General features: G+C 46.7%; 13 non-coding genes and 2 pseudogenes across 13 annotated transcripts; 2 read left to right on the forward strand and 13 right to left on the reverse strand.

Annotated features, from left to right (window-relative positions):
- Nucleotides 1–30,626: 30,626 nt before the first annotated feature.
- Nucleotides 30,627–30,790, forward strand: LOC134996753 (U1 spliceosomal RNA). The gene has a single exon (XR_010199332.1). It is a non-coding gene; the product is annotated as a U1 spliceosomal RNA (small nuclear RNA).
- Nucleotides 30,791–30,942: 152 nt separating this feature from the next.
- LOC134996769 (U1 spliceosomal RNA) lies at nucleotides 30,943–31,084 on the forward strand (annotated as a pseudogene).
- A 2,776-nt stretch (nucleotides 31,085–33,860) lies between these two features.
- Nucleotides 33,861–34,002, reverse strand: LOC134996767 (U1 spliceosomal RNA; annotated as a pseudogene).
- A 152-nt stretch (nucleotides 34,003–34,154) lies between these two features.
- On the reverse strand, nucleotides 34,155–34,318 carry LOC134996744 (U1 spliceosomal RNA). The gene has a single exon (XR_010199323.1). It is a non-coding gene; the product is annotated as a U1 spliceosomal RNA (small nuclear RNA).
- Nucleotides 34,319–34,980: 662 nt separating this feature from the next.
- Nucleotides 34,981–35,143, reverse strand: LOC134996760 (U1 spliceosomal RNA). The gene has a single exon (XR_010199339.1). It is a non-coding gene; the product is annotated as a U1 spliceosomal RNA (small nuclear RNA).
- A 152-nt stretch (nucleotides 35,144–35,295) lies between these two features.
- On the reverse strand, nucleotides 35,296–35,459 carry LOC134996748 (U1 spliceosomal RNA). Its single transcript, XR_010199327.1, has one exon. It is a non-coding gene; the product is annotated as a U1 spliceosomal RNA (small nuclear RNA).
- A 671-nt stretch (nucleotides 35,460–36,130) lies between these two features.
- On the reverse strand, nucleotides 36,131–36,293 carry LOC134996758 (U1 spliceosomal RNA). The gene has a single exon (XR_010199337.1). It is a non-coding gene; the product is annotated as a U1 spliceosomal RNA (small nuclear RNA).
- Nucleotides 36,294–36,445: 152 nt separating this feature from the next.
- On the reverse strand, nucleotides 36,446–36,609 carry LOC134996751 (U1 spliceosomal RNA). Its single transcript, XR_010199330.1, has one exon. It is a non-coding gene; the product is annotated as a U1 spliceosomal RNA (small nuclear RNA).
- Nucleotides 36,610–37,280: 671 nt separating this feature from the next.
- LOC134996764 (U1 spliceosomal RNA) lies at nucleotides 37,281–37,443 on the reverse strand. Its single transcript, XR_010199343.1, has one exon. It is a non-coding gene; the product is annotated as a U1 spliceosomal RNA (small nuclear RNA).
- A 152-nt stretch (nucleotides 37,444–37,595) lies between these two features.
- LOC134996774 (U1 spliceosomal RNA) lies at nucleotides 37,596–37,759 on the reverse strand. The gene has a single exon (XR_010199348.1). It is a non-coding gene; the product is annotated as a U1 spliceosomal RNA (small nuclear RNA).
- Nucleotides 37,760–38,430: 671 nt separating this feature from the next.
- LOC134996756 (U1 spliceosomal RNA) lies at nucleotides 38,431–38,593 on the reverse strand. The gene has a single exon (XR_010199335.1). It is a non-coding gene; the product is annotated as a U1 spliceosomal RNA (small nuclear RNA).
- A 152-nt stretch (nucleotides 38,594–38,745) lies between these two features.
- LOC134996746 (U1 spliceosomal RNA) lies at nucleotides 38,746–38,909 on the reverse strand. Its single transcript, XR_010199325.1, has one exon. It is a non-coding gene; the product is annotated as a U1 spliceosomal RNA (small nuclear RNA).
- Nucleotides 38,910–39,580: 671 nt separating this feature from the next.
- On the reverse strand, nucleotides 39,581–39,743 carry LOC134996771 (U1 spliceosomal RNA). Its single transcript, XR_010199346.1, has one exon. It is a non-coding gene; the product is annotated as a U1 spliceosomal RNA (small nuclear RNA).
- Nucleotides 39,744–39,895: 152 nt separating this feature from the next.
- Nucleotides 39,896–40,059, reverse strand: LOC134996749 (U1 spliceosomal RNA). Its single transcript, XR_010199328.1, has one exon. It is a non-coding gene; the product is annotated as a U1 spliceosomal RNA (small nuclear RNA).
- A 629-nt stretch (nucleotides 40,060–40,688) lies between these two features.
- On the reverse strand, nucleotides 40,689–40,851 carry LOC134996762 (U1 spliceosomal RNA). The gene has a single exon (XR_010199341.1). It is a non-coding gene; the product is annotated as a U1 spliceosomal RNA (small nuclear RNA).
- Between the last annotated feature and the right edge of the window lie 30,791 nt (nucleotides 40,852–71,642).

Raw genomic sequence — 71,642 nt, forward strand, 5'->3', positions numbered from 1 at the left:
CAAAAAGTTCATACTGACAAAGGCTAATAAGCATTCATCTAGAACGTTTCCTAGAAAAACTTTAAAAAGTCAATAATCTGGAGAGTTTTTGTAAGATGTTTCTTCCATCAACCAACGAAGAAACACATTGGTACTTTCCCATGATGAGTGAGTGCTTCAGGATCTCTTGCACTTACATGTGCAGCAGAGTACTGCAATGGAAGCATGCTGGGCCGATAACCCAGAGGTAGGCAGATTGAAACTATCCTCTGCTATATGCATTTTTTTTTAATTAAAGTAATCCAAAATTGGGATTGATATTTTAGCTCTTTTATTTTTACTTAAAGTACAATAACTTTTACCATTTTAATTTGTTTAATAGTATATTGACAGTATTGTTTTCTTTCAAAAATCCACTTAATTTTCTTTACCCTATTATTAAAATGGTAATTGACAAAAACAAACTACATTGTCACCAGAAGAGCAATACAAAATGTACAAGTGATATATTAAAATCATCTTTCCAGCTTGAATTTCAATGATGCATTGGGGCAACGATTTTGTGAGAAACATCTTCACCCTTAAATAATGATTTTCTTAATACCTTACCTGTGTGCTAATTAGATATCACCTTGTTTTCACATTAAACAGACTTCCACATGAGAAAGCAGCAAGGATGCAGTGGCGTTAATGTTTCCTGGTGTCAACCTGTATTATTTCAGTAGATATTGAAATGACGATGCATCTTGCTGCCTTTCCAATGAAGCAAGTTTAATTTAGTAATAGGTGAAAAACCATCCCTACAAAGGTGTTAAACAGAGACTTGGCTTTGTGGACACTTTTCAGAGAACAAATTTGTTAGCATAAAAATAAAGCCAGAAAATGAAGAGCTGTTTAATCACTCAATTGGATTTTTTTGCCAGCATATTTCTTTTTCTCTGCAACCCACTGCTAAATTGTGCTTCCTATCTGTTTTTATAAAATCACTGAATCAAATCTAACTCTGATTACATCAGAGAAGGCCAGGTACCCACACCATAACAGGGGGTTTGAAATTTTGACTTGTCTACTTAAATATCACCAAAATCTGATCTCCCCTGCAAGTGCTGGAAGGAGCACCCGCAGTCCAGTTCCTGATAGTCAGATTGAAGATGTCAGTGTTGAAGTACACCAGGATGAGGAGGATATGGGTGTTGCTGGCGCTGGGGAGGAAATTGACCAGGAGGATTCTGATGGTGAGGTGGTTTGTTTAAGTCAGGCACCCGGGGAGACACCTGTTGTCCGTGGGAGGAATATGGCCGTTGACATGCCAGGTGAAAATACCAAAAAAATCAGCTCTTCGGTGTGGAGGTATTTCACCAGAAATGCGGACAACAGGTGTCAAGCCGTGTGTTCCCTTTGTCAAGCTGTAATAAGTAGGGGTAAGGACGTTAACCACCTCGGAACATCCTCCCTTATACGTCACCTGCAGCGCATTCATAATAAGTCAGTGACAAGTTCAAAAACTTTGGGTGACAGCGGAAGCAGTCCACTGACCAGTAAATCCCTTCCTCTTGTAACCAAGCTAACGCAAACCACCCCACCAACTCCCTCAGTGTCAATTTCCTCCTTCCCCAGGAATGCCAATAGTCCTGCAGGCCATGTCACTGGCAATTCTGACGAGTCCTCTCCTGCCTGGGATTCCTCCGATGCATCCTTGCGTGTAACGCCTACTGCTGCTGGCGCTGCTGTTGTTGCCGCTGGGAGTCGATGGTCATCCCAGAGGGGAAGTCGTAAACCCACTTGTACTACTTCCAGTAAGCAATTGACTGTTCAACAGTCCTTTGCGAGGAAGATGAAATATCACAGCAGTCATCCTACTGCAAAGCGGATAACTGAGGCCTTGACAACTATGTTGGTGTTAGACGTGCGTCCGGTATCCGCCGTTAGTTCACAGGGAACTAGACAATTTATTGAGGCAGTGTGCCCCCGTTACCAAATACCATCTAGGTTCCACTTCTCTAGGCAGGCGATACCGAGAATGTACACGGACGTCAGAAAAAGACTCACCAGTGTCCTAAAAAATGCAGTTGTACCCAATGTCCACTTAACCACGGACATGTGGACAAGTGGAGCAGGGCAGGGTCAGGACTATATGACTGTGACAGCCCACTGGGTAGATGTATGGACTCCCGCCGCAAGAACAGCAGCGGCGGCACCAGTAGCAGCATCTCGCAAACGCCAACTCTTTCCTAGGCAGGCTACGCTTTGTATCACCGCTTTCCAGAATACGCACACAGCTGAAAACCTCTTACGGCAACTGAGGAAGATCATCGCGGAATGGCTTACCCCAATTGGACTCTCCTGTGGATTTGTGGCATCGGACAACGCCAGCAATATTGTGTGTGCATTAAATATGGGCAAATTCCAGCACGTCCCATGTTTTGCACATACCTTGAATTTGGTGGTGCAGAATTTTTTAAAAAACGACAGGGGCGTGCAAGAGATGCTGTCGGTGGCCAGAAAAATTGCGGGACACTTTCAGCGTACAGGCACCACGTACAGAAGACTGGAGCACCACCAAAAACTACTGAACCTGCCCTGCCATCATCTGAAGCAAGAAGTGGTAACGAGGTGGAATTCAACCCTCTATATGCTTCAGAGGTTGGAGGAGCAGCAAAAGGCCATTCAAGCCTATACAATTGAGCACGATATAGGAGGTGGAATGCACCTGTCTCAAGTGCAGTGGAGAATGATTTCAACGTTGTGCAAGGTTCTGATGCCCTTTGAACTTGCCACACGTGAAGTCAGTTCAGACACTGCCAGCCTGAGTCAGGTCATTCCCCTCATCAGGCTTTTGCAGAAGAAGCTGGAGGCATTGAAGAAGGAGCTAAAAGGGAGCGATTCCGCTAGGCATGTGGGACTTGTGGATGCAGCCCTTAATTCGCTTAACAAGGATTCACGGGTGGTCAATCTGTTGAAATCAGAGCACTACATTTTGGCCACCGTGCTCGATCCTAGATTTAAAGCCTACCTTGGATCTCTCTTTCCGGCAGACACAGGTCTGCTGGGGTTGAAAGACCTGCTGGTGACAAAATTGTCAAGTCAAGCGGAACGCGACCTGTCAACATCTCCTCCTTCACATTCTCCCGCAACTGGGGGTGCGAGGAAAAGGCTCAGAATTCCGAGCCCACCCGCTGGCGGTGATGCAGGGCAGTCTGGAGTGACTGCTGATGCTGACATCTGGTCCGGACTGAAGGACCTGACAACGATTACGGACATGTCGTCTACTGTCACTGCATATGATTCTCTCAACATTGATAGAATGGTGGAGGATTATATGAGTGACCGCATCCAAGTAGGCACGTCACACAGTCCCTACTTATACTGGCAGGAAAAATAGGCAATTTGGAGGCCCTTGCACAAACTGGCTTTATTCTACCTAAGTTGCCCTCCCACAAGTGTGTACTCCGAAAGAGTGTTTAGTGCCGCCGCTCACCTTGTCAGCAATCGGCGTACGAGGTTACATCCAGAAAATGTGGAGAAGATGATGTTCATTAAAATGAATTATAATCAATTCCTCCGCGGAGACATTGACCAGCAGCAATTGCCTCCACAAAGTACACAGGGAGCTGAGATGGTGGATTCCAGTGGGGACGAATTGATAATCTGTGAGGAGGGGGATGTACACGGTGATATATCGGAGGGTGAAGATGAGGTGGACATCTTGCCTCTGTAGAGCCAGTTTGTGCAAGGAGAGATTAATTGCTTCTTTTTTGGGGGGGGTCCAAACCAACCCGTCATATCAGTCACAGTCGTGTGGCAGACCCTGTCACTGAAATGATGGGTTGGTTAAAGTGTGCATGTCCTGTTTTGTTTATACAACATAAGGGTGGGTGGGAGGGCCCAAGGACAATTCCATCTTGCACCTCTTTTTTCTTTTCTTTTTCTTTGCATCATGTGCTGATTGGGGAGGGTTTTTTGGAAGGGACATCCTGCGTGACACTGCAGTGCCACTCCTAGATGGGCCCGGTGTTTGTGTCGGCCACTAGGGTCGCTAATCTTACTCACACAGTCAGCTACCTCATTGCGCCTCTTTTTTTCTTTGCGTCATGTGCTGTTTGGGGAGGGTTTTTTGGAAGGGACATCCTGCGTGACACTGCAGTGCCACTCCTAGATGGGCCCGGTGTTTGTGTCGGCCACTAGGGTCGCTAATCTTACTCACACAGCTACCTCATTGCGCCTCTTTTTTTCTTTGCGTCATGTGCTGTTTGGGGAGGGTTTTTTGGAAGGGCCATCCTGCGTGACACTGCAGTGCCACTCCTAGATGGGCCCGGTGTTTGTGTCGGCCACTAGGGTCGCTAATCTTACTCACACAGCTACCTCATTGCGCCTCTTTTTTTCTTTGCGTCATGTGCTGTTTGGGGAGGGTTTTTTGGAAGGGACATCCTGCGTGACACTGCAGTGCCACTCCTAGATGGGCCCGGTGTTTGTGTCGGCCACTAGGGTCGCTTATCTTACTCACACAGCGACCTCGGTGCAAATTTTAGGACTAAAAATAATATTGTGAGGTGTGAGGTATTCAGAATAGACTGAAAATGAGTGTAAATTATGGTTTTTGAGGTTAATAATACTTTGGGATCAAAATGACCCCCAAATTCTATGATTTAAGCTGTTTTTTAGTGTTTTTTGAAAAAAACACCCGAATCCAAAACACACCCGAATCCGACAAAAAAAATTCGGTGAGGTTTTGCCAAAACGCGTTCGAACCCAAAACACGGCCGCGGAACCGAACCCAAAACCAAAACACAAAACCCGAAAAATTTCAGGCGCTCATCTCTACTATTTACCCTTGCATAGAAAGGTATAATCTAAGCTAGAGAATTCTATTTGGAGCTCACCTTGTACTTTGTGAAGAAATAATCAGCTTTGTGGCTGAGCAGATATATGGAGTGTGTGGCTGCACACTGCATAGATCTGCTGAGTTGCAATGCTAATAATTTTTTTTTTGCAAAGTACCAATAGCTTCATTGTGAAGGTGGAAAGAAGGGTGTTACGGCATGGAATGTACAAACTGCGAGACCCTGCTGGTAGCGCCTTTGTCTATTTAGTAGGAAGGGCACGTAACAGCCGGGGGGCAATGGAGGAAGCCCCTTTAGGGCTGGAGCCCGGCGGCAACTGACTCCGTTGACTGCCAGAGCAGTTCCGCCCCTGGACTAGAGGAATGGTCAAGAACATGGCAACATTTAATGCCAAAAAATGCAAAATCATACACGTCTCAAAAATGCAAAGGCTAACTATAATATTAAGGGCATTATAATGGCAAGAGGAAAGCTATCTAAGTATTACTATTTCAGGTGAGCAATGTAACAAAGCAATAGGAAAGGCAAGTCAGATGCTTGTTTGCATAGGTTAAAGAACCAGTAGCAGAAAAAAGTAATACAGGTTGAGTATCCCATATCCAAATATTCCGAAATATGGAATATTCCGAAATACGGACTTTTTTGAGTGAGACTGAGATAGTGAAACCTTTGTGTTTTGATGGCTCAGTGTACACAAACTTTGTTTAATACTCAAAGTTATTAAAAATATTGTATTAAATGAACTTCAGACTGTGTGTATAAGGTGTATATGAAACATAAATGAATTCTGTGAATGTACACACACTTTGTTTAATGCACAAAGTTATAAAAAATATTGGCTAAAATGACCTTCAGGCTGTGTGTATAAGGTGTATATGAAACATAAATGCCTTCTGTGCTTAGATTTAGGTCCCATCACCATAATATCTCGTTATGGTATGCAATTATTCCAAAATACAGAAAAATCCGATATCCAAAATTCCTCTGGTCCCAAGCATTTTGGATAAGGGATACTCAACCTGTAATGCCACTGTATAGGTCCTTGGTACAGCCACATTTAGAATCCTGTGTTCAGTTCCAGAAGCCATATCTCCAGAAGGCTGTAAATACATTAGGGCAACTAAAATTGTGCATGGCCTACATCACAAAACTTACCTGGAAATACTAAAAAATGTTGATGTGTATAGTTTGGAGAAGGGAAGAGGGAACATACAGTAATAGAAACATTTAAATATATAGGGAGGAATGTAATAGGGTGTGAGAATCAGAAAGTGAGAGATTTTGTGTTTTTTCCTGTTGTTTTTTTTTTTGTTTGTTTGATTGTTTGTTTTTAAAGTGGCAATCCTTTACATGGCAAAACCAGGTTGATATTTGCCATGTAAAGGATTGCCACCGTGGGCATGTGTAGAAGGGGCACTGCTACTGTTGGCATTATGTGTGTAAACTGCACTGATATGGTGGTTATGTGTATAAAGGGCACTGCGACTGTGGGTATTATTATTATTATTATTATTACATGCGGTGTAATGACAATAAGATAGTGCTACTGTGTGGCGTATTTTGATTTGGGGTGCTATTGTGTGGCCATGCCCCTTCCTTGTGATACCACACCTTCTTTTTTTAAGGAGCGCACTGTCCCTTTATTAAGTATTGGAGAGAGGGCCCAAATTAATAGTTTGCAGGGAGGCGCCAAATACCCTAGCACTGGCCCTTTGGTAGGGGACAGGATTTGCTTCTGCTTGTGCACATATGTTATGATTGCCAGCCAACAGCACTGGTTTTGCCTATAACACTAACTATAAATATTTTGAATTGGTCCTGGACCACCAATCCAAGGCACCCCTGCAAGTGTCCTGAGGCACCCCAGGGTGCAGTTTGAGAACCACTGGTCTAGTGAGTACCCAGGATAATTATTGTAGCTGGTCTGCGGGTAACAGCTCTCAGATCCACTTCTAGAAAAAATGCAGCAATGTAATTTGAGTGATAAACTGCAGAGATGAACCCTTTCTGTGACTGCTGCACAGGGATCACACAAACTCTATTCATAGGGCTGACTTCACTTAGGGGAGATGTTCTCACCCCGCAAAGAAGTGCGAGTATATACCGCACTTACGGTACCATTGGATTTACAGATATTTTCTTGCAATACACTATGGGGGTCATTCTGAGTTGATTGCTCGCTAGCAGTTTTTAGCAGCCATGCAAACGCATTGTCGCTGCCCACTGGAGAGTGTATATTCACTTTGGAGAAGTGCGAATACTTGAGTAGCAGAGCGCCTGCAAAATCGTTTCAAAATAAGACCAGCACTGTAGTTACACTTCGTGTGCGTTGATTCTAACAACCGAGGGACGGCTTTTGATGTCACACACCCATCCAGCGAATGCCCAGCCACGTCTGCATTTCTTCTGCCACGCCTGCATTTTTCCAAGCACTCCCTGAAAACGGTCAGTTGACACCCAGAAACGCCCTCTTTCTGTCAATCTCCTTGTGGCCTGTTCTGTGATTGGAATAATCGCTAGAACTAGTGCAAAACCACAATGGACTTTGTACCCGTACGATGCGCATGCACATTACGGAGCATGCGCATGCACAGATTAGCCATTTTTTTTCAACTGATTGCTACGCAGCGAACAACGGCAGCAAGCGATCAACTCGGAATGACCCCCTATATACATAGAAACATGGATTTTTACTGCAGGAATTATGGTTAGTTTAGGGGTATCGGTTAGGGTCAACAGAGGTGTAGCTAGGGGTCCAAGCGCCCCTGGCAAAGTAAGGGACTGGCGCCCCCCCTTTCGATAAAGCATTGCAGTCCATTGGCGGTTACCATGTTGGAGCCACAGCAACTGACCCCCTCCCCCACACGCTGCCCTACATCATCGGCTGGGATTCACTGTTGGTGTGAAGCCACTGGGAACATTCTGGTAGCATTAGCAGCAGTCTGTGTCATAGATAGGGAAGGCAGAAGGTTAACTAGCTAATAGCAGTCTGTTGGCAGCAGAGGCTGGGCGGGGGGCTGAGAATGAGCCAACGCTGATCAGTGTCCAGTCTGCTCAGACAAAAATATTTTGTGATCAGGGCTGGTTCTAGACCAAAGGAGCCAATGGCAAAAATTTCCTTTGGCACCCCCCCCCCCCCCCCCACACACACACACACACACACACACACACACACACACACACACACACACACACACACCAAAAAAGAACATATCCCAGTTTAACATAACGCTATGTGGTGCAAGGTGTGGAGCTGGTCACTTGTATCAGACCTTTGACATTTGCCTTTTCACCCATATTGCATACTTTTTCTTGCAGGTTGTGTCTTAATTCAAGAAGTGTTCTAAGTAGAGATGAGCGGGTTCGGTTTCTTTGAATCCGAACCCGCACGAACTTCACTTTTTTTTCACGGGTCCGAGCGACTCGGATCTTCCCGCCTTGCTCGGTTAACCCGAGCGCGCCCGAACGTCATCATGACGCTGTCGGATTCTCGCGAGACTCGGATTCTATATAAGGAGCCGCGCGTCGCCGCCATTTTCACACGTGCATTGAGATTGATAGGGAGAGGACGTGGCTGGCGTCCTCTCCATTAGAATAGATTAGAAGAGAGAGAGAGAGAGAGAGATTGTGCAGACAGAGTTTACCACAGTGACCAGTGCAGTTGTTGTTAAGTTAACTTTTATTTAATATATCCGTTCTCTGCTATATCCGTTCTCTGCCTGAAAAAAACGATACACAGCAGTCACACAGTGTGACTCAGTCTGTGTGCACTCAGCTCAGCCCAGTGTGCTGCACATCAATGTATAAAAGCTTATAATAATTGTGGGGGAGACTGGGGAGCACTGCAGGTTGTTATAGCAGGAGCCAGGAGTACATAATATTATATTAATTTAAAATTAAACAGTGCACACTTTTGCTGCAGGAGTGCCACTGCCAGTGTGACTAGTGGTGACCAGTGCCTGACCACCAGTATAGTAGTATATTGTTGTATACTATCTCTTTATCAACCAGTCTATATTAGCAGCAGACACAGTACAGTGCGGTAGTTCACGGCTGTGGCTACCTCTGTGTCGGCAGTCGGCACTCGGCAGGCAGTCCGTCCATCCATAATTGTATAATTATATACCACCTAACCGTGGTATTTTTTTTTCTTTCTTTATACCGTCGTCATAGTCATACTAGTTGTTACGAGTATACTACTATCTCTTTATCAACCAGTGTACAGTGCGGTAGTTCACGGCTGTGGCTACCTCTGTGTCGGCAGTCGGCAGGCAGTCCGTCCATCCATAATTGTATTATTATAATATATACCACCTAACCGTGGTTTTTTTTTCATTCTTTATACCGTCATAGTGTCATACTAGTTGTTACGAGTATACTACTATCTCTTTATCAACCAGTGTACAGTGCGGTAGTTCACGGCTGTGGCTACCTCTGTGTCGGCAGTCGGCAGGCAGTCCGTCCATCCATAATTGTATTATAATATATACCACCTAACCGTGGTTTTTTTTTCATTCTTTATACCGTCATAGTGTCATACTAGTTGTTACGAGTATACTACTATCTCTTTATCAACCAGTGTACAGTGCGGTAGTTCACGGCTGTGGCTACCTCTGTGTCGGCAGTCGGCAGGCAGTCCGTCCATCCATAATTGTATTATAATATATACCACCTAACCGTGGTTTTTTTTTCATTCTTTATACCGTCATAGTCAGTCATACTAGTTGTTACGAGTATACTACTATCTCTTTATCAACCAGTGTACAGTGCGGTAGTTCACGGCTGTGGCTACCTCTGTGTCGGCACTCGGCAGGCAGTCCGTCCATCCATAATTGTATTATAATATATACCACCTAACCGTGGTTTTTTTTTCATTCTTTATACCGTCATAGTGTCATACTAGTTGTTACGAGTATACTACTATCTCTTTATCAACCAGTGTACAGTGCGGTAGTTCACGGCTGTGGCTACCTCTGTGTCGGCAGTCGGCAGGCAGTCCGTCCATCCATAATTGTATTATAATATATACCACCTAACCGTGGTTTTTTTTTCATTCTTTATACCGTCATAGTGTCATACTAGTTGTTACGAGTATACTACTATCTCTTTATCAACCAGTGTACAGTGCGGTAGTTCACGGCTGTGGCTACCTCTGTGTCGGCAGTCGGCAGGCAGTCCGTCCATCCATAATTGTATTATAATATATACCACCTAACCGTGGTTTTTTTTTTCATTCTTTATACCGTCATAGTCAGTCATACTAGTTGTTACGAGTATACTACTATCTCTTTATCAACCAGTGTACAGTGCGGTAGTTCACGGCTGTGGCTACCTCTGTGTCGGAACTCGGCAGGCAGTCCGTCCATCCATAATTGTATTACAATATAAACCACCTAACCGTGGTTTTTTTTTCATTCTTTATACCGTCATAGTCAGTCATACTAGTTGTTACGAGTATACTACTATCTCTTTATCAACCAGTGTACAGTGCGGTAGTTCACGGCTGTGGCTACCTCTGTGTCGGAACTCGGCAGGCAGTCAATCCATCCATAATTGTATTACAATATATACCACCTAACCGTGGTTTTTTTTTCATTCTTTATACCGTCATAGTCAGTCATACTAGTTGTTACGAGTATACTACTATCTCTTTATCAACCAGTGTACAGTGCGGTAGTTCACGGCTGTGGCTACCTCTGTGTCGGAACTCGGCAGGCAGTCCGTCCATCCATAATTGTATTATTATAATATATACCACCTAACCGTGGTTTTTTTTTCATTCTTTATACCGTCATAGTGTCATACTAGTTGTTACGAGTATACTACTATCTCTTTATCAACCAGTGTACAGTGCGGTAGTTCACGGCTGTGGCTACCTCTGTGTCGGCAGTCGGCAGGCAGTCCGTCCATCCATAATTGTATTATAATATATACCACCTAACCGTGGTTTTTTTTTCATTCTTTATACCGTCATAGTCAGTCATACTAGTTGTTACGAGTATACTACTATCTCTTTATCAACCAGTGTACAGTGCGGTAGTTCACGGCTGTGGCTACCTCTGTGTCGGCACACGGCAGGCAGTCCGTCCATCCATAATTGTATTACAATATATACCACCTAACCGTGGTTTTTTTATACCACCTAACCGTGGCAGTCCGTCCATAATTGTATACTAGTATCCAATCCATCCATCTCCATTGTTTACCTGAGGTGCCTTTTAGTTCTGCCTATAAAATATGGAGAACAAAAAAGTTGAGGTTCCAAAATTAGGGAAAGATCAAGATCCACTTCCACCTCGTGCTGAAGCTGCTGCCACTAGTCATGGCCGAGACGATGAAATGCCAGCAACGTCGTCTGCCAAGGCCGATGCCCAATGTCATAGTACAGAGCATGTCAAATCCAAAACACCAAATATCAGAAAAAAAAGGACTCCAAAACCTAAAATAAAATTGTCGGAGAAGCGTAAACTTGCCAATATGCCATTTACCACACGGAGTGGCAAGGAACGGCTGAGGCCCTGGCCTATGTTCATGGCTAGTGGTTCAGCTTCACATGAGGATGGAAGCACTCAGCCTCTCGCTAGAAAACTGAAAAGACTCAAGCTGGCAAAAGCACCGCAAAGAACTGTGCGTTCTTTGAAATCCCAAATCCACAAGGAGAGTCCAATTGTGTCGTTTGCGATGCCTGACCTTCCCAACACTGGACGTGAAGAGCATGCGCCTTCCACTATTTGCATGCCCCCTGCAAGTGCTGGAAGGAGCACCCGCAGTCCAGTTCCTGATAGTCAGATTGAAGATGTCAGTGTTGAAGTACACCAGGATGAGGAGGATATGGGTGTTGCTGGCGCTGGGGAGGAAATTGACCAGAAGGATTCTGATGGTGAGGTGGTTTGTTTAAGTCAGGCACCCGGGGAGACACCTGTTGTCCGTGGGAGGAATATGGCCGTTGACATGCCAGGTGAAAATACCAAAAAAATCAGCTCTTCGGTGTGGAGGTATTTCACCAGAAATGCGGACAACAGGTGTCAAGCCGTGTGTTCCCTTTGTCAAGCTGTAATAAGTAGGGGTAAGGACGTTAACCACCTCGGAACATCCTCCCTTATACGTCACCTGCAGCGCATTCATAATAAGTCAGTGACAAGTTCAAAAACTTTGGGTGACAGCGGAAGCAGTCCACTGACCAGTAAATCCCTTCCTCTTGTAACCAAGCTCACGCAAACCACCCCACCAACTCCCTCAGTGTCAATTTCCTCCTTCCCCAGGAATGCCAATAGTCCTGCAGGCCATGTCACTGGCAAGTCTGACGAGTCCTCTCCTGCCTGGGATTCCTCCGATGCATCCTTGCGTGTAACGCCTACTGCTGCTGGCGCTGCTGTTGTTGCCGCTGGGAGTCGATGGTCATCCCAGAGGGGAAGTCGTAAGCCCACTTGTACTACTTCCAGTAAGCAATTGACTGTTCAACAGTCCTTTGCGAGGAAGATGAAATATCACAGCAGTCATCCTACTGCAAAGCGGATAACTGAGGCCTTGGCATCCTGGGTGGTGAGAAACGTGGTTCCGGTATCCATCATTACTGCAGAGCCAACTAGAGACTTGTTGGAGGTACTGTGTCCCCGGTACCAAATACCATCTAGGTTCCATTTCTCTAGGCAGGCGATACCGAAAATGTACACAGACCTCAGAAAAAGAGTCACCAGTGTCCTAAAAAATGCAGCTGTACCCAATGTCCACTTAACCACGGACATGTGGACAAGTGGAGCAGGGCAGGGTCAGGACTATATGACTGTGACAGCCCACTGGGTAGATGTATGGACTCCCGCCGCAAGAACAGCAGCGGCGGCACCAGTAGCAGCATCTCGCAAATGCCAACTCTTTCCTAGGCAGGCTACGCTTTGTATCACCGCTTTCCAGAATACGCACACAGCTGAAAACCTCTTACGGCAACTGAGGAAGATCATCGCGGAATGGCTTACCCCAATTGGACTCTCCTGTGGATTTGTGGCATCGGACAACGCCAGCAATATTGTGTGTGCATTAAATCTGGGCCAATTCCAGCACGTCCCATGTTTTGCACATACCTTGAATTTGGTGGTGCAGAATTTTTTAAAAAACGACAGGGGCGTGCAAGAGATGCTGTCGGTGGCCAGAAGAATTGCGGGACACTTTCGGCGTACAGGCACCACGTACAGAAAACTGGAGCACCACCAAAAACTACTGAACCTGCCCTGCCATCATCTGAAGCAAGAAGTGGTAACGAGGTGGAATTCAACCCTCTATATGCTTCAGAGGTTGGAGGAGCAGCAAAAGGCCATTCAAGCCTATACAATTGAGCACGATATAGTAGGTGGAATGCACCTGTCTCAAGTGCAGTGGAGAATGATTTCAACGTTGTGCAAGGTTCTGATGCCCTTTGAACTTGCCACACGTGAAGTCAGTTCAGACACTGCCAGCCTGAGTCAGGTCATTCCCCTCATCAGGCTTTTGCAGAAGAAGCTGGAGGCATTGAAGGAGGAGCTAACACGGAGCGATTCCGCTAGGCATGTGGGACTTGTGGATGCAGCCCTTAATTCGCTTAACAAGGATTCACGGGTGGTCAATCTGTTGAAATCAGAGCACTACATTTTGGCCACCGTGCTCGATCCTAGATTTAAAGCCTACCTTGGATCTCTCTTTCCGGCAGACACAGGTCTGCTGGGGTTGAAAGACCTGCTGGTGACAAAATTGTCAAGTCAAGCGGAACGCGACCTGTCAACATCTCCTCCTTCACATTCTCCCGCAACTGGGGGTGCGAGGAAAAGGCTCAGAATTCCGAGCCCACCCGCTGGCGGTGATGCAGGGCAGTCTGGAGCGACTGCTGATGCTGACATCTGGTCCGGACTGAAGGACCTGACAACGATTACGGACATGTCGTCTACTGTCACTGCATATGATTCTCTCAACATTGATAGAATGGTGGAGGATTATATGAGTGACCGCATCCAAGTAGGCACGTCACACAGTCCGTACTTATACTGGCAGGAAAAAGAGGCAATTTGGAGGCCCTTGCACAAACTGGCTTTATTCTACCTAAGTTGCCCTCCCACAAGTGTGTACTCCGAAAGAGTGTTTAGTGCCGCCGCTCACCTTGTCAGCAATCGGCGTACGAGGTTACATCCAGAAAATGTGGAGAAGATGATGTTCATTAAAATGAATTATAATCAATTCCTCCGCGGAGACATTGACCAGCAGCAATTGCCTCCACAAAGTACACAGGGAGCTGAGATGGTGGATTCCAGTGGGGACGAATTGATAATCTGTGAGGAGGGGGATGTACACGGTGATATATCGGAGGGTGAAGATGAGGTGGACATCTTGCCTCTGTAGAGCCAGTTTGTGCAAGGAGAGATTAATTGCTTCTTTTTTGGGGGGGGTCCAAACCAACCCGTCATATCAGTCACAGTCGTGTGGCAGACCCTGTCACTGAAATGATGGGTTGGTTAAAGTGTGCATGTCCTGTTTGTTTATACAACATAAGGGTGGGTGGGAGGGCCCAAGGATAATTCCATCTTGCACCTCTTTTTTCTTTTCTTTTTCTTTGCATCATGTGCTGATTGGGGAGGGTTTTTTGGAAGGGACATCCTGCGTGACACTGCAGTGCCACTCCTAGATGGGCCCGGTGTTTGTGTCGGCCACTAGGGTCGCTAATCTTACTCACACAGCTACCTCATTGCGCCTCTTTTTTTCTTTGCGTCATGTGCTGTTTGGGGAGGGTTTTTTGGAAGGGACATCCTGCGTGACACTGCAGTGCCACTCCTAGATGTGCCCGGTGTTTGTGTCGGCCACTAGGGTCGCTAATCTTACTCACACAGTCAGCTACCTCATTGCGCCTCTTTTTTTCTTTGCGTCATGTGCTGTTTGGGGAGGGTTTTTTGGAAGGGCCATCCTGCGTGACACTGCAGTGCCACTCCTAGATGGGCCCGGTGTTTGTGTCGGCCACTAGGGTCGCTAATCTTACTCACACAGCTACCTCATTGCGCCTCTTTTTTTCTTTGCGTCATGTGCTGTTTGGGGAGGGTTTTTTGGAAGGGACATCCTGCGTGACACTGCAGTGCCACTCCTAGATGGGCCCGGTGTTTGTGTCGGCCACTAGGGTCGCTTATCTTACTCACACAGCGACCTCGGTGCAAATTTTAGGACTAAAAATAATATTGTGAGGTGTGAGGTATTCAGAATAGACTGAAAATGAGTGTAAATTATGGTTTTTGAGGTTAATAATACTTTGGGATCAAAATGACCCCCAAATTCTATGATTTAAGCTGTTTTTTAGTGTTTTTGGAAAAAAACACCCGAATCCAAAACACACCCGAATCCGACAAAAATAATTCGGTGAGGTTTTGCCAAAACGCGTTCGAACCCAAAACACGGCCGCGGAACCGAACCCAAAACCAAAACACAAAACCCGAAAAATTTCAGGCGCTCATCTCTAGTTCTAAGTACTTCAGCTTAGTATCTTTACTGACCCCTCTTTACCCCACACTACATAACTGACCCCTCTATACCCTACACTACATCACTGACCTTTCTATAACCATCACTGCATTACTGACCCCTCTATTAGAGATGTGCACTTGAAATTTTTCGGGTTTTGTGTTTTGGTTTTGGGTTCGGTTCCGCGGCCGTGTTTTGGGTTCGACCGCGTTTTGGCAAAATCTCACCAAATTTTTTTTGTCGGATTCGGGTGTGTTTTGGATTCGGGTGTTTTTTTCAAAAAACACTAAAAAACAGCTTAAATCATAGAATTTGGGGGTCATTTTGATCCCAAAGTATTATTAACCTCAAAAACCATAATTTCCACTCATTTTCAGTCTATTCTGAACGCCTCACACCTCACAATATTATTTTTAGTCCTAAAATTTGCACCGAGGTCGCTGGATGACTAAGCTAAGCGACCCTAGTGGCCGACACAAACACCTGGCCCATCTTGGAGTGGCACTGCAGTGTCACGCAGGATGGCCCTTCCAAAAAACACTCCCCAAACAGCACAAGACGCAAAGAAAAAAAGAGGCGCAATGAGGTAGCTGTGTGAGTAAGCTAAGCGACCCTAGCGGCCGACACAAACACCTGGCCCATCTAGGAGTGGCACTGCAGTGTCACGTAGGATGGCCCTTCCAAAAAACACTCCCCAAACAGCATATGATGCAAAGAAAAAAAGAGGCGCAATGAGGTAGCTGTGTGAGTAAGATAAGCGACCCTAGTGGCCGACACAAACACCTGGCCCATCTAGGAGTGGCACTGCAGTGTCACGCAGGATGGCCCTTCCAAAAAACACTCCCCAAACAGCACATGACGCAAAGAAAAAAAGAGGCGCAATGAGGTAGCTGTGTGAGTAAGATAAGCGACCCTAGTGGCCGACACAAACACCTGGCCCATCTAGGAGTGGCACTGCAGTGTCACGCAGGATGGCCCTTCAAAAAAATACTCCCCAAACAGCACATGACGCAAAGAAAAATGAAAGAAAAAAGAGGTGCAAGATGGAATTGTCCTTGGGCCCTCCCACCCACCCTTATGTTGTATAAACAGGACATGCACACTTTAACCAACCAACCCATAATTTCAGTGACAGGGTCTGCCACACGACTGTGACTGAAATGACGGGTTGGTTTGGACCCCCACCAAAAAAGAAGCAATTAATCTCTCCTTGCACAAACTGGCTCTACAGAGGCAAGATGTCCACCTCATCATCATCCTCCGATATATCACCGTGTACATCCCCCTCCTCACAGATTATCAATTCGTCCCCACTGGAATCCACCATCTCAGCTCCCTGTGTACTTTGTGGAGGCAATTGCTGCTGGTCAATGTCTCCACGGAGGAATTGATTATAATTCATTTTAATGAACATCATCTTCTCCACATTTTCTGGAAGTAACCTCATACGCCGATTGCTGACAAGGTGAGCGGCGGCACTAAACACTCTTTCGGAGTACACACTTGTGGGAGGGCAACTTAGGTAGAATAAAGCCAGTTTGTGCAAGGGCCTCCAAATTGCCTCTTTTTCCTGCCAGTATAAGTACGGACTGTCTGACGTGCCTACTTGGATGCGGTCACTCATATAATCCTCCACCATTCTTTCAATGGGGAGAGAATCATATGCAGTGCCAGTAGACGACATGTCCGACTCCGTAATCGTTGTCAGGTCCTTCAGTCCGGACCAGATGTCAGCATCAGCAGTCGCTCCAGACTGCCCTGCATCACCGCCAGCGGGTGGGCTCGGAATTCTGAGCCTTTTCCTCGCACCCCCAGTTGCGGGAGAATGTGAAGGAGGAGATGTTGACAGGTCGCGTTCCGCTTGACTTGACAATTTTCTCACCAGCAGGTCTTTGAACCCCAGCAGACTTGTGTGTGCCGGAAGAGAGATCCAAGGTAGGTTTTAAATCTAGGATCGAGCACGGTGGCCAAAATGTAGTGCTCTGATTTCAACGGATTGACCACCCGTGAATCCTTGTTAAGCGAATTAAGGGCTCCATCCACAAGTCCCACATGCCTAGCGGAATCGCTCTGTGTTAGCTCCTCCTTCAATGTCTCCAGCTTCTTCTGCAAAAGCCTGATGAGGGGAATGACCTGACTCAGGCTGGCAGTGTCTGAACTGACTTCACGTGTGGCAAGTTCAAAGGGCAGCAGAACCTTGCACAACGTTGAAATCATTCTCCACTGCGCTTGAGACAGGTGCATTCCACCTCCTATATCGTGCTCAATTGTATAGGCTTGAATGGCCTTTTGCTGCTCCTCCAACCTCTGAAGCATATATAGGGTTGAATTCCACCTCGTTACCACTTCTTGCTTCAGATGATGGCAGGGCAGGTTCAGGCGTTTTTGGTGTTGCTCCAGTCTTCTGTACGTGGTGCCTGTACGCCGAAAGTGTCCCGCAATTCTTCTGGCCACCGACAGCATCTCTTGCATGCCCCTCTCGTTTTTTAAATAATTCTGCACCACCAAATTCAAGGTATGTGCAAAACATGGGACGTGCTGGAATTTGCCCATATTTTATGCACACACAATATTGCTGGCGTTGTCCGATGCCACAAATCCACAGGAGAGTCCAATTGGGGTAAGCCCTTCCGCGATGATCTTCCTCAGTTGCCGTAAGAGGTTTTCAGCTGTGTGCGTATTCTGGAAACCGGTGATACAAAGCGTAGCCTGCCTAGGAAATAGTTGGCGTTTGCGAGATGCTGCTACTGGTGCCGCCGCTGCTGTTCTTGCGGCGGGAGTCCATACATCTACCCAGTGGGCTGTCACAGTTATATAGTCCTGACCCTGCCCTGCTCCACTTGTCCACATGTCCGTGGTTAAGTGGACATTGGGTACAGCTGCATTTTTTAGGACACTGGTGAGTCTTTTTCTGACGTCCGTGTACATTCTCGGTATCGCCTGCCTAGAGAAGTGGAACCTAGATGGTATTTGGTAACGGGGGCACACTACCTCAAGAAATTGTCTAGTTCCCTGTGAACTAACGGCGGATACCGGACGCACGTCTAACACCAACATAGTTGTCAAGGCCTCAGTTATCCGCTTTGCAACAGGATGACTGCTGTGATATTTCATCTTCCTCGCAAAGGACTGTTGGACAGTCAATTGCTTGGTGGAAGTAGTAAAAGTGGGCTTACGACTTCCCCTCTGGGATGACCATCGACTCCCAGCAGCAACAACAGCAGCGCCAGCAGCAGTAGGCGTTACACGCAAGGATGCATCGGAGGAATCCCAGGCAGGAGAGGACTCGTCAGAATTGCCAGTGACATGGCCTGCAGGACTATTGGCATTCCTGGGGAAGGAGGAAATTGACACTGAGGGAGTTGGTGGGGTGGTTTGCGTGAGCTTGGTTACAAGAGGAAGGGATTTACTGGTCAGTGGACTGCTTCCGCTGTCGCCCAAAGTTTTTGAACTTGTCACTGACTTATTATGAATGCGCTGCAGGTGACGTATAAGGGAGGATGTTCCGAGGTGGTTAACGTCCTTACCCCTACTTATTATAGCTTGACAAAGGCAACACACGGCTTGACACCTGTTGTCCGCATTTCTGTTGAAATACTTCCACACCGAAGAGCTGATTTTTTTGGTATTTTCACCAGGCATGTCAATGGCCATATTCCTCCCACAGACAACAGGTGTCTCCCCGGGTGCCTGACTTAAACAAACCACCTCACCATCAGAATCCTCCTGGTCAATTTCCTCCCCAGCGCCAGCAACACCCATATCCTCCTCATCCTGGTGTACTTCAACACTGACATCTTCAATCTGACTATCAGGAACTGGACTGCGGGTGCTCCTTCCAGCACTTGCAGGGGGCGTGCAAATGGTGGAAGGCGCATGCTCTTCACGTCCAGTGTTGGGAAGGTCAGGCATCGCAACCGACACAATTGGACTCTCCTTGTGGATTTGGGATTTCGAAGAACGCACAGTTCTTTGCTGTGCTTTTGCCAGCTTGAGTCTTTTCATTTTTCTAGCGAGAGGCTGAGTGCTTCCATCCTCATGTGAAGCTGAACCACTAGCCATGAACATAGGCCAGGGCCTCAGCCGTTCCTTGCCACTCCGTGTGGTAAATGGCATATTGGCAAGTTTACGCTTCTCCTCCGACAATTTTATTTTAGATTTTTGAGTTCTTTTTTTACTGATATTTGGTGTTTTGGATTTTACATGCTCTGTACTATGACATTGGGCATCGGCCTTGGCAGACAACGTTGCTGGCATTTCATCGTCTCGGCCATGACTAGTGGCAGCAGCTTCAGCACGAGGTGGAAGTCGATCTTGATCTTTCCCTATTTTTGGAACCTCAACATTTTTGTTCTCCATATTTTAATAGGCACAACTAAAAGGCACCTCAGGTAAACAATGGAGATGGATGGATACTAGTATACTTATGGATGACGAGCGACTGCCGACACAGAGGTAGCTACAGCCGTGGACTACCGTACTGTGGCCCTCATTCCGAGTCGTTCGCTCGGTATATTTCATCGCATCGCAGTGAAATTCCGCTTAGTACGCATGCGCAATATTCGCACTGCGACTGCGCCAAGTAATTTAACAATGAAGATAGTATTTTTACTCACGGCTTTTTCTTCGCTCCGGCGATCGTAATGTGATTGACAGGAAATGGGTGTTACTGGGCGGAAACACGGCGTTTCAGGGGCGTGTGGTTAAAAACGCTACCGTTTCCAGAAAAAACGCAGGAGTGGCCGGAGAAACGGAGGAGTGTCTGGGCGAACGCTGGGTGTGTTTATGACGTCAAACCAGGAACGACAAGCACTGAACTGATCGCAGATGCCGAGTAAGTCTGAAGCTACTCTGAAACTGCTAAGTAGTTTGTAATCGCAATATTGCGAATACATCGGTCGCAATTTTAAGAAGCTAAGATTCACTCCCAGTAGGCGGCGGCTTAGCGTGTGTAACTCTGCTAAAATCACCTTGCGAGCGATCAACTCGGAATGAGGGCCTGTGTCTGCTGCTAATATAGACTGGATGATAATGAGATAAAATTAAAATATATATATATATATATATATCACACTAGTACTGCAGCCGGACAGGTATATATTATGTAATGACGGACCTGCTGGACACTGTCTGTCAGCACTGCAGACTCCTAAAGTAAGCTACTAGTATCAAGAAGATAGAAAAAAAAAAACCACGGGTAGGTGGTATACAATTATGGATGGACGAGCGACTGCCGACACAGAGGTAACTACAGCCGTGGACTACCGTACTGTGTCTGCTGCTAATATAGACTGGATGATAATGAGATAAAATTAATATATATATATATATCACACTAGTACTGCAGCCGGACAGGTATATATTATGTAATGACGGACCTGCTGGACACTGTCTGTCAGCACTGCAGACTCCTAAAGTAAGCTACTAGTATCAAAAAGATAGAAAAAAAAAAAACCACGGGTAGGTGGTATACAATTATGGATGGACGAGCGACTGCCGACACAGAGGTAGCTACAGCCGTGGACTACCGTACTGTGTCTGCTGCTAATATAGACTGGATGATAATGAGATAAAATTAAAATATATATATATATATATATATCACACTAGTACTGCAGCCGGACAGGTATATATTATGTAATGACGGACCTGCTGGACACTGTCTGTCAGCACTGCAGACTCCTAAAGTAAGCTACTAGTATCAAGAAGATAGAAAAAAAAAAAACCACAGGTAGGTGGTATACAATTATGGATGGACGAGCGACTGCCGACACAGAGGTAGCTACAGCCGTGGACTACCGTACTGTGTCTGCTGCTAATATAGACTGGATGATAATGAGATAAAATTAAAATATATATATATTATATATCACACTAGTACTGCAGCCGGACAGGTATATATTATGTAATGACGGACCTGCTGGACACTGTCTGTCAGACTCAGCACTGCAGACTCCTAAAGTAAGCTACTAGTATCAAGAAGATAGAAAAAAAAAAAACCACGGGTAGGTGGTATACAATTATGGATGGACGAGCGACTGCCGACACAGAGGTAGCTACAGCCGTGGACTACCGTACTGTGTCTGCTGCTAATATAGACTGGATGATAATGAGATAAAATTAAAATATATATATATATCACACTAGTACTGCAGCCGGACAGGTATATATTATGTAATGACGGACCTGCTGGACACTGTCTGCAGAATGCGTTTATAAAAACACCACACGACGAGTGTTTTACTTTTTCAGGCAGACAATCACAATATACTGGTGGTCAGCAGACAATCACAATACTGGTGGTCAGTGGTCACTGGTCAGTCACACTGGCAGTGGCACTCTGGCAGCAAAAGTGTGCACTGTACTTAAAATATGTACTCCTGCTATAACTGCTCCCCAGTCTCCCCCACAATTAAGCTGTGTGAGCAGTGAGCACTCAGCACAGTCAGATAATGATATACAGTATTACATATAATGCAGCACACTGGGCTGAGCACAGATATGGTATGTGACTGTGTCACACTGTGTATCGTTTTTTTTCAGGCAGAGAACGGATTAATTAAACTGGTGGTCACTGGTCACACTATCAGCAGCAAGTAGTACTCCTCCTAATAATATGCTCCCCAAAATTTGTGTCTCTCTCTAGTACTCTAGTCTAAACGGAGAGGACGCCAGCCACGTCCTCTCCCTATCAATCTCAATGCACGTGTGAAAATGGCGGCGACGCGCGGCTCCTTATATAGAATCCGAGTCTCGCGATAGAATACGAGCCTCGCGAGAATCCGACAGCGGGATGATGACGTTCGGGCGCGCTCGGGTTAACCGAGCAAGGCGGGAAGATCCGAGTCGCTCGGCCCCGTGTAAAAAAACCTGAAGTTCGGGCGGGTTCGGATTCCGAGGAACCGAACCCGCTCATCTCTACCCTCTATACAGTACACTGACCTCTATATACCTGCTAGTACATCCCTGATGCCTATATTCCCTAAGCTAAATCCCAGACGCCTCTATTCCCTACGCTACATCCCTGACGCCTCTATTCCCTATGCTACATCCCTGACGCCTCTATACCCTACGCTACATCCCTGATGCCTCTATTCCCTACGCTACATTCCTGATGCCTCTATAACCTACGCTACATCCCTGACGCCTCTATACCCTACGCTACATCCCTGACGCCTCTATACAGTACAATGCATTACTGATCCCTCTAGACCATACATCAGAGAGATAGTGAAACACTGGAAAAAATAAGAATTTACTTACCGATAATTCTATTTCTCATAGTCCGTAGTGGATGCTGGTGACTCCGTAAGGACCATGGGGAATAGCGGCTCCGCAGGAGACTGGGCACATCTAAAGAAAGCTTTAGGACTAGCTGGTGTGCACTGGCTCCTCCCCCTATGACCCTCCTCCAAGCCTCAGTTAGGATACTGTGCCCGGACGAGCGTACACAATAAGGAAGGATTTTGAATCCCGGGTAAGACTCATACCAGCCACACCGATCACACCGTATAACTTGTGATCTGAACCCAGTTAACAGTATGATAACAGAGGAGCCTCTGAAAAGATGGCTCCCAACAATAATAACCCGATTTTTGTAACAATAACTATGTACAAGTATTGCAGACAATCCGCACTTGGGATGGGCACCCAGCATCCACTACGGACTATGAGAAATAGAATTATCGGTAAGTAAATTCTTATTTTCTCTAACGTCCTAAGTGGATGCTGGGGACTCCGTAAGGACCATGGGGATTATACCAAAGCTCCCAAACGGGCGGGAGAGTGCGGATGACTCTGCAGCACCGAATGAGAGAACTCCAGGTCCTCCTCAGCCAGGGTATCAAATTTGTAGAATTTAGCAAACGTGTTTGCCCCTGACCAAGTAGCTGCTCGGCAAAGTTGTAAAGCCGAGACCCCTCGGGCAGCCGCCCAAGATGAGCCCACTTTCCTTGTGGAACGGGCTTTTACAGATTTTAGCTGTGGCAGGCCTGCCACAGAATGTGCAAGCTGAATTGCACTACAATCCAACGAGCAATAGTCTGCTTAGAAGCAGAAACACCCAGCATGTTGGGTGCATACAGGATAAACAGCGAGTCAGATTTCCTGACTCCAGCCGTCCTGGAAACATCTTTTTCAGGGCCCTGACAACATCCAGCAACCTGGATTCCTCCAAGTCCCTAGTAGCCGCAGGCACCACAATAGGTTGGTTCAGGTGAAAACGCTGGAACCACCTTAGGGAGAAACTGAGGACGAGTCCTCAATTCCGCCCTGTCCGAATGGAAAATCAGATAAGGGCTTTCACAGGATAAAGCCGCCAATTCTGACACGCGCCTGGCCGAGGCCAGGGCCAACAGCATGACCACTTTCCATGTGAGATATTTTAACTCCACAGATTTAAGTGGTTCAAACCAATGTGACTTTTGGAACCCAAACTACATTGAGATCCCAAATTGCCACTGGAGGCACAAAAGGAGGCTGTATATGCAGTACCCCTTTTACAAACGTCTAAACTTCAGGGACTGAAGCTAGTTCTTTTTTGGAAGAAAATTGACAGGGCCGAAATCTGAACCTTAATGGACCCCAATTTCAGGCCCATAAACACTCCTGTTTGCAGGAAATGTAGGAATCGACCCAGTTGAATTTCCTCCGTCGGGCCTTACTGGCCTCGCACTACGCAACATATTTTCGCCAATTGCGGTGATAATGTTTTTTGCGGTTACATCCTTCCTGGCTATTGATCAGGATAGGGATGACTTCATCCGGAATGCCTTTTTTCCTTCAGGATCCGGTGTTCAACCGCCATGCCGTCAAACGCAGCCGCGGTAAGTCTTGGAACAGACAGGGTCCTTGCTGGAGCAGGTCCCTTCTTAGAGGTAGAGGCCACGGATCCTCCGTGAGCATCTCTTGAAGTTCCGGTTACCAAGTCCTTCTTGGCCAATCCGGAGCCACGAATATAGTGCTTTCTCCTCTCCATCTTATCAATCTCAGTACCTTGGGTATGAGAGGCAGAGGAGGGAACACATATACTGACTGGTACACCCACGGTGTTACCAGAGCGTCTACAACTATTGCCTGAGGGTCTCTTGACCTGGCGCAATACCTGTCGAGTTTTTTAATCATGTGGACGACTTCTGGGTGAAGTCCCCACTCTCCCGGGTGGAGGTCGTGCTGAGGAAGTCTGCTTCCCAGTTGTCCACTCCCGGAATGAATACTATTGACAGTGCTATCACATGATTTTCCGCCCAGCGAAGAATCCTTGCAGCTTCTGCCATTGCCCTCCTGCTTCTTGTGCCACCCTGTCTGTTTACGTGGGTGACTGCCATGATGTTGTCCGACTGGATCAACACCGGCTGACCTTGAAGCAGAGGTCTTGCTAAGCTTAGAGCATTGTAAATGGCCCTTAGCTTCAGGATATTTATGTGAAGTGATGTATCCCGGCTTGACCCTAAGCCCTGGATATTCCTTCCCTGTGTGACTGCTCCCCAGCCTCGCAGGCTGGCATCCGTGGTCACCAGGACCCAGTCCTGAATGCCGAATCTGCAGCCCTCTAGAAGATGAGCACTCTGCAACCACCACAGGATGGATACCCTTGTCCTTGGTGACAGGGTTATCCGCTGATGCATCTGAAAATGCGACCCGGACCATTTGTCCAGTAGGTTCCACTGGAAAGTTCTTGCGTGGAATCTAACGAATGGGATTGCTTCGTATGAAGCCATCATTTTTTCCCAGAACCCTTGTGCATTGATGCACTGAGACTTGGTTCGGTTTTAGGAGGTTCCTGATTAGCTCGGATAACTCCCTGGCTTTCTCTTCCGGGAGAAACACCTTTTTTCTGGACTGTGTCCAGGATCATCCCTAGGAAACAGAAGACAAGTCGTCGGAACCAGCAGCGATTTTGGAATATTGAGAATCCAATCGTGCTGCCGCAACACTACCTGAGATAGTGCTACACCGACCTCCAACTGTTCCCTGGATCTTACCCTTATCAGGGAATCGTCCAAGTAAGGGATAACTAAAATTCCCTTCCTTCGAAGGGATATCATTTCGTCCATTACCTTGGTAAAGACCCGGGGTGCCGTGGACCATCCCTACGGCAGCGTCTGAACTGATAGTGACAGTTCTGTACCATAACCTGAGGTACCCTTGGTGAGAAGGGTAAATTTTGACATGAAGGTAAGCATCCTTGATGTCCCGAGACATCATGTAGTCCCCTTCTTCCAGGTTCGCAATCACTACTCTGAGTGACTCAATCTTGAATTTGAACCTCTGTATGTAAGTGTTCAAAGATTTTAGATTTTAGATTTAGAATCGGTCTCACCGAGCCGTCTGGCTTCGGTACCACAATAGTGTGGAATAATACCCCGTTCCCTGTTGCAGGAGGGGTACCTTGATTATCACCTGCTGGGAATACAGCTTGTGAATGGCTTCCAAAACTGCCTCCCTGTCAGAGGGAGACGTCGGTAAAGCCAACTTTTGGAAACGGCGAGGGGGAGACGTCTCGAATTCCAATATGTACCCCTGAGATATTACCTGAAGGATCCAGGGGTCTACTTGCGAGTGAGCCCACTGCGCACTGAAATTCATTGAGAACGGGCCCCCACCGTGCCTGAGCTTGTATAGCCCTAGCGTCATACTGAGGGCTTGGCAGAGGCGGGAAAGGGTTTCTGTTCCTGGGAACTGGCTGATCTCTGCAGCCTTTTTCCTCTCCGTCTGTCACGAGCAGAAAAGAGGAACCTTTTGTCCGCTTGCCAACAAAGGACTGCGCCTGATAATACGGCGTCTTATTTTGAGAGGCGACCTGGGGTACAAACGTGGATTTCCCAGCTGTTGCCGTGGCCACCAGGTCTAAAGGACGACCCCAAATGTCCCCTTTCAAAGGCAATACTTCCAAATGCCGTTTGGAATCCGCATCACCTGACCATTTTACTGGTAGAATTGGACAACGCACTTATACTTGATGCCAGTCGGCAATTATTCCGCTGTGCATCATGCATATATAGAAATGCATCTTTTAAATGCTCTATAGGCAATAATATACTATCCTTATCTAGGATATCAATATTTCCAGTCAGGGAATCCGACCATGCCAACCCAGCACTGCACCTCCAGGCTGAGGCGATAGCTGGTCGCAGTATAACACCAGTATGTGTGTAAATACATTTTTGGATACCCTCCTGCTTTCTATCAGCAGGATCCTTAAGGGCGGCCATCTCATGAGAGGGTAGAGCCCTTGTTCTTACAAGCGTGTGAGCGCCTTATCCCCCCTAGGGGGTGTTTCCCAACGCACCCTAACCTCTGGCGGGAAAGGGTATGCAGCCAATACTTTTTAAGAAATTATCAAGTGTTATCGGGGGGAAACCCACGCATCATCACACACCTCATTTTATTTTTCAGATTTAGGAAAACTACAGGTAGTTTTTCCCCCACCGAACATAATACCCCTTTTTGGTGGTACTCGTATTATCAGAAATGTATAAAAACATTTTCCATTGTATCAATCATGTAACGTGTGGCCCTACTGGAAATCACGGTTGTCTCTTCACCGTCGACACAGGAGTCAGTATCCGTGTCGGCGTCTGTATCTGCCATCTGAGGTAACGGCCGCTTTAGAGCCCCTGACGGCCTATGAGACGTCTGGACAGGCACAAGCTGAGTAGCCGGCTGTCTCATGTCAACCACTGTTTTTATATAGAGCTGACACTGTCACGTAATTTTCAACAGTACATCCACTCAGGTGTCGACCCCCTAGGGGGTGACATCACTGTTACAGACACTCTGCTCCGTCTCCACATCATTTTTCTCCTCATATATGTCGACACAAACGTACCGACACACAGCACACACACAGGGAATGCTCTGATAGAGGACAGGACCCCACTAGCCCTTTGGGGAGACAGAGGGAGAGTATGCCAGCACACACCAGAGCGCTATATATATACAGGGATAACCTTATATAAGTGTTTTTCCCCTTATAGCTGCTGTATGTTTTAATACTGCGCCTAATTAGTGCCCCCCTCTCTTTTTTAACCCTTTCTGTAGTGTAGTGACTGCAGGGGAGAGCCAGGGGAGCTTCCCTCCAACTGAGCTGTGAGGGAAAATGGCGCCAGTGTGCTGAGGAGATAGGCTCCGCCCCCTTTCCGGCGGCCTTATCTCCCGGTTTTTTGTATATTTTGGCAGGGGTTAAATGCATCCATATAGCCCAGGAGCTATATGTGATGTATTTTTTGCCATGTAAGGTATTTCTGTCGTGTTTTATTGCGTCTCAGGGCGCCCCCCCCAGCGCCCTGCACCCTCAGTGACCGGAGTATGAAGTGTGCTGAGAGCAATGGCGCACAGCTGCAGTGCTGTGCGCTACCTTATTGAAGACAGGAACGTCTTCTGCCGCCGATTTTTCCGGACCTCTTCGCTCTTCTGGCTCTGTAAGGGGGCCGGCGGCGCGGCTCCGGGACCCATCCAGGCTGGACCTGTGATCGTCCCTCTGGAGCTAATGTCCAGTAGCCAAGAAGCCCAATCCACTCTGCACGCAGGTGAGTTCCCTTCTTCTCCCCTTAGTCCCTCGATGCAGTGAGCCTGTTGCCAGCAGGTCTCACTGAAAATAACAAACCTAAACTAAAACTTTCACTAAGAAGCTCAGGAGAGCCCCTAGTGTGCACCCTTCTCGTCGGGCACAGAAATCTAACTGAGGCTTGGAGGAGGGTCATAGGGGGAGGAGCCAGTGCACACCAGCTAGTCCTAAAGCTTTCTTTAGATGTGCCCAGTCTCCTGCGGAGCCGCTATTCCCCATGGTCCTTACGGAGTCCCCAGCATCCACTTAGGACGTTAGAGAAAATAAGGATAAAGTGGACTACAGAAACTGATGCTCTAAACAAAGGAGAGAGAGAGAGAGAGAAAAGCACAAGGGAAAGTGGGCAATCGGAACACCATAGAGAGAGGAGAGATAGAAATGCCTGAAAAAGTAAAGGGGGTTGGGTATGGCATCCGGCGCTCGGGATTCCAGCAGTCACATGATACCTAATCCTAATCCTAACCCTCTGGGGGGGGTTGGCGGATAGGGCTAACCCTCAGGGGGTGGCAGCTAGGACTAACCCACCTCCTAGTGCCTTCCCTAACACCCCCTCCCCCGGTCCTAACCCTCCCTCCAATACTCGCCTACGGGATGTTGGCTGTCTGTGTGCCGGCACCAGTCTCCCAAGTGGTGTCAGGATTCCAACATCGGTCAAATGACCGCCGGTATACCGTCTGCCGGGATGGTAAATGTATCCTGAGGACAGGTAGTGAGTGTGGAGGGATAGGTGGTTCAGTAAAATGTAACAGCTCAAACTGCGATCATTCACTGATAAATTGATTTATAGCTCTCCCTTTTTAACCATTGCAGTCATAAAAGCAATGTTTTTTAAACTTTTAAATAAAGCTTGTTAGCATCCCCAGCACACTGTATATGCTGGGAGATGTAGTTCTCAATATGAAAACATTTAATTACTGTATGAACTCTAATTCCCCAACTGAAACCTCTCACAAACACACACTCCTAAATCTAGTACACACACACACACACACACACATTTCCCCAGTACTGACAACTCTCATCACTTCCACACACTGACAACTCCCTCCTGCTCCTCTCCCCACTGACACTGACAGCTCCCTCACAGTCACACACATCCTCCACCCCCCCACACACACACTGATAGCACACATGCACAAATCCCCCCCTCCTCGACACTAACTGTCACGGACTGCTTGGGCAGCAGGCTCTGACTTGAAGTGCTGAAATTCAACAGCTCTCTCGAACTTGCAAGGCATGGCTGTGCAGCTGTCTCCAGCCATCTCCTTGCCCACTGTGTAATTTGTGGCGTTCTCTGATGTTCCCCGCTCAGCCTCTACAACCGGCACATAATGTACAGCAGTGGTGACTCCTGAGTATGGGCCTGGAGAACTCCGCCTACCGGGGGGTAGGGATTAATAATTTCAAAGGGGCAGAGCTAGGAGTGAAGCAGTGGACAGCAGTTGAGGGGCGTTTCAAACTGTAACAGGGTTGGGACAATTTCAGTATCCTTCCCTCACCGTCTAATTGGTCAGTCCCACGCTGATTGCCATAGCGCCCTTTTGAGACAGCAGAACTCTATCCCTTAGCCACGGTTGGCACAGCTGGATGGTGCCCCTGGCAAGTGCCATCCTGGCCAAGGGGTAGATACGCCCCTGAGGGTCAGGGTCAGCAACAGAAATCTCGGGGCCCAGTACACTGATATCTCTGGGGCCCCCTCAACCCCCCCTTAACTTGGCAGAGGGATCTTTAAAAAAAAATGGAGCCTTTGACTCGGACCGTCAGTGAGGCCGGCAGGTGGTTTTCATACTGGGCTATCCAGCTCTTCGGTGGCGGTGGCAGGGACATTCAGAAAAGGGCCAGCACAGCAACATGCATAATAATGGCAATACAGTATGGACCACAGGGACTGGACAAAGTGATGGGGTAAAAGGAGGGGGGAGGGTTTAGTTGGCCTGTTAATTGTTTTCCTGCTTAAATTGAGCAGTTGGTGGATACACTTTAAAAAGCAATATTGGCACTGTGGCCCCATTATTTCTGTTCTTAATACTTGGAGCCCTGAACAAGTGTCCCCTTTGTCCCCCCTGTCACCGGGCCTGTTCAGGCGTTACCTATGGAGAAGCTGCGACATGACATCCTAGGACACGATACTGCACCATGCATCACCATTATATTTCAGTGTGCCTTGTCAATATTTAAATCTTGTTCTGTGTGACGTGAGTTGTAAATGGTTGAAAATCTCTGTGCTACAGTATCGTCACCATGTAGTTATAACAACACCGCAAAACCACCAAAAGACGTGTTTTGGTAGAGGGACTGCTGGAGGGGCCCATTGGGGCCCCCAGTTTGCTACCCCACCCCAGTATACCTGTGCTGTAGCCAGTGGAAGGGGCACTATCTTCCCGGTGATCTCTTCGGGAAGATGGTGCCGCACATAGAAAGCAAAGACTCTGGCTGCACTCTCCTGCCCTCGCTCTAAGCAAGGTGATCGGGCCACAAAAGGACCCCTGTCGGACCCCGGCCTGTGGGCCACAAAATGATGCATTGGGGGCGGCATGCGGCCAATGGGTTTGACACCCCTGCCCTAGAGTATTTTATAATATATGGTAAAAATTAATAGATGTATAAAGATTAAATAAGCAACAAATTGGTGAAATAGATAAGTTTTGATAGGAGCGCTGGGTTCTATATATATATATATATTGACATTTGGTTATATATATGTATAGACTTTATAAATTCTTGACAGAGATGTGCCTGAGCAGCAGCCCTCCCCAGCCCTATCTCAAATCATACTTATTTTGCATAGGAGATACCATGGTCATGAAGATTGTTCTCCCAGGGTGAGGTTCATTCATTGCATTCTGGGTATGCTGATCCCTGTGATTTCCCCAAATGTGGGAAACTGGACTGCATTATTTGTGGTAGTGAGGTACTGTGTTTGTGCTTTCCTCTGGTCAGCTCTGGTAAAAGTCAGATTTCTTTATCTCAGATCTTCCTCTAGCCTTGTTCTTCTTTCGAGAGTTCCCTTGTGCTGCCTCAGTTGGATCTCCTTCACTTGACAGGGGGGTGCCCGAGCAGCGACCCTCCCCAGCTCTAGCCCAACTCCTACTTACCTGCCAGGTGAGATACTATGATCATGAAGGTGCTTCTCCCAGGGCAAGGCTCACCCATTGCACTCTGGGTGTGCTGCTCCTGCGGTTTCCCCAAATGTTGGACACTTGACTGCATAATTTGTGTTTCCCCTGGTCGGCTCTCGTATAATATAGATCTCTTTGTCTCAGGTCTCTCTCCAGCCTAGTTTGCTGTCTGTTTCCACTTCTCTTTTCTTGAGCCACTCCCTTCTATGCCCTTGCTCACTATCCTGACTTCTCCAGTCTGCTTACTTTGTGCCTTCCAACGCACAATACAAACTACAGGTAGTGCTGCAGGGCCCACGCCCTTTTACTTGCCTTACAGAGCAGCTCTGGAGCTGTTACAGTGCCCAGCTGCTGCAAGAAATCAGCTTGAATGCTTCAGGGGCTGGGGCATAGCCAACATGAGCCCCACACCGAAGGAGGGTGGAGGTGTTTAATGTGAACTAGGGGTCATCCAAGCGCCGCAAAAGGCCGCCATGCCCTGCACGCCCCTTTTCTCTTTTCATATGCAGACGAGGGTTGACGCCAACTTTGACCCACTGCTTGGATGACATCACCATATGCAAATCCATCTGCTGCAGGCCTTCCCCCAGGAATGCTTGCACTAGTTGTTGCATTTGGTTTGTTGTTTGGGGGTGCTTCAGTATTAGGCAGCCTTCTGCCCTCCCATGTTCATCTGAAAATATGTGTTCTCCCTGCAGTTGTTGTCCCCAGATGAGAGTTTCCTTATGCTGCCTCAGTCGTTAACCGTGGCTGGATCTTATTGGCACTCGCGGTCGGGATATTCCTCCCTGCCGTGGGGTAGAGACCTCCTTTTGCTCGGTCTCAAATTGCTTTTTCCCCTTCACCGCTGTCTTTACATCAGACGTCCGCCGTGATGTAGCTCGTTCATGAATGGGCTTATATCTCAGCAATCAGAGTGTCTGGTAGTCACCTTCCTTACGCGTTTCTCCGCTGTTATCCAAGAGCGGTTTCGTCAGAGGATACATCAGCAGCCTAGCAGGCTCTTTTTAAAATGCACCGGACCAATAGCATTACTAATTAGTTGATTGGATATATACATGTACTAATTGGATGCATACATGTAATGACTCACATATGGAACAACTTTCTAATTGCAATTGCACATATAAAGGCATTTCATAATATAAAAATAAGCAACATGGTGATTAAAAATAATAATAAAATAAGCAACAAGGTGGTTTAAAAAATAACAGAAAATATATAATCTATATACAGATTAACCTCTAATCCAGGCCTGGCCAACCTGTGGCTCTCCAGCTGTTGTAAAACTACAAGTCCCATCATGCTTTGCCACAGTTTTGCTATTAGGGAATGCTAAAACTGTGGCAATGCATGCTGGGATGTGTAGTTTCACAACATCTGGAGAGCCACAGGTTGGCCAGGCCTGCTCTAATCTTTCAATCAATACCTCATCTCTATAATCACATACACATAATTCAGAGACCCAGCACTAAGGATCCCCATTTACTTATATAAAACCTTTTAGGGTAACATAAATCCAACACACTACTAAAGCAGCTCTTGTGGCGCAGGGGAAACATCACCTGCACTCTATGCAGCGAGTCCCATGTTCGAATCCAACCCGCTCAGCTTAACATCCATATTATTTATTTACTTTTAATGGGATCATTCTATCAATTCATTTTTACCTTTAATTTTTGTTAATATTATTTCTATATTTCATTATTTTAACCCCTGGAATAATTACATTGCTGCTTAAACAACAAAAAGAATTGAAGAAAGAATAATTATTAAACAGACAATTTAAGGATTCGAAGATTTAAAGATTTAAAGATGTAAAAATTTAAAACAGGGAGGGGGGGGGGGAGGGAGGGGGGCCTTTTGGGAGAAGGAGGGAAAAAAAATAAAAAAATAAAAAATATATATATATATAGAACCAAGAGAAAGTGTAAAAAGAGGATGGAGGAAGAAATCTGATGTTCATCATTACTAGTGGATTTTACTAAAGAACTTTAAAGGAACACACACAACAGGATTATACAGTTTCATACTAAGAGGAATGCTGTTCCCAAAATAGCTACTTCTAATAATTTTGTTTATTTATTAAACATACAATAAATGGATATTCAATAAATAATATATTAGGTAAATCAATAGATAAAATCTTCAGAGACTGCCAATGTTGTTCAGTTCGATGCTCTCAATCAGACCATCAGGTGTAGGGGTACCCAAAGAAAAAATCCAAAATGCCTCCCTTGTCAAGTAAAGGAGATTCAACTGAGGCAGCACAAGGGAACTCTCATCTGGGGACAACAACTGCAGGGAGAACACATATTTTCAGATGAACATGGGAGGGCAGAAGGCTGCCTAATACTGAAGCACCCCCAAACAACAAACCAAATGCAACAACTAGTACAAGCATTCCTTGGGGAAGGTCTGCAGAAGATGGAATTGCATACGGTGATGTCATCCAAGCAGTGGGCCAAAGTTGGCTGGAACCCTTATCTGCATATGAAAAGAGAAAAGGGGTATGCAGGGCATGGCGGCCTTTTGCTGCGCTTGGATGACCCCTAGTTCGCATTAAACACCCCCACCCTCCTTCGGTGTGGGGCTCATGTTGGCCATGCCCCAGCCCCTGAAGCATTCAAGCTGATTTCTTGCAGCAGCTGGGCACTGTAACAGCTCCAGAGCTGCTCTGTAAGGCAACTAAAAGGGTGTGGGCCCTGCAGCACTACCTGTAGTTCGCATTGTGCGTTGGAAGGCACAAAGTAAGCAGACGGGAGAAGTCAGGGTAGTGCGCAAGGGCATAGAAGGGAGCGGCTCAAGAAAAGAGAAGTGGAAACAGTCAGCAAACTAGGCAGGAGAGAGACCTGAGACAAAGAGATCTGAATTATATGAGAGCCGACCAGGGGAAACACAAATTATGCAGTCAAGTTTCCCACATTTGGGGAATTCAAAGGGGCAGCACACCCAGAGTGCAATGGGTGAGCCTTGCCCTGGGAGAAGCACCTACATGATCATAGTATCTCACCTGGCAGGTAAGTAGGAGTTGGGCTAGAGCTGGGGAGGGTCGCTGCTCGGGCACCCCCCTGTCAAGTGAAGGAGATCCAACTGAGGCAGCACAAGGGAACTCTCGAAAGAAGAACAAGGCTAGAGGAAGATCTGAGACAAAGAAATCTGACTTTTACCAGAGCTGACCAGAGGAAAGCACAAACACAGTCCCCCACTACCACAAATAATGCAGTCGAGTTTCCCACATTTGGGGAAATCACAGGGGTCAGCATACCCAGAATGCAATGAATGAACCTCACCCTAGGAGAACAATCTTCATGACCATGGTATCTCCTATGCAAAATAAGTATGATTTGGGATAGGGCTGGGGAGGGCCGCTGCTCAGGCATATCTCTGTCAAGTAAAGGAGATTCAACTGAGGCAGCACAAGGGAACTCTCATCTGGGGACAACAACTGCAGGGAGAATACATATTTTCAAATGAACATGGGAGGGCAGAAGGCTGCCTAATACTGAAGCACCCCCAAACAACAAACCAAATGCAACAACTAGTACAAGCATTCCTGGGGGAAGGTCTGCAGAAGACGGATTTGCATACAGTGATGTCATCCAAGCAGTGGGCCAAAGTTGGCTGGAACCCTCATCTGCATATGAAAAGAGAAAAGGGGTATGCAGGGCATGGCGGCCTTTTGCGGCGCTTGGATGACCCTTAGTTCGCATTAAACACCCCCACCCTCCTTCGGTGTGGGGCTCATGTTGGCAATGCCCCAGCATTCAAGCTGATTTCTTGCAGCAGCTTGGCACTGTAACAGCTCCAGAGCTGCTCTGTAAGGCAAGTAACAGGTTGTGGGCCATGCAGCACTACCTGTAGTTTGCATTGTGCATTGGAAGGCACAAAGTAAGCAGACAGGAGAAGTCAGGATAGTGCACAAGGGTATAGAAGGGAGGGGCTCAAAAAAAAAGAAGTGGAAACAGACAGCAAACTAGGCTGGAGAGAGACCTTAGACAAAGAGATCTGAATTATATGAAAGCCGACCAGTGGAAACACAAATTATGCAGTCAAGTTTCCCACATTTGGGGAAATCACAGGGGCAGCACACCCAGAGTGCAATGGGTGAGCCTTGCCCTGGGAGAAGCACCTTCATGATCATAGTATCTCACCTGGCAGGTAAGTAGGAGTTGGGCTAGAGCTGGGGAGGGTCGCTGCTCGGGCACCCCCCTGTCAAGTGAAGGAGATCCAACTGAGGCAGCACAAGGGAACTCTCGAAAGAAGAACAAGGCTAGAGGAAGATCTGAGACAAAGAAATCTGACTTTTACCAGAGCTGACCAGAGGAAAGCACAAACACAGTCCCCCACTACCACAAATAATGCAGTCAAGTTTCCCACATTTGGGGAAATCACAGGGGTCAGCATACCCAGAATGCAATGAATGAACCTCACCCTGGGAGAACAATTTTCATGACCATGGTATCTCCTATGCAAAATAAGTATGATTTGGGATAGGGCTGGGGAGGGCCGCTGCTCAGGCACATCTCTGTCAAGTAAAGGAGATTCAACTGAGGCAACACAAGGGAACTCTCATCTGGGGACAACAACTGCAGGGAGAACACATATTTTCAAATGAACATGGGAGGGCAGAAGGCTGCCTAATACTGAAGCACCCCCAAACAACAAACCAAATGCAACAACTAGTACAAGCATTCCTGGGGGAAGGTCTGCAGAAGACGGATTTGCATACAGTGATGTCATCCAAGCAGTGGGCCAAAGTTGGCTGGAACCCTCATCTGCATATGAAAAGAGAAAAGGGGTATGCAGGGCATGGCGGCCTTTTGCGGCGCTTGGATGACCCTTAGTTCGCATTAAACACCCCCACCCTCCTTCGGTGTGGGGCTCATGTTGGCAATGCCCCAGCCCCTGAAGCATTCAAGCTGATTTCTTGCAGCATCTGGGCACTGTAACAGCTCCATAGCTGCTCTGTAAGGCAAGTTAAAGGGTGTGGGTCCTGCAGCACTACCTGTAGTTCGCATTGTGCATTGGAAGGCACAAAGTAAGCAGACGGGAGAAGTCAGGATAGTGCGCAAGGGCATAGAAGGGAGCGGCTCAAGAAAAGAGAAGTGGAAACAGACAGCAAACTAGGCTGGAGAGAGACCTGAGACAAAGAGATCTGAATTATACGAGAGCCGACCAGGGGAAACACAAATTATGCAGTCAAGTGTCCCACATTTGGGGAAATCGCAGGAGCAGCACACCCAGAGTGCAATGGGTGAGCCTTGCCCTGGGAGAAGCACCTTCATGATCATAGTATCTCACCTGGCAGGTAAGTAGGAGTTGGGCTATAGCTGGGGAGGGTCGCTGCTCAAGCACCCCTCTGTCAAGTGAAGGAGATCCAACTGAGGCAGCACAAGGGAACTCTCAAAAGAAGAATAAGGCTAGAGGAAGAAATGAGACAAAGAAATCTGACTTTTACCAGAGCTGACCAGAGGAAAGCACAAACACAGTCCCCCACTACTACAAATAATGCAGTCAAGTTTCCCACATTTGGGGAAATCACAGGGGTCAGCATACCCAGAATGCAATGAATGACCCTCACCCTGGGGGAACAATCTTCTTGACCATGGTATCTCCTATGCAAAATAAGTATGATTTGAGATAGGGCTAGGGAGGTCCGCTGCTCAGGCACATCTCTGTCAAGTAAAGGAGATTCAACTGAGGCAGCACAAGGGAACTCTCATCTGGGGACAACAACTGCAGGGAGAACACATATTTTCAGATGAACATGGGAGGGCAGAAGGCTGCCTAATACTGAAGCACCCCCAAACAACAAACCAAATGCAACAACTAGTGCAAGCATTCCTGGGGGAAGGCCTGCAGCAGATTGATTTGCATATGGTAATGCCATCCAAGCAGTGGGTCAAAGTTGGCTTCAACCCTCGTCTGCATATGAAAAGAGAAAAGGTGCGTGCAGGGCATGGCGGCCTTTTGCGGCGCTTGGATGACCCCTAGTTCGCATTAAACACCTCCACCCTCCTTCGGTGTGGGGCTCATGTTGGCTATGCCCCAGCCCCTGAAGCATTCAAGCTGATTTCTTGCAGCAGCTGGGCACTGTAACATCCCCAGAGCTGCTCTGTAAGGCAAGTAAAAGGGTGTGGGCCCTGCAGCACTACCTGTAGTTTGCATTGTGCATTGGAAAGCACAAAGTAAGCAGACGGGAGAAGTCAGGATAGTGCGCAAGGGCATAGAAGGGAGCGGCTCAAGAAAAGAGAAGTGGAAACAGACAGCAAACTAGGCTGGAGAGAGACCTGAGACAAAGAGATCTGAATTATACGAGAGCCGACCAGGGGAAACACAAATTATGCAGTCAAGTTTCCCACATTTGGGGAAATCGCAGGAGCAGCACACCCAGAGTGCAATGGGTGAGCCTTGCACTGGGAGTAGCAACTTCCTGATCATAGTATCTCACCTGGCAGGTAAGTAGGAGTTGGGCTAGAGCTGGGGAGGGTCGCTGCTCGGGCACCCCCCAGTCAAGTGAAGGAGATCCAACTGAGGCAGCACAAGGGAACTCTCGAAAGAAGAACAAGGCTAGAGGAAGATCTGAGACAAAGAAATCTGACTTTTACCAGAGCTGACCAGAGGAAAGCACAAACACAGTCCCCCACTATCACAAATAATGCAGTCGAGTTTCCCACATTTGGGGAAATCACAGGGGTCAGCATACCCAGAATGCAATGAATGAACCTCACCCTGGGAGAACAATCTTCATGACCATGGTATCTCCTATGCAAAATAAGTATGATTTGGGATAGGGCTGGGGAGGGCCGCTGCTCAGGCATATATCTGTCAAGTAAAGAAGATTCAACTGAGGCAGCACAAGGGAACTCTCATCTGGGGACAACAACTGCAGGGAGAACACATATTTTCAAATGAACATGGGAGGGCAGAAGGCTGCCTAATACTGAAGCACCCCCAAACAACAAACCAAATGCAACAACTAGTACAAGCATTCCTGGGGGAAGGTCTGCAGAAGACGGATTTGCATACAGTGATGTCATCCAAGCAGTGGGCCAAAGTTGGCTGGAACCCTCATCTGCATATGAAAAGAGAAAAGGGGTATGCAGGGCATGGCGGCCTTTTGCTGCGCTTGGATGACCCTTAGTTCGCATTAAACACCCCCACCCTCCTTCGGTGTGGGGCTCATGTTGGCAATGCCCCAGCCCCTGAAGCATTCCAGCTGATTTCTTGCAGCAGCTGGGCACTGTAACAGCTCCAGAGCTGCTCTGTAAGGCAACTAAAAGGGTGTGGGCCCTGCAGCACTACCTGTAGTTCGCATTGTGCGTTGGAAGGCACAAAGTAAGCAGACGGGAGAAGTCAGGATAGTGCGCAAGGGCATAGAAGGGAGCGGCTCAAGAAAAGAGAAGTGGAAACAGACAGCAAACTAGGCTGGAGAGAGACCTGAGACAAAGAGATCTGAATTATACGAGAGCCGACCAGAGGAAACACAAATTATGCAGTCAAGTGTCCCACATTTGGGGAAATCGCAGGAGCAGCACACCCAGAGTGCAATGGGTGAGCCTTGCCCTGGGAGAAGCACCTTCCTGATCATAGTATCTCACCTGGCAGGTAAGTAGGAGTTGGGCTAGAGCTGGGGAGGGTCGCTGCTCGGGCACCCCCCTGTCAAGTGAAGGAGATCCAACTGAGGCAGCACAATGGAACTCTCGAAAGAAGAACAAGGCTAGAGGAAGATCTGAGACAAAGAAATCTGACTTTTACCAGAGCTGACCAGAGGAAAGCACAAACACAGTCCCCCACTACCACAAATAATGCAGTCGAGTTTCCCACATTTGGGGAAATCACAGGGGTCAGCATACCCAGAATGCAATGAATGAACCTCACCCTGGGAGAACAATCTTCATGACCATGGTAACTCCTATGCAAAATAAGTATGATTTGGGATAGGGCTGGGGAGGGCCGCTGCTCAGGCATATCTCTGTCAAGTAAAGGAGATTCAACTGAGGCAGCACAAGGGAACTCTCATCTGGGGACAACAACTGCAGGGAGAACACATATTTTCAAATGAACATGGGAGGGCAGAAGGCTGCCTAATACTGAAGCACCCCCAAACAACAAACCAAATGCAACAACTAGTACAAGCATTCCTGGGGGAAGGTCTGCAGAAGACGGATTTGCATACAGTGATGTCATCCAAGCAGTGGGCCAAAGTTGGCTGGAACCCTCATCTGCATATGAAAAGAGAAAAGGGGTATGCAGGGCATGGCGGCCTTTTGTGGCGCTTGGATGACCCTTAGTTCGCATTAAACACCCCCACCCTCCTTCGGTGTGGGGCTCATGTTGGCAATGCCCCAGCCCCTGAAGCATTCAAGCTGATTTCTTGCAGCAGCTGGGCACTGTAACAGCTCCAGAGCTGCTCTGTAAGGCAAGTAAAAGGGTGTGGGTCCTGCAGCACTACCTGTAGTTCGCATTGTGCATTGGAAGGCACAAAGTAAGCAGACGGGAGAAGTCAGGATAGTGCGCAAGGGCATAGAAGGGAGCGGCTCAAGAAAAGAGAAGTGGAAACAGACAGCAAACTAGGCTGGAGAGAGACCTGAGACAAAGAGATCTGAATTATACGAGAGCCGACCAGGGGAAACACAAATTATGCAGTCAAGTGTCCCACATTTGGGGAAATCGCAGGAGCAGCACACCCAGAGTGCAATGGGTGAGCCTTGCCCTGGGAGAAGCAGCTTCATGATCATAGTATCTAACCTGGCAGGTAAGTAGGAGTTGGGCTATAGCTGGGGAGGGTCGCTGCTCAAGCACCCTTCTGTCAAGTGAAGGAGATCCAACTGAGGCAGCACAAGGGAACTCTCAAAAGAAGAATAAGGCTAGAGGAAGAAATGAGACAAAAAAATCTGACTTTTACCAGAGCTGACCAGAGGAAAGCACAAACACAGTCCCCCACTACTACAAATAATGCAGCCAAGTTTCCCACATTTGGGGAAATCACAGGGGTCAGCATACCCAGAATGCAATGAATGACCCTCACCCTGGGAGAACAATCTTCTTGACCATGGTATCTCCTATGCAAAATAAGTATGATTTGAGATAGGGCTGGGGAGGGCCGCTGCTCAGGCACATCTCTGTCAAGTAAAGGAGATTCAACTGAGGCAGCACAAGGGAACTCTCATCTGGGGACAACAACTGCAGGGAGAACACATATTTTCAGATGAACATGGGAGGGCAGAAGGCTGCCTAATACTGAAGCACCCCCAAACAACAAACCAAATGCAACAACTAGTGCAAGCATTCCTGGGGGAAGGCCTACAGCAGATGGATTTGCATATGGTGATGTCATCCAAGCAGTGGGCCAAAGTTGGCTGGAACCCTCATCTGCATATGAAAAGAGAAAAGGGGTATGCAGGGCATGGCGGCCTTTTGCAGCGCTTGGATGACCCTTAGTTCGCATTAAACACCCCCACCCTCCTTCGGTGTGGGGCTCATGTTGGCAATGCCCCAGCCCCTGAAGCATTCAAGCTGATTTCTCTGCAGCAGCTGGGCACTGTAACAGCTCCAGAGCTGCTCTGTGAGGCAGTTAAAAGGGTGAGGGCCCTGCAGCACTACCTGAAGTTTGCATTGTGTGTTGGAAGGCATAGAAGGGAGCGGCTCAAGAAAAGAGAAGTGGAAACAGACAGCAAACTAGGCTGGAGAGAGACCTGAGACAAAGAGATCTGAATTATACGAGAGCCGACCAGGGGAAACACAAATTATGCAGTCAAGTTTCCAACATTTGGGGAAATCACAGGGGCAGCACACCCAGAGTGCAATGGGTGAGCCTTGCCCTGGGAGAAGCACCTACATGATCATAGTATCTCACCTGGCAGGTAAGTAGGAGTTGGGCTAGAGCTGGGGAGGGTCGCTGCTCGGGTACCCCCCTGCGCATTGTGGCGCATACGCATGTGCAGTGCAAACCAAATTGCCCGCTGGGTGAAAATAAATTGAAACGATCTGGTCTGAATAAGCCTCAATCTCTATTCACGGGAGACAGAGGGGCTGGGGCATGGCCAGCAGCTCACAGAGCACCTATAATGACAAAAATGGGAGACATGGCTCATGATCGCGATATACCTGCGAAGGTACGCCCTCTACTGATTGACAGGCAGAGGCATTCGCATTTTCTACAACCACCAATATATTCTGCTGCACTATATCTATATTTGCAAAGCTAATTCTGCTGGGTAATTACAATTGACTACAACCACCAATATATTCTGCTGCACTATATCTATATATGAAAAGCTAATTCTGCTGAGTAATTACAATTGACTACAACCACCAATATATTCTGCTGCACTGTATCTATATATGCAAAGCTAATTCTGCTGGGTAATGCAAATTGAAACATTATTGCATAGTATGTGATTTTTAAGTACTTTTTTAAAGTTTTGAATGATATAGACCCAGTTTAATCTTTGTGGAATGCCTGGTTGTTGTTTTTAAGGTAATTTATTGCCTGGCATTTGAGGGGGTGGGGTGTGGTTACAGATTTCAATTATTGGTTTCACTTGTAATAGTCTTCTACTTAAGTCCAATGGTGTAGGCTGTGCAAAGCCGTTTGGCTGTGCATTTATTGATCCAAGCGTGCATTTTTATCAAAGCGTGATAAAATTGACACATAACAGCAGCGTTCAATCAGCGTTAATTTATCTTCAGCTGATATCGATTGTGAATTGACGTTTCTTCTCTTCTTGTCACCTACAGGTAATTACAATTGACTACAACCACCAATATATTCTGCTGCACTATATCTATATATGCAAAGCTAATTCTGCTGGGTAATGCAAATTGAAACATTATTGCATAGTATGTGATTTTTAAGTACTTTTTTAAAGTTTTGAATGATATAGACCCAGTTTAATCTTTGTGGAATGCCTGGTTGTTGTTTTTAAGGTAATTTATTGCCTGGCATTTGAGGGGGTGGGGTGTGGTTACAGATTTCAATTATTGGTTTCACTTGTAATAGTCTTCTACTTAAGTCCAATGGTGTAGGCTGTGCAAAGCCATTTGGCTGTGCATTTATTGATCTAAGCGTGCATTTTTATCAAAGCGTGATAAAATTGACACATAACAGCAGTGTTCAGTCAGCGTTCAATCGAAGTGAAAAAGAAGGAAAACAGAAGCACACCAATCTAACAAAACAAAGAAAACTGAAGAACTAATAACAAATGTGAGTCACTTACTCCTCAGATCACTCACCTCCTGATTGTTGCATCTGATTACATAGCACAGAACTACCTTACTTGGACATTTCATAAACCATCCATTTCACCTACAAATGCCTGTATCTGTATTATTGTAATTTTGTTTTTTAAGCACAGCTGCACCAATGCAATTTTACCTGCAAACACTTAAAACATCTAACATAATTACCATTGCTTCTTAAACCTCTCACAATCCTTTCATTTCTTACACTCCAAATACATTTCTGCACCCACTTTATCTACGCTTTTGACTCATTTCATACCTTGAAAATCTAATTCACATCTCTCCCACAAACTCATACCCCCTATCCTGTGCCCTCTGGAATGCCAGATCTGTTTGTAACAAACTGGTCCCCACTCATGACCTTTTCATTTCCAACTCCCTACACCTACTAGCCATTACTGAAACTTGGATTATGCCCTCTGACACTACTTCTGCTGCTGCTCTCTCTGCTGGGGGCCTTACATTCACACACACACCCCGACCTGGGGGTCGCCATGGGGGTGGTGTTGGGGTCCTTTTACCTTCTAGTTACTCCTACCAACTCATACCACCAGAACCATCCCTTATATTCTCTACATTTGAGGTCCACGCCATATGCCTCTTCCAACCAGTCCATCTTAGAGTAGCTGTCATTTACCGCCCCCCTGGCACTGCTTCCAAATTCATCGACAACTTTGCTTACTGGCTTCCTCACTTCCTCTCTTCTGACATTCCCACCATTATCCTAGGCGATTTCAACATCCCTATTGACATCCCCACACAATCCCCTGCCTCTAAACTCCTTAACCTCACCTCTTCACTTGGTCTCTCCCAGTGGACCTCCTCACCCTCCCATGTGAATGGGAGCTCACTGGATCTGGTCTTCACTCACCGCTGTGATATTTCTGATTTTTCCAACTCCCCATTTCCCCTCTCTGACCACCACCTGCTCTCCTTCAACCTATCTCTCTCGACTTCCCCATCTCTACCTCCTAAGGCTACCATCACTAAGCGTAACATTGAAGCTATTGACACCACATTCCTTTCCTCCCTGTTTGACTCACTTCTCTCTCCTATTCTCTCTCTCTCATGCCCTGAACAAGCCACTTCCACATACAATGCTTCCCTTACTTCTGCTCTTGACTCTGTTGCTCCACCAACCACTATTCACCCTTGCAAATTAACACCTCAACCCTGGCACACCAAATGCACCAGATATCTGCAAAAATGCTCATGTACTGCTGAGCGACACTGGAGGAAATCACGCTCTAAGGCAGACTTCCTCCATTTCAAACTTATGCTCTCATCCTTCAGTGCTGCCCTTTCTCTTGCTAAACAGTCATACTTCAAGAACCTCATCTCCTCCCAGTCTTCCAACCCCCGGCGCCTCTTTGCCACTCTCAACTCACTCCTCTGCCCACCTCCACCTCGTCTCCCTTCCTCACTCTCTGCTCTTGACTTTGCCACTTACTTCACATCCAAAATTGACTCCATACGTCAGGACATCACATCACACCAGACTATCAGTAACCAGCCTTCTCCCATCCCTTACCAACCCTCCCCATCCCTCGCACCAACTCTGTCATCTTTCTCCCATGCATCTGGAGAGGAAGTCATGGCCCTCATTCATTCCTGTCCCCTCACCACCTCCCCACTTGACCCTATCCCCTCCCGCCTCCTTTGCCACCTCTCTTCTTCTGCTTGTTCCCATCTTTCCCACCTTCTCAATCTCTCCCTCTCATCAGGCACTGTCCCCTCTGCCTTCAAGCACGCTCTCATCTCTCCTATTCTTAAAAAACCTACCCTTGATCCAAACACTCTCTCCAACTACCGACCCATCTCTCTCCTCCCTTTTGCCTCCAAACTCCTTGAGCGTATTGTCTACAACCGCCTTACTTCCTTTCTTTCCTCACACTCACTGCTTGACCCATTCCAGTCTGGCTTCCGTCCTCTCCACTCCACTGAAACTGCCCTTACAAAAGTATGCAATGACCTCCATGCTGCTAAATCTAAGGGACACTACTCTCTACTTATTCTACTTGATCTCTCTGCTGCTTTTGACACTGTGGACCATCCTCTCCTACTGCAAATCCTTCACTCCATTGGTCTGCGTAACACTGCCCTCTCTTGGTTGTCGTCCTACCTTTCTGACCGTTCATTCTCTGTCTCCTCTCATGACTCCACCTCCCCCTCACTTCCACTAACTGTAGGGGTACCCCAAGGTTCTGTCCTTGGTCCTCTTCTCTTCTCTCTCTATACGTCCTCACTAGGTAAGCTCATTAGTTCTTTTGGTTTCCAATATCATCTCTATGCTGATGACACTCAAATCTATCTTTCCTCTCCAGACCTCTCCCCTACTCTCCTCACTCGTATCTTCAACTGTCTCTCTGCTATCTCTTCCTGGATGTCCCAGCGCTTTCTTAAACTTAACATGTCTAAGACCGAGCTGATCATCTTCCCTCCCTCCCGCATAATCTCACCTCCTACAATCTCATTATCTATTGATGGCACTACTATCTCCTCTACCCCCCAAGCGCGCTGTCTTGGAGTAATCCTTGACTCCTCCCTCTCCTTCAAACCACACATTCAGCACCTCTCACAAACCTGCCGTTTTCATCTAAAAAATATTTCCAGGATCAGACTTTTTCTGACCCAGGATGCTACTAAGACTCTTATCCACTCACTGGTCATCTCCAGACTGGACTGCTGTAATCTCTTCCTGACTGGCATTCCTGACAAATACCTCTCTCCACTCCAATCTATCCTCAATGCTGCTGCCCGGCTCATTTTCCTCACCAAACGCACTACGTCCACCTCTCCTCTCTTACTAGTCCTTCACTGGCTCCCCTTCCCTTTCAGAATCCATTTCAAGCTTCTCACACTTGCTTACAAAGCCCTCACCCACTCCTCTCCCATCTACATCTCTGATCTTATCTCGCTTTACACTCCCACCCGTCCTCTTCGCTCTGCTAATGCACACCGACTCTCCTGCCTACGGATTACTTCCTCCCACTCCTACCTCCAAGATTTTTCACGTGCTGCACCACTTCTCTGGAATTCCCTACCTCTCCCCCTCAGACTCTCCACCTCTCTACAAAACTTCAAACGGGCTCTCAAGACCCACTTCTTCACCAAACCCAGCCAAATCTCATCCTAAACCTCTGTTCCATGCTCTCTATGTACCCCATCTGTCTCACCCCTGTCTGTCTACCCCTCCCTTTTAGAATGTAAGCTCTCACGAGCAGGGCCCTCTTCCCTCATGTGCTTACTCTTTTCTTACTTTAATAATCTTCAGCTGCACCAAATCCAGCAGTCTTCTGCCACCTGATACTTATTCCAGTGTCATCTGCTGATGTAGCTATGTTTATTTACCCTGTACTTGTCCTATATTGTCGTCAACTGTAAGTTGCTGTTTTCCTGTTTGATTATTTGTTTATGTACTCTGTAATTGGGCACTGCGGAACCCTTGTGGCGCCATATAAATAAAGGATAATAATAATAATAAATAATATAATATATAGCAGTACGGTACAGTAGGCCACTGCTCTACCTACCTCTGTGTCGTCAAGTATACTATCCATCCATACCTGTGGTGCATTTTAGAAAAAAACATGTCTCGGCAGAGCAATCTATAAATCCATCATTTTTCAGACAGCAACAGTGGGTATTGTAATAGTCACCCAATCCATCACTTTTATAGGGTTACATGCACCCACATGCTACAGCCTGTCTCAATAATTTTACTGTCACGCTGTGTGTGTTTGTGTTTTTATTTGGGTATTTTGTGTTGTTGTAGAACTACAGGTACCAGCAAGCCCGTTATTTCCCCGCCTGCTGGTACTTGAGGTTCTCCAAGTACCAGCAAGCGGGGGAGGCTTGCTGGGCCTTGTAGTTCCACAACGAAAAAACAATATTCTTTTTTTACACACATGGCTATCAGCCCGGCACCCACCACCCAGGGGTGCTGGGGACAGCCTCGGGCTTCACCCCTGGCCCTTGGGTGCCTCGAGGGGAGGAACCTCTTGATTTAAGGGGTCCCCACTCCTCCAGGGAACCCCGGCCAGGGGTGACTAGTTGGAGGGGTAATGCCAGGGCCGCAGGGACCTACATAAAAGTGTCCCCCGGCTGTGGCATTATCTCTCTGGCTAGTGGAGCCCGGTGCTGGTTTTAAAAATATGGGGGACCCCTACATCTATTGTCCCACGTATTTTTGGAACCTGGACCGGTCTAAGAGCCCGGTGCTGGTTGTCTAAATACGGGGAACCCCTGTCCAATTTTTCCCCCAGTATTTAAATAACCAGGACCGGCTCAAAGAGCCCGAGGCTGGTTATACTAAGGAGGGGGGACCTCACGCATTTTTTTAACCCATTCAGACCCTTCTCCTTTAAGTTAATGGAAGCCCTGGACAACAAAATTGCATTCATGTCCTCCTCCCTCACCCTTCCCAGTCCCAAACACTCATTTTTTTTTTCTTTAAAAATTTATAATATATAACGAGAACAATGAGCAGGCAGGCAGCGGGCATTGGCGGCATCGGACTGAGATAGAAATTAGTGGTGGAGGGCTGGGTCAGTTGATTGTGGGCGAGTTTGTAAGCCATTGGCGGTGGCAGCGGGTATCGGCTCAGAGGCAGTAGCGGGCATTGGCTAAGGGTCATCGGCAGGATTCGGCGGACATTATGGCTGTAGTGCCTCACTAGCCACTGACCTCACCGCACGCCACTGTGGGACAGATGTAACATGCAGAGAGAGGTAGATTTGGGAGGGGGAATGTCCTAGCATAACTGTTAATTGCAGTGTAATACTGTAATTCAGCTGTGCAGCATTTGTGGCTAAATGTCAAAGAAGCCAGTATTTACCCTGCATGCAAAACAATAAATGTATTTGAACATACCTCCCAACTATCCCAATTTTTGCAGGACAGTCACTTTTTTGGGGAATGTCCAGCTAACCCAAACAACCCCCCCCCCTTCCCATGGGAAAGGGGTGGGGGGGTGGAAGGCTCCCTGTAGCTTGTTGCTCTGCAAATATGCACATTGTGGGTAATTCAGACCTGATCGCTAGGGTGTGTTTTTTGCATCCCTGTAATCAGGTAGTTGTCGCCTACAGCGGAAGGGAAAATTTGCTGTGCAGGTGTGTGATCACATGTGCACAAGAGCTGCACAGCTCAGCACTTACTCAGCCATTGAGGTGACGTCACAAATCCTCCCACAAAACGCCGGGTCCCTCCAGTGTTTTTCCGGACACTCCCTAGAAACATTCAGTTGCCACCCACACAAACACCCTCTTCTTGTCAATCTTCTTGTGATCTCCGGACCGTCGCACTTACGCATTGTGGCGCATACGCATGTGCAGTGCAAACCAAATTGCCCGCTGGGTGAAAATAAATTGAAGCGATCTGGTCTGAATAAGCCTCAATCTCTATTCACGGGAGACAGAGGGGCTGGGGCATGGCCAGCAGCTCACAGAGCACCTATAATGACAAAAATGGGAGACATGGCTCATGATCGCGATATACCTGCGAAGGTACGCCCTCTACTGATTGACAGGCAGAGGCATTCGCATTTTCTGCGGGGCACCCGGAGAAAATGTAGGCACACGCACAGGATGGACCCTGCGTATATGCCCCCATCCTCTTCATAGTTTTTGCGGTTGGAACGCGTATTACGATCCAAACTGAATTAGGCCCTATGTCTTATATACACGAGCAGTGTGAAAACATCAATCGATGGGGGTAATTCCAAGTTGATCGCAGCAGGAATTTTGTTAGCAGTTGGGCAAAACCATGTGTACTGCAGGGGAGGCAGATATAACATGTGCAGAAAGAGTTAGATTTGGGTGAGTTATTTTGTTTCTGTGCAGGGTAAATACTGACTGCTTTATTTTTACACTGCAAATTAGATTGCAGATTGAACACACCACACCCAAATCTAACTTTCTCTGCACATGTTAAATCTGCCTTCCCTGCAGTGCACATAGGTGGTCATTCCGAGTTGTTCGCTCGGTAATTTTCTTCGCATCGCAGCGATTTTCCGCTTAATGCGCATGCGCAATGTTCACACTGCGACTGCGCCAAGTAAATTTGCTATGCAGTTAGGAATATTACTCACGGTTTTTTCATCGTTCTGGTGATCGTAATGTGATTGACAGGAAGTGGGTGTTTCTGGGCGGAAACAGGCCGTTTTAGGGGCGTGTGGGAAAAAATGCTACCGTTTCTGGGAAAAACGCGGGAGTGGCTGGAGAAACGGAGGAGTGTCTGGGCGAACGCTGGGTGTGTTTGTGACGTCAAACCAGGAACGACAAGCACTGAACTGATCGCACTGGCAGAGTAAGTCTCGAGCTACTCAGAAACTGCACAGAGATGTCTTATCGCAATATTGCAAATCTTTCGTTCGCAATTTTAAGATGCTAAGATTCACTCCCAGTAGGCGGCAGCTTAGCGTGTGCAATGCTGCTAAAAGCAGCTTGCGAGCGAACAACTCGGAATGAGGGCCATGGGGGGTAATTCTGAGTTGATCGCAGCAGGATTTTTGTTAGCAGTTGGGCAAAACCATGTGCACTGCATTTACGAACAGATGATTTTTTATATAAATTTTAAAATGTTAGTAAATGTGTGTTTTTTTTTTCAACCTGGAAGCCCAACATCGATTAAGATCGATCTTAAATAGACCCCTGGGTTTTAAGGATAACCATGGTTGAGTCCAATGGTTAATTCACATTGACCGAAGTTCTAATTAAGTCACCTGTGCTCAAGCATGATATCCTTAAAATCTGGATTGCAATGACAGCATTTTGGAACTATGCCTAAGGGTTTAATTTTTACATTTATCCACTGACAATAAATCTACCTACAATATCCCTGTAACTGTTATGATTACAGTATTTCACTAAATAATTTAATTTGCTGAACCTTCTGTAAAAAGAAATATTAAGCTGCTGTAATTCCCAGATGCAGCAAATTTGTTAGCTAGTGGGCAAAACCATGTGCACTGCAGGGTTGGGGGGGGGGCAGATATAACATTTGCAGAGAGATTTAGGTGGGTTATATTGTTTGTGTGCAGGGTAAATACTGGCTGTTTTGTTTTTACACTGCAATTTAGATTTCAGTTTGAACACACCGCACCAAAATCTAACTCTCTCTGCACATATTATACACCCCCCCCCCCCTGCAGTGTACATGGTTTTAGCTAATACATTTGCTGCTGTGATCAGATCTGAGTTAAGCCCTATGTATTTGGCACTGGCAAAGGGTTAGAGGCCTTGCTGTAGAGCTCACACCTTTCTTATCATGCATTGTAATATTTCCTATGTCCTGATGTTGTGCTCTCTGCTCCATCCAAGTAAACAGCAATGTAGCATGGCTATCAAAGAGCGTGAAGATTGCAGATTTCCTGGGATTAATGCTAAGGAATGCTATTCCAGAGGCTGCTGCTTTAATTCAAGTGTCACTGGGGTTAAATGGTGTTTTTACCTTAAAAACACAGGTAGAGTATATAGTACAGTGGTAAAGTGGGAGCATGTAGTGCTATTGATTACAGTTTTGATGGAGCTTAAACATGGATAAGGTCCATGGCTCTAAGAGTTTATCTTGTGTATCCTTTATTCTTAGTCATGGTCAGATAAGATTAGAAAATACCATTTAAGTGGAAATTTCCTGTTAGCTGTTTTTCAGTTTGCTCAACTGTCTGATTAACTGGTCCTAAAAAAGGACCAAAGGCGCTAAATTGCCCTGTGATCTAGCTAAATTGCCCCAGTTAAAAAAAAAAAAAAACTAAGCTGCTGTAATTCCTGGATGTTTCCTTACTGCATCAACAGGAAGTGACAAGAAACAATGTAATGTGGAACCGTACAGCAGAAGGGATTGCGGCTACCCCACAATAAGTGCAGCGGAATGTAAGAAGAGAAATTGTTGCTTTGACTGCAGCATTCCCGGGGTTAACTGGTGTTTCTTCAAGTCACAAGGTATGGAGCTGCTGTATAGTTACTCGCAAGTCAGTAGTTGTATGATGCTCACACCTGTTAAACTGGATACACACAGAATGCCCTACACAGGGGGTGAAATGAGCGCCCCCCCCCCCCCCCGTACGCTCAGCACACATCACGCTGTGCTGAGCGGGGGCAGAGATGTGTGCTGAGCAGTTCGCTCAGCACACATCTCTCCCCAAAATCGGGCCGTGAATACGGACCTTTAAACTGGATCCACACTTAGATTATCTGTCCAATTTTTTTTTTCTAGTTGAAACAAAATTATGCTAATATGTGGCAGCAAATGACAATTGACCATTTGCTCACAAACACTGGAAAACATCCAAAAATGGTCATTTAGATAAATTGGTTAAATCCATTTCATTTAGCTAATTTATCCAAACTACCTTTATTGTATCTTTGTGGGTGAATGATGTGTGGGTCAGTGTTGAGGGTGGTGGAGGAGATGGGTAATAGGCACAGCAGGGTGTGGACAGTCAAATAGTGTGCTTAGAGGTTCAGAGTCATTGTATGAGACTCTGGCAACAGTGACTTGATGAGTCTGGTGTCCATAGGGTGGGACGCATTAACCTTTTTATGCTATTGAAATTGTTCTCCTCCTGACCGACGCAGTTCCTTGCTCCGAGGTTGGTGTATTGTCCTGTTGCAGCGCCTCTCCACTGTGGTCACAGTGAGCTGTGTGGTGTTGCTGGCGCATGCCAATCTCCCCCCAACCTCCCTCTTGCATTTCAGACCTACGTACGCATGATGGGATCTTGTATGATATGCGCGTGTGCTGTAGAGATGAAAGTGGGGGTGAGGAGGCAGATCGTGAGATGGGGAAACTTTGTGGACTGTTAGCAAAGGGGAGCACTGGGCAATCTGAGTTGCAAAGAGGGCAGCAGAAGAGGTTATTGCATGTGCACTGGTGACAGGTCCATCCTTGGTGGCCAGCCTCAGTGGTAAAGGGGTACATGAGCTAGTGTCCCTTGGCCAGCCATGTACCATGGCCACCTCCCTACCTCCTATATATTCTCCCTGATCTGTCACTTTGTTACGGTCTGCTGCTGGCACTGGTGTATCGTCCTGCAGATGCCGTCTCCGCCCATTGCTGTGACTTCCCCCAGAGTTAGCCACACAGAGTGACAGATCTGGGAAAATATATAGGAGATCATTACTTTCACTTGCAGCCTACCTTATTTTTTGCAGCCTAGCATGCTCCTGACCCCTTCTCTCACTAATACTTATACAACATTCATGAACTCATCTTAAGGTTTCTTTATTATTCAGTCACACTGTCTTGGATCCAAACCATTTCCTGTGGCATTGCAGTCAAACAATTGAGCTATTTACCCTTGCATAGAAAGGTATAATCTAAGCTAGAGAATTCTATTTGGAGCTCACCTTGTACTTTGTGAAGAAATAATCAGCTTTGTGGCTGAGCAGATATATGGAGTGTGTGGCTGCACACTGCATTGATCTGCTGAGTTGCAATGCTAATAATTTTTTTTTTTTGCAAAGTACCAATAGCTTCATTGTGAAGGTGGAAAGAAGGGTGTTACGGCATGGAATGTACAAACTGCGAGACCCTGCTGGTAGCGCCTTTGTCTATTTAGTAGGAAGGGCACGTAACAGCCGGGGGGCAATGGAGGAAGCCCCTTTAGGGCTGGAGCCCGGCGGAAACTGACTCCGTTGTCTCTGGCAGTTCCGCCCCTGGACTAGAGGAATGGTCAAGAACATGGCAACATTTAATGCCAAAAAATGCAAAATCATACACGTCTCAAAAATGCAAAGGCTAACTATAATATTAAGGGCATTATAATGGCAAGAGGAAAGCTATCTAAGTATTACTATTTCAGGTGAGCAATGTAACAAAGCAATAGGAAAGGCAAGTCAGATGCTTGTTTGCATAGGTTAAAGAACCAGTAGCAGAAAAAAGTAATACAGGTTGAGTATCCCATATCCAAATATTCCGAAATACGGAATATTCCGAAATACGGACTTTTTTGAGTGAGACTGAGATAGTTAAACCTTTGTGTTTTGATGGCTCAGTGTACACAAACTTTGTTTAATACTCAAAGTTATTAAAAATATTGTATTAAATGAACTTCAGACTGTGTGTATAAGGTGTATATGAAACATAAATGAATTCTGTGAATGTACACACACTTTGTTTAATGCACAAAGTTATAAAAAATATTGGCTAAAATGACCTTCAGGCTGTGTGTATAAGGTGTATATGAAACATAAATGCCTTCTGTGCTTAGATTTAGGTCCCATCACCATAATATCTCGTTATGGTATGCAATTATTCCAAAATACAGAAAAATCCGATATCCAAAATTCCTCTGGTCCCAAGCATTTTGGATAAGGGATACTCAACCTGTAATGCCACTGTATAGGTCCTTGGTACAGCCACATTTAGAATCCTGTGTTCAGTTCCAGAAGCCATATCTCCAGAAGGCTGTAAATACATTAGGGCAACTAAAATTGTGCATGCCCTACATCACAAAACTTACCTGGAAATACTAAAAAATGTTGATGTGTATAGTTTGGAGAAGGGAAGAGGGAACATACAGTAATAGAAACATTTAAATATATAGGGAGGAATGTAATAGGGTGTGAGAATCAGAAAGTGAGAGATTTTGTGTTTTTTCCTGTTGTTTTTTGTTTTTTTTGTTTGATTGTTTGTTTTTAAAGTGGCAATCCTTTACATGGCAAAACCAGGTTGATATTTGCCATGTAAAGGATTGCCACCGTGGGCATGTGTAGAAGGGGCACTGCTACTGTTGGCATTATGTGTGTAAGCTGCACTGATATGGTGGTTATGTGTATAAAGGGCACTGCGACTGTGGGTATTATTATTATTATTATTATTATTACATGCGGTGTAATGACAATAAGATAGTGCTACTGTGTGGCGTATTTTGATTTGGGGTGCTATTGTGTGGCCATGCCCCTTCCTTGTGATACCACACCTTCTTTTTTTAAGGAGCGCACTGTCCCTTTATTAAGTATTGGAGAGAGGGCCCAAATTAATAGTTTGCAGGGAGGCGCCAAACACCCTAGCACTGGCCCTTTGGTAGGGGACAGGATTTGCTTCTGCTTGTGCACATATGTTATGATTGCCAGCCAACAGCACTGGTTTTGCCTATAACACTAACTATAAATATTTTGAATTGGTCCTGGACCACCAATCCAAGGCACCCCTGCAAGTGTCCTGAGGCACCCCAGGGTGCAGTTTGAGAACCACTGGTATAGTGAGTACCCAGGATAATTATTGTAGCTGGTCTGCGGGTAACAGCTCTCAGATCCACTTCTAGAAAAAATGCAGCAATGTAATTTGAGTGACAAACTGCAGAGATGAACCCTTTCTGTGACTGCTGCACAGGGATCACACAAACTCTATTCATAGGGCTGACTTCACTTAGGGGAGATGTTCTCACCCCGCAAAGAAGTGCGAGTATATACCGCACTTACGGTACCATTGGATTTACAGATATTTTCTTGCAATACACTATGGGGGTCATTCTGAGTTGATTGCTCGCTAGCAGTTTTTAGCAGCCATGCAAACGCATTGTCGCTGCCCACTGGAGAGTGTATATTCACTTTGGAGAAGTGCGAATACTTGAGTAGCAGAGCGCCTGCAAAATCGTTTCAAAATAAGACCAGCACTGTAGTTACACTTCGTGTGCGTTGATTCTAACAACCGAGGGACGGCTTTTGATGTCACACACCCATCCAGCGAATGCCCAGCCACGTCTGCATTTCTTCTGCCACGCCTGCATTTTTCCAAGCACTCCCTGAAAACGGTCAGTTGACACCCAGAAACGCCCTCTTTCTGTCAATCTCCTTGTGGCCTGTTCTGTGATTGGAATAATCGCTAGAACTAGTGCAAAACCACAATGGACTTTGTACCCGTACGATGCGCATGCACATTACGGAGCATGCGCATGCACAGATTAGCCATTTTTTTTCAACTGATTGCTACGCAGCGAACAACGGCAGCAAGCGATCAACTCGGAATGACCCCCTATATACATAGAAACATGGATTTTTACTGCAGGAATTATGGTTAGTTTAGGGGTATCGGTTAGGGTCAACAGAGGTGTAGCTAGGGGTCCAAGCGCCCCTGGCAAAGTAAGGGACTGGCGCCCCCCCTTTCGATAAAGCATTGCAGTCCATTGGCGGTTACCATGTTGGAGCCACAGCAACTGACCCCCTCCCCCACACGCTGCCCTACATCATCGGCTGGGATTCACTGTTGGTGTGAAGCCACTGGGAACATTCTGGTAGCATTAGCAGCAGCCTGTGTCATAGATAGGGAAGGCAGAAGGTTAACTAGCTAATAGCAGTCTGTTGGCAGCAGAGGCTGGGCGGGGGGCTGAGAATGAGCCAACGCTGATCAGTGTCCAGTCTGCTCAGACAAAAATATTTTGTGATCAGGGCTGGTTCTAGACCAAAGGAGCCAATGGCAAAAATTTCCTTTGGCACCCCCCCCCCCCCCCCCCCACACACACACACACATACACACACACACACACACACACACACACACACACAAAAAGAACATATCCCAGTTTAACATAACGCTATGTGGTGCAAGGTGTGGAGCTGGTCACTTGTATCAGACCTCTGACATTTGCCTTTTCACCCATATTGCATACTTTTTCTTGCAGGTTGTGTCTTAATTCAAGAAGTGTTCTAAGTACTTCAGCTTAGTATCTTTACTGACCCCTCTTTACCCCACACTACATAACTGACCCCTCTATACCCTACACTACATCACTGACCTTTCTATAACCATCACTGCATTACTGACCCCTCTATTAGAGATCTGCACTTGAAATTTTTCGGGTTTTGTGTTTTGGTTTTGGGTTCGGTTCCGCGGCCGTGTTTTGGGTTCGACCGCGTTTTGGCAAAACCTCACCGAATTTTTTTTGTCGGATTCGGGTGTGTTTTGGATTCGGGTGTTTTTTTCAAAAAACACTAAAAAACAGCTTAAATCATAGAATTTGGGGGTCATTTTGATCCCAAAGTATTATTAACCTCAAAAACCATAATTTCCACTCATTTTCAGTCTATTCTGAATGCCTCACACCTCACAATATTATTTTTAGTCCTAAAATTTGCACCGAGGTCGCTGGATGACTAAGCTAAGCGACCCTAGTGGCCGACACAAACACCTGGCCCATCTAGGAGTGGCACTGCAGTGTCACGCAGGATGGCCCTTCCAAAAAACACTCCCCAAACAGCACATGACACAAAGAAAAAAAGAGGCGCAATGAGGTAGCTGTGTGAGTAAGCTAAGCGACCCCAGCGGCCGACACAAACACCTGGCCCATCTAGGAGTGTCACTGCAGTGTCACGCAGGATGGCCCTTCCAAAAAACACTCCCCAAACAGCACATGACGCAAAGAAAAAAAGAGGCGCAATGAGGTAGCCGTGTGAGTAAGATAAGCGACCCTAGTGGCCGACACAAACACCTGGCCCATCTAGGAGTGGCACTGCAGTGTCACGCAGGATGGCCCTTCCAAAAAACACTCCCCAAACAGCACATGACGCAAAGAAAAAAAGAGGCGCAATGAGGTAGCTGTGTGAGTAAGATAAGCGACCCTAGTGGCCGACACAAACACCTGGCCCATCTAGGAGAGGCACTGCAGTGTCACGCAGGATGGCCCTTCAAAAAAATACTCCCCAAACAGCACATGACGCAAAGAAAAATGAAAGAAAAAAGAGGTGCAAGATGGAATTGTCCTTGGGCCCTCCCACCCACCCTTATGTTGTATAAACAGGACATGCACACTTTAACCAACCCATCATTTCAGTGACAGGGTCTGCCACACGACTGTGACTGAAATGACGGGTTGGTTTGGACCCCCACCAAAAAAGAAGCAATTAATCTCTCCTTGCACAAACTGGCTCTACAGAGGCAAGATGTCCACCTCATCATCATCCTCCGATATATCACCGTGTACATCCCCCTCCTCACAGATTATCAATTCGTCCCCACTGGAATCCACCATCTCAGCTCCCTGTGTACTTTGTGGAGGCAATTGCTGCTGGTCAATGTCTCCACGGAGGAATTGATTATAATTCATTTTAATGAACATCATCTTCTCCACATTTTCTGGAAGTAACCTCGTACGCCGATTGCTGACAAGGTGAGCGGCGGCACTAAACACTCTTTCGGAGTACACACTTGTGGGAGGGCAACTTAGGCAGAATAAAGCCAGTTTGTGCAAGGGCCTCCAAATTGCCTCTTTTTCCTGCCAGTATAAGTACGGACTGTCTGACGTGCCTACTTGGATGCGGTCACTCATATAATCCTCCACCATTCTTTCAATGGGGAGAGAATCATATGCAGTGCCAGTAGACGACATGTCCGACTCCGTAATCGTTGTCAGGTCCTTCAGTCCGGACCAGATGTCAGCATCAGCAGTCGCTCCAGACTGCCCTGCATCACCGCCAGCGGGTGGGCTCGGAATTCTGAGCCTTTTCCTCGCACCCCCAGTTGCGGGAGAATGTGAAGGAGGAGATGTTGACAGGTCGCGTTCCGCTTGACTTGACAATTTTCTCACCAGCAGGTCTTTGAACCCCAGCAGACTTGTGTGTGCCAGAAAGAGAGATCCAAGGTAGGTTTTAAATCTAGGATCGAGCACGGTGGCCAAAATGTAGTGCTCTGATTTCAACGGATTGACCACCCGTGAATCCTTGTTAAGCGAATTAAGGGCTCCATCCACAAGTCCCACATGCCTAGCGGAATCGCTCTGTGTTAGCTCCTCCTTCAATGTCTCCAGCTTCTTCTGCAAAAGCCTGATGAGGGGAATGACCTGACTCAGGCTGGCAGTGTCTGAACTGACTTCACGTGTGGCAAGTTCAAAGAGCAGCAGAACCTTGCACAACGTTGAAATCATTCTCCACTGCGCTTGAGACAGGTGCATTCCACCTCCTATATCGTGCTCAATTGTATAGGCTTGAATGGCCTTTTGCTGCTCCTCCAACCTCTGAAGCATATATAGGGTTGAATTCCACCTCGTTACCACTTCTTGCTTCAGATGATGGCAGGGCAGGTTCAGGCGTTTTTGGTGTTGCTCCAGTCTTCTGTACGTGGTGCCTGTACACCGAAAGTGTCCCGCAATTCTTCTGGCCACCGACAGCATCTCTTGCACGCCCCTCTCGTTTTTTAAATAATTCTGCACCACCAAATTCAAGGTATGTGCAAAACATGGGACGTGCTGGAATTTGCCCATATTTAATGCACACACAATATTGCTGGCGTTGTCCGATGCCACAAATCCACAGGAGAGTCCAATTGGGGTAAGCCATTCCGCGATGATCTTCCTCAGTTGCCGTAAGAGGTTTTCAGCTGTGTGCGTATTCTGGAAACCGGTGATACAAAGCTTAGCCTGCCTAGGAAAGAGTTGGCGTTTGCGAGATGCTGCTACTGGTGCCGCCGCTGCTGTTCTTGCGGCGGGAGTCCATACATCTACCCAGTGGGCTGTCACAGTCATATAGTCCTGACCCTGCCCTGCTCCACTTGTCCAGATGTCCGTGGTTAAGTGGACATTGGGTACAACTGCATTTTTTAGGACACTGGTGAGTCTTTTTCTGACGTCCGTGTACATTCTCGGTATCGCCTGCCTAGAGAAGTGGAACCTAGATGGTATTTGGTAACGGGGGCACACTACCTCAAGAAATTGTCTAGTTCCCTGTGAACTAACGGCGGATACCGGACGCACGTCTAACACCAACATAGTTGTCAAGGCCTCAGTTATCCGCTTTGCAACAGGATGACTGCTGTGATATTTCATCTTCCTCGCAAAGGACTGTTGGACAGTCAATTGCTTGGTGGAAGTAGTAAAAGTGGGCTTACGACTTCCCCTCTGGGATGACCATCGACTCCCAGCAGCAACAACAGCAGCGCCAGCAGCAGTAGGCGTTACACGCAAGGATGCATCGGAGGAATCCCAGGCAGGAGAGGACTCGTCAGAATTGCCAGTGACATGGCCTGCAGGACTATTGGCATTCCTGGGGAAGGAGGAAATTGACACTGAGGGAGTTGGTGGGGTGGTTTGCGTGAGCTTGGTTACAAGAGGAAGGGATTTACTGGTCAGTGGACTGCTTCCGCTGTCGCCCAAAGTTTTTGAACTTGTCACTGACTTATTATGAATGCGCTGCAGGTGACGTATAAGGGAGGATGTTCCGAGGTGGTTAACGTCCTTACCCCTACTTATTACAGCTTGACAAAGGCAACACACGGCTTGACACCTGTTGTCCGCATTTCTGTTGAAATACTTCCACACCGAAGAGCTGATTTTTTTGGTATTTTCACCAGGCATGTCAATGGCCATATTCCTCCCACGGACAACAGGTGTCTCCCCGGGTGCCTGACTTAAACAAACCACCTCACCATCAGAATCCTCCTGGTCAATTTCCTCCCCAGCGCCAGCAACACCCATATCCTCCTCATCCTGGTGTACTTCAACACTGACATCTTCAATCTGACTATCAGGAACTGGACTGCGGGTGCTCCTTCCAGCACTTGCAGGGGGCGTGCAATGGTGGAAGGCGCATGCTCTTCACGTCCAGTGTTGGGAAGGTCAGGCATCGCAACCGACACAATTGGACTCTCCTTGTGGATTTGGGATTTCGAAGAACGCACAGTTCTTTGCTGTGCTTTTGCCAGCTTGAGTCTTTTAATTTTTCTAGCGAGAGGCTTCCATCCTCATGTGAAGCTGAACCACTAGCCATGAACATAGGCCAGGGCCTCAGCCGTTCCTTGCCACTCCGTGTGGTAAATGGCATATTGGCAAGTTTACGCTTCTCCTCCGACAATTTTATTTTAGATTTTTGAGTCCTTTTTTTACTGATATTTGGTGTTTTGGATTTTACATGCTCTGTACTATGACATTGGGCATCGGCCTTGGCAGACAACGTTGCTGGCATTTCATTGTCTCGGCCATGACTAGTGGCAGCAGCTTCAGCACGAGGTGGAAGTCGATCTTGATCTTTCCCTATTTTTGGAACCTCAACATTTTTGTTCTCCATATTTTAATAGGCACAACTAAAAGGCACCTCAGGTAAACAATGGAGATGGATGGATACTAGTATACTTATGGATGACGAGCGACTGCCGACACAGAGGTAGCTACAGCCGTGGACTACCGTACTGTGTCTGCTGCTAATATAGACTGGATGATAATGAGATAAAATTAAAATATATATATATATATCACACTAGTACTGCAGCCGGACAGGTATATATTATGTAATGACGGACCTGCTGGACACTGTCTGTCAGCACTGCAGACTCCTAAAGTAAGCTACTAGTATCAAGAAGATAGAAAAAAAAAACCACGGGTAGGTGGTATACAATTATGGATGGACGAGCGACTGCCGACACAGAGGTAGCTACAGCCGTGGACTACCGTACTGTGTCTGCTGCTAATATAGACTGGATGATAATGAGATAAAATTAAAATATATATATATATATATATATCACACTAGTACTGCAGCCGGACAGGTATATATTATGTAATGACAGACCTGCTGGACACTGTCTGTCAGCACTGCAGACTCCTAAAGTAAGCTACTAGTATCAAGAAGATAGGGGGGGAAAAAACCACGGGTAGGTGGTATACAATTATGGATGGACGAGCGACTGCCGACACAGAGGTAACTACAGCCGTGGACTACCATACTGTGTCTGCTGCTAATATAGACTGGATGATAATGAGATAAAATTAAAATATATATATATATCACACTAGTACTGCAGCCGGACAGGTATATATTATGTAATGACGGACCTGCTGGACACTGTCTGTCAGCACTGCAGACTCCTAAAGTAAGCTACTAGTATCAAGAAGATAGAAAAAAAAAACCACGGGTAGGTGGTATACAATTATGGATGGACGAGCGACTGCCGACACAGAGGTAGCTACAGCCGTGGACTACCGTACTGTGTCTGCTGCTAATATAGACTGGATGATAAAGAGATAAAATTAAAATATATATATATATCACACTAGTACTGCAGCCGGACAGGTATATATTATGTAATGACGGACCTGCTGGACACTGTCTGTCAGCACTGCAGACTCCTAAAGTAAGCTACTAGTATCAAGAAGATAGAAAAAAAAAAAACCACGGGTAGGTGGTATACAATTATGGATGGACGAGCGACTGCCGACACAGAGGTAGCTACAGCCGTGGACTACCGTACTGTGTCTGCTGCTGATATAGACTCGATGATAATGAGATAAAATTAAAATATATATATATATATCACACTAGTACTGCAGCCGGTCAGTTATATATTATGTAATGACGGACCTGCTGGACACTGTCTGTCAGCACTGCAGACTCCTAAAGTAAGCTACTAGTATCAAGAAGATAGAAAAAAAAAAAACCACGGGTAGGTGGTATACAATTTTGGATGGACGAGCGACTGCCGACACAGAGGTAGCTACAGCCGTGGACTACCGTACTGTGTCTGCTGCTAATATAGACTGGATGATAATGAGATAAAATTAAAATATATATATATTATATATCACACTAGTACTGCAGCCGGACAGGTATATATTATGTAATGACGGACCTGCTGGACACTGTCTGTCAGACTCAGCACTGCAGACTCCTAAAGTAAGCTACTAGTATCAAGAAGATAGAAAAAAAAAACCACGGGTAGGTGGTATACAATTATGGATGGACGAGCGACTGCCGACACAGAGGTAGCTACAGCCGTGGACTACCGTACTGTGTCTGCTGCTAATATAGACTGGATGATAATGAGATAAAATTAAAATATATATATATATCACACTAGTACTGCAGCCGGACAGGTATATATTATGTAACGACGGACCTGCTGGACACTGTCTGCAGAATGCGTTTATAAAAACACCACACGACGAGTGTTTAACTTTTTCAGGCAGACAATCACAATATACTGGTGGTCAGCAGACAATCACAATACTGGTGGTCAGTGGTCACTGGTCAGTCACACTGGCAGTGGCACTCTGGCAGCAAAAGTGTGCACTGTACTTAAAATATGTACTCCTGCTATAACTGCTCCCCAGTCTCCCCCACAATTAAGCTGTGTGAGCAGTGAGCACTCAGCACAGTCAGATAATGATATACAGTATTACATATAATGCAGCACACTGGGCTGAGCACAGATATGGTATGTGACTGTGTCACACTGTGTATCGTTTTTTTTCAGGCAGAGAATGGATTAATTAAACTGGTGGTCACTGGTCACACTATAAGCAGCAAGTAGTACTCCTCCTAATAATATGCTCCCCAAAATTTGTGTCTCTCTCTAGTACTCTAGTCTAAACGGAGAGGACCCCAGCCACGTCCTCTCCCTATCAATCTCAATGCACGTGTGAAAATGGCGGCGACGCGCGGCTCCTTATATAGAATCCGAGTCTCGCGATAGAATACGAGCATCGCGAGAATCCGACAGCGGGATGATGACGTTCGGGCGCGCTCGGGTTAACCGAGCAAGGCGGGAAGATCCGAGTCGCTCGGCCCCGTGTAAAAAAACCTGAAGTTCGGGCGGGTTCGGATTCCGAGGAACCGAACCCGCTCATCTCTACCCTCTATACAGTACCTCTATATACCTGCTAGTACATCCCTGATGCCTATATTCCCTAAGCTAAATCCCTGACGCCTCTATTCCCTACGCTACATCCCTGACGCCTCTATTCCCTATGCTACATCCCTGACGCCTCTATACCCTACTCTACATCCCTGATGCCTCTATTCCCTACGCTACATTCCTGATGCCTCTATAACCTACGCTACATCCCTGACGCCTCTATACAGTACAATGCATTACTGATCCCTCTAGACCATACATCCTCATTACATCAGAGAGATAGTGAAACACTGGAAAAAATAAGGATAAAGTGGACTACAGAAACTGATGCTCTAAACAAAGGAGAGAGAGAGAGAGAGAAAAGCACAAGGGAAAGTGGGCAATCGGAACACCATAGAGAGAGGAGAGATAGAAATGCCTGAAAAAGTAAAGGGGGTTGGGTATGGCATCCGGCGCTCGGGATTCCAGCAGTCACATGATACCTAATCCTAACCCTCTGGGGGGGTGGCGGATAGGGCTAACCCTCAGGGGGTGGCAGCTAGGACTAACCCCCCCCCCCCCCCTCCTAGTGCCTTCCCTAACACCCCCTCCCCCGGTCCTAACCCTCCCTCCAATACTCGCCTTCGGGATGTTGGCTGTCTGTGTGCCGGCACCAGTCTCCCAAGTGGTGTCAGGATTCCAACATCGGTCAAATGACCGCCGGTATACCGTCTGCCGGGATGGTAAATGTATCCTGAGGACAGGTAGTGAGTGTGGAGGGATAGGTGGTTCAGTAAAATGTAACAGCTCAAACTGCGATCATTCACTGATAAATTGATTTATAGCTCTCCCTTTTTAACCATTGCAGTCATAAAAGCAATGTTTTTTAAACTTTTAAATAAAGCTTGTTAGCATCCCCAGCACACTGTATATGCTGGGAGATGTAGTTCTCAATATGAAAACATTTAATTACTGTATGAACTCTAATTCCCCAACTGAAACCTCTCACAAACACACACTCCTAAATCTAGTACACACACACACACACACACACACACACACACACACACACACACACACACACACATTTCCCCAATACTGACAACTCTCATCACTTCCACACACTGACAACTCCCTCCTGCTCCTCTCCCCACTGACACTGACAGCTCCCTCACAGTCACACACATCCTCCACCCCCCCACACACACACTGATAGCACACATGCACAAATCCCCCCCTCCTCGACACTAACTGTCACGGACTGCTTGGGCAGCAGGGGGCAGGCTCTGACTTGAAGTGCTGAAATTCAACAGCTCTCTCGAACTTGCAAGGCATGGCTGTGCAGCTGTCTCCAGCCATCTCCTTGCCCACTGTGTAATTTGTGGCGTTCTCTGATGTTCCCCGCTCTGCCTCTACAACCGGCACATAATGTACAGCAGTGGTGACTCCTGAGTATGGGCCTGGAGAACTCCGCCTACCGGGGGGTAGGGATTAATAATTTCAAAGGGGCAGAGCTAGGAGTGAAGCAGTGACAGCAGTTGAGGGGCGTTTCAAACTGTAACAGGGTTGGGACAATTTCAGTATCCTTCCCTCACCGTCTAATTGGTCAGTCCCACGCCGAGACTGCAGAACTCTATCCCTTAGCCACGGTTGGCACAGCTGGATGGTGCCCCTGGCAAGTGCCATCCTGGCCAAGGGGTAGATACGCCCCTGAGGGTCAGGGCCAGCAACAGAAATCTCGGGGCCCAGTACACTGATATCTCTGGGGCCCCCTCAACCCCCCCTTAACTTGGCAGAGGGATCTTTAAAAAAAAATGGAGCCTTTGACTCGGACCGTCAGTGAGGCCGGCAGGTGGTTTTCATACTGGGCTATCCAGCTCTTCGGTGGCGGTGGCAGGGACATTCAGAAAAGGGCCAGCACAGCAACATGCATAATAATGGCAATACAGTATGGACCACAGGGACTGGACAAAGTGATGGGGTAAAAGGAGGGGGGAGGGTTTAGTTGGCCTGTTAATTGTTTTCCTGCTTAAATTGAGCAGTTGGTGGATACACTTTAAAAAGCAATATTGGCACTGTGGCCCCATTATTTCTGTTCTTAATACTTGGAGCCCTGAACAAGTGTCCCCTTTGTCCCCCCTGTCACCGGGCCTGTTCAGGCGTTACCTATGGAGAAGCTGCGACATGACATCCTAGGACACGATACTGCACCATGCATCACCATTATATTTCAGTGTGCCTTGTCAATATTTAAATCTTGTTCTGTGTGACGTGAGTTGTAAATGGTTGAAAATCTCTGTGCTACAGTATCGTCACCATGTAGTTATAACAACACCGCAAAACCACCAAAAGACGTGTTTTGGTAGAGGGACTGCTGGAGGGGCCCATTGGGGCCCCCAGTTTGCTACCCCACCCCAGTATACCTGTGCTGTAGCCAGTGGAAGGGGCACTATCTTCCCGGTGATCTCTTCGGGAAGATGGTGCCGCACATAGAAAGCAAAGACTCTGGCTGTACTCTCCTGCCCTCGCTCTAAGCAAGGTGATCGGGCCACAAAAGGACCCCTGTCGGACCCCGGCCTGTGGGCCACAAAAGGATGCATTGGGGGCGGCATGCGGCCCATGGGTTTGACACCCCTGCCCTAGAGTATCAAAATTTGTTTCACGGCACCCCTAGGCCAAAGTTTTTTTTATTGAGAAATTCAGAAAAAAATATAAAATTAAGTAAATTGTGTTTATAGCATGTCATCCTCAGGTTCAGTTATGTTGTGAGGGAATGGTTTTGCCAATTTAATAAAGTATAAATAATTTTAATTGGTCCTGGACCACCAAACTATGCTACCAGTGCAAGAACCCCAGTTTGGAAACTACTGCCATAAAATAAACCTTTTTTGTTTTTTTTAAACTACATGTAATACACCTTAGATCTCAGTTCCTAAAGGTTTTAAACCTTTGCATACAGTAAACTACACATATTTAAAAATCCTACACCGGGCACAAGTGCTCACGGGCCAATTTCATGGCAGTCTCGGATAGGAGGGCATTGTGGATTCACCAAGGGAATGCTGATGCTGACTCCAAGAAGAAAGGGAGTCTCTTCCCTATGAAGGTGAAGCCTTGTTTGGCGACGGCCTAGTTAATTTGATCTCGGCAGCTCCCGCAGGTAAGTCATCCTTCTTGCCCTATGTTCCCTCTCAACGGATGAAGACGCATCATTATCTGACGCAGTCATTTCGGCCCAATAGATATGCAAGAAGTTAAGATTCCCCTTTCTTTGCAGGTAGAGGAAGGAAAAGAGGGAAGAGGTCTGTAGCCTCTTCAAGATCGCAGGAGCAGAGATCGTCCTCTGCTTTTGCCAAATCCACTGTGTTTGTGCTTTCTTCTGGTCAACTCTGGTAAAAATCAGATTTCTTTGTCTCAGATCTTCCTCTAGCCTTGTTCCTCTTTCGAGAGTTCCCTTGTGCTGCCTCAGTTGGATCTCCTTCACTTGACAGGGGGGTACTTGAGCGTAGCCTTGCAGGCAAAGACTACCTTACACCCCAGTTCTTGACCCTGCACCAACAGACCTCGGCCACCACAGGGAAAAAAGTACAGTAATTTCCACCATGTTAAGCCCCACACATTAATGCCCTTTGGAACATATTATGTCACTCACCACAATATCTGTGATACACTATGCCCTACAGTAAAGCTTCTAATTACTTTTACAAAAACTGCTCAATGCCAAGAGTTTCACGTGCTGGGTGTCATGCTCATTGCCAGGGGATTCACTCTCTGGGTGTCATGCTCATTGCCAGGGGGAACGCAGTAGGGGGTGTTATATAGTAAGCACCACTATGGCATAGTATATAGCATTATATATATTGTGAGCACTGGTGATGTTGAGTGCAGTAGAGCTGCTGCTGGGTAATTACAATTTACTACAACCACCAATATATTCTGCTGCACTATATATATGCAAAGCTAATTCTGATGGGTAATTACAATTGACTACAACCACCAATATATTCTGCTGCACTATATCTATATTTGCAAAGCTAATTCTGCTGGGTAATTACAATTGACTACAACCACCAATATATTCTGCTGCACTATATCTATATATGAAAAGCTAATTCTGCTGAGTAATTACAATTGACTACAACCACCAATATATTCTGCTGCACTGTATCTATATATGCAAAGCTAATTCTGCTGGGTAATGCAAATTGAAACATTATTGCATAGTATGTGATTTTTAAGTACTTTTTTAAAGTTTTGAATGATATAGACCCAGTTTAATCTTTGTGGAATGCCTGGTTGTTGTTTTTAAGGTAATTTATTGCCTGGCATTTGAGGGGGTGGGGTGTGGTTACAGATTTCAATTATTGGTTTCACTTGTAATAGTCTTCTACTTAAGTCCAATGGTGTAGGCTGTGCAAAGCCGTTTGGCTGTGCATTTATTGATCCAAGCGTGCATTTTTATCAAAGCGTGATAAAATTGACACATAACAGCAGCGTTCAATCAGCGTTAATTTATCTTCAGCTGATATCGATTGTGAATTGACGTTTCTTCTCTTCTTGTCACCTACAGGTAATTACAATTGACTACAACCACCAATATATTCTGCTGCACTATATCTATATATGCAAAGCTAATTCTGCTGGGTAATGCAAATTGAAACATTATTGCATAGTATGTGATTTTTAAGTACTTTTTTAAAGTTTTGAATGATATAGACCCAGTTTAATCTTTGTGGAATGCCTGGTTGTTGTTTTTAAGGTAATTTATTGCCTGGCATTTGAGGGGGTGGGGTGTGGTTACAGATTTCAATTATTGGTTTCACTTGTAATAGTCTTCTACTTAAGTCCAATGGTGTAGGCTGTGCAAAGCCATTTGGCTGTGCATTTATTGATCTAAGCGTGCATTTTTATCAAAGCGTGATAAAATTGACACATAACAGCAGTGTTCAGTCAGCGTTCAATCGAAGTGAAAAAGAAGGAAAACAGAAGCACACCAATCTAACAAAACAAAGAAAACTGAAGAACTAATAACAAATGTGAGTCACTTACTCCTCAGATCACTCACCTCCTGATTGTTGCATCTGATTACATAGCACAGAACTACCTTACTTGGACATTTCATAAACCATCCATTTCACCTACAAATGCCTGTATCTGTATTATTGTAATTTTGTTTTTTAAGCACAGCTGCACCAATGCAATTTTACCTGCAAACACTTAAAACATCTAACATAATTACCATTGCTTCTTAAACCTCTCACAATCCTTTCATTTCTTACACTCCAAATACATTTCTGCACCCACTTTATCTACGCTTTTGACTCATTTCATACCTTGAAAATCTAATTCACATCTCTCCCACAAACTCATACCCCCTATCCTGTGCCCTCTGGAATGCCAGATCTGTTTGTAACAAACTGGTCCCCACTCATGACCTTTTCATTTCCAACTCCCTACACCTACTAGCCATTACTGAAACTTGGATTATGCCCTCTGACACTACTTCTGCTGCTGCTCTCTCTGCTGGGGGCCTTACATTCACACACACACCCCGACCTGGGGGTCGCCATGGGGGTGGTGTTGGGGTCCTTTTACCTTCTAGTTACTCCTACCAACTCATACCACCAGAACCATCCCTTATATTCTCTACATTTGAGGTCCACGCCATATGCCTCTTCCAACCAGTCCATCTTAGAGTAGCTGTCATTTACCGCCCCCCTGGCACTGCTTCCAAATTCATCGACAACTTTGCTTACTGGCTTCCTCACTTCCTCTCTTCTGACATTCCCACCATTATCCTAGGCGATTTCAACATCCCTATTGACATCCCCACACAATCCCCTGCCTCTAAACTCCTTAACCTCACCTCTTCACTTGGTCTCTCCCAGTGGACCTCCTCACCCTCCCATGTGAATGGGAGCTCACTGGATCTGGTCTTCACTCACCGCTGTGATATTTCTGATTTTTCCAACTCCCCATTTCCCCTCTCTGACCACCACCTGCTCTCCTTCAACCTATCTCTCTCGACTTCCCCATCTCTACCTCCTAAGGCTACCATCACTAAGCGTAACATTGAAGCTATTGACACCACATTCCTTTCCTCCCTGTTTGACTCACTTCTCTCTCCTATTCTCTCTCTCTCATGCCCTGAACAAGCCACTTCCACATACAATGCTTCCCTTACTTCTGCTCTTGACTCTGTTGCTCCACCAACCACTATTCACCCTTGCAAATTAACACCTCAACCCTGGCACACCAAATGCACCAGATATCTGCAAAAATGCTCATGTACTGCTGAGCGACACTGGAGGAAATCACGCTCTAAGGCAGACTTCCTCCATTTCAAACTTATGCTCTCATCCTTCAGTGCTGCCCTTTCTCTTGCTAAACAGTCATACTTCAAGAACCTCATCTCCTCCCAGTCTTCCAACCCCCGGCGCCTCTTTGCCACTCTCAACTCACTCCTCTGCCCACCTCCACCTCGTCTCCCTTCCTCACTCTCTGCTCTTGACTTTGCCACTTACTTCACATCCAAAATTGACTCCATACGTCAGGACATCACATCACACCAGACTATCAGTAACCAGCCTTCTCCCATCCCTTACCAACCCTCCCCATCCCTCGCACCAACTCTGTCATCTTTCTCCCATGCATCTGGAGAGGAAGTCATGGCCCTCATTCATTCCTGTCCCCTCACCACCTCCCCACTTGACCCTATCCCCTCCCGCCTCCTTTGCCACCTCTCTTCTTCTGCTTGTTCCCATCTTTCCCACCTTCTCAATCTCTCCCTCTCATCAGGCACTGTCCCCTCTGCCTTCAAGCACGCTCTCATCTCTCCTATTCTTAAAAAACCTACCCTTGATCCAAACACTCTCTCCAACTACCGACCCATCTCTCTCCTCCCTTTTGCCTCCAAACTCCTTGAGCGTATTGTCTACAACCGCCTTACTTCCTTTCTTTCCTCACACTCACTGCTTGACCCATTCCAGTCTGGCTTCCGTCCTCTCCACTCCACTGAAACTGCCCTTACAAAAGTATGCAATGACCTCCATGCTGCTAAATCTAAGGGACACTACTCTCTACTTATTCTACTTGATCTCTCTGCTGCTTTTGACACTGTGGACCATCCTCTCCTACTGCAAATCCTTCACTCCATTGGTCTGCGTAACACTGCCCTCTCTTGGTTGTCGTCCTACCTTTCTGACCGTTCATTCTCTGTCTCCTCTCATGACTCCACCTCCCCCTCACTTCCACTAACTGTAGGGGTACCCCAAGGTTCTGTCCTTGGTCCTCTTCTCTTCTCTCTCTATACGTCCTCACTAGGTAAGCTCATTAGTTCTTTTGGTTTCCAATATCATCTCTATGCTGATGACACTCAAATCTATCTTTCCTCTCCAGACCTCTCCCCTACTCTCCTCACTCGTATCTTCAACTGTCTCTCTGCTATCTCTTCCTGGATGTCCCAGCGCTTTCTTAAACTTAACATGTCTAAGACCGAGCTGATCATCTTCCCTCCCTCCCGCATAATCTCACCTCCTACAATCTCATTATCTATTGATGGCACTACTATCTCCTCTACCCCCCAAGCGCGCTGTCTTGGAGTAATCCTTGACTCCTCCCTCTCCTTCAAACCACACATTCAGCACCTCTCACAAACCTGCCGTTTTCATCTAAAAAATATTTCCAGGATCAGACTTTTTCTGACCCAGGATGCTACTAAGACTCTTATCCACTCACTGGTCATCTCCAGACTGGACTGCTGTAATCTCTTCCTGACTGGCATTCCTGACAAATACCTCTCTCCACTCCAATCTATCCTCAATGCTGCTGCCCGGCTCATTTTCCTCACCAAACGCACTACGTCCACCTCTCCTCTCTTACTAGTCCTTCACTGGCTCCCCTTCCCTTTCAGAATCCATTTCAAGCTTCTCACACTTGCTTACAAAGCCCTCACCCACTCCTCTCCCATCTACATCTCTGATCTTATCTCGCTTTACACTCCCACCCGTCCTCTTCGCTCTGCTAATGCACACCGACTCTCCTGCCTACGGATTACTTCCTCCCACTCCTACCTCCAAGATTTTTCACGTGCTGCACCACTTCTCTGGAATTCCCTACCTCTCCCCCTCAGACTCTCCACCTCTCTACAAAACTTCAAACGGGCTCTCAAGACCCACTTCTTCACCAAACCCAGCCAAATCTCATCCTAAACCTCTGTTCCATGCTCTCTATGTACCCCATCTGTCTCACCCCTGTCTGTCTACCCCTCCCTTTTAGAATGTAAGCTCTCACGAGCAGGGCCCTCTTCCCTCATGTGCTTACTCTTTTCTTACTTTAATAATCTTCAGCTGCACCAAATCCAGCAGTCTTCTGCCACCTGATACTTATTCCAGTGTCATCTGCTGATGTAGCTATGTTTATTTACCCTGTACTTGTCCTATATTGTCGTCAACTGTAAGTTGCTGTTTTCCTGTTTGATTATTTGTTTATGTACTCTGTAATTGGGCACTGCGGAACCCTTGTGGCGCCATATAAATAAAGGATAATAATAATAATAAATAATATAATATATAGCAGTACGGTACAGTAGGCCACTGCTCTACCTACCTCTGTGTCGTCAAGTATACTATCCATCCATACCTGTGGTGCATTTTAGAAAAAAACATGTCTCGGCAGAGCAATCTATAAATCCATCATTTTTCAGACAGCAACAGTGGGTATTGTAATAGTCACCCAATCCATCACTTTTATAGGGTTACATGCACCCACATGCTACAGCCTGTCTCAATAATTTTACTGTCACGCTGTGTGTGTTTGTGTTTTTATTTGGGTATTTTGTGTTGTTGTAGAACTACAGGTACCAGCAAGCCCGTTATTTCCCCGCCTGCTGGTACTTGAGGTTCTCCAAGTACCAGCAAGCGGGGGAGGCTTGCTGGGCCTTGTAGTTCCACAACGAAAAAACAATATTCTTTTTTTACACACATGGCTATCAGCCCGGCACCCACCACCCAGGGGTGCTGGGGACAGCCTCGGGCTTCACCCCTGGCCCTTGGGTGCCTCGAGGGGAGGAACCTCTTGATTTAAGGGGTCCCCACTCCTCCAGGGAACCCCGGCCAGGGGTGACTAGTTGGAGGGGTAATGCCAGGGCCGCAGGGACCTACATAAAAGTGTCCCCCGGCTGTGGCATTATCTCTCTGGCTAGTGGAGCCCGGTGCTGGTTTTAAAAATATGGGGGACCCCTACATCTATTGTCCCACGTATTTTTGGAACCTGGACCGGTCTAAGAGCCCGGTGCTGGTTGTCTAAATACGGGGAACCCCTGTCCAATTTTTCCCCCAGTATTTAAATAACCAGGACCGGCTCAAAGAGCCCGAGGCTGGTTATACTAAGGAGGGGGGACCTCACGCATTTTTTTAACCCATTCAGACCCTTCTCCTTTAAGTTAATGGAAGCCCTGGACAACAAAATTGCATTCATGTCCTCCTCCCTCACCCTTCCCAGTCCCAAACACTCATTTTTTTTTTCTTTAAAAATTTATAATATATAACGAGAACAATGAGCAGGCAGGCAGCGGGCATTGGCGGCATCGGACTGAGATAGAAATTAGTGGTGGAGGGCTGGGTCAGTTGATTGTGGGCGAGTTTGTAAGCCATTGGCGGTGGCAGCGGGTATCGGCTCAGAGGCAGTAGCGGGCATTGGCTAAAGGTCATCGGCAGGATTCGGCGGACATTATGGCTGTAGTGCCTCACTAGCCACTGACCTCACCGCACGCCACTGTGGGACAGATGTAACATGCAGAGAGAGGTAGATTTGGGAGGGGGAATGTCCTAGCATAACTGTTAATTGCAGTGTAATACTGTAATTCAGCTGTGCAGCATTTGT

The sequence above is a fragment of the Pseudophryne corroboree genome, unplaced genomic scaffold (genome assembly GCF_028390025.1).
Source record: "Pseudophryne corroboree isolate aPseCor3 unplaced genomic scaffold, aPseCor3.hap2 scaffold_1433, whole genome shotgun sequence".
Taxonomy (NCBI): domain Eukaryota; kingdom Metazoa; phylum Chordata; class Amphibia; order Anura; family Myobatrachidae; genus Pseudophryne; species Pseudophryne corroboree.